This window comes from Nicotiana tabacum, chromosome 12, assembly GCF_000715075.1.
Source record: "Nicotiana tabacum cultivar K326 chromosome 12, ASM71507v2, whole genome shotgun sequence".
Lineage (NCBI taxonomy): Eukaryota > Viridiplantae > Streptophyta > Magnoliopsida > Solanales > Solanaceae > Nicotiana > Nicotiana tabacum.
Window position 1 is genome coordinate 60,137,275 of NC_134091.1, and position 72,089 is coordinate 60,209,363.

General features: G+C 39.8%; 1 protein-coding gene and 1 pseudogene across 1 annotated transcript; one reads left to right on the plus strand and one right to left on the minus strand.

The window, feature by feature from the left end:
* The first annotated feature begins 8,032 nt into the window (after nucleotides 1-8,032).
* Nucleotides 8,033-35,376, plus strand: LOC142167186 (F-box/kelch-repeat protein At3g06240-like; annotated as a pseudogene).
* A 28,277-nt stretch (nucleotides 35,377-63,653) lies between these two features.
* Nucleotides 63,654-64,601, minus strand: LOC107785151 (nitrate reductase [NADH] 2-like). Its single transcript, XM_016606384.2, has one exon. It carries the CDS (start codon nucleotides 64,599-64,601, stop codon nucleotides 63,654-63,656), a length of 948 nt encoding a protein of 315 aa, XP_016461870.2.
* Between the last annotated feature and the right edge of the window lie 7,488 nt (nucleotides 64,602-72,089).

Consider the following 72,089-nt stretch of genomic DNA (forward strand, 5'->3'; position numbering starts at 1 on the left):
TTTATAGTCGAGTGAGTGATTCGAACTCAAAGTAATGTAGCTCGTAGGCTTAGAGGTCGAGTGAGTGATTTCTCGAACTCGAAATAAGATTAGCCCTTAGGATTAGTAGTCAAGTGAGTGATTGCTCGAACTTGAAATAAGATTAGCCCTTAGGCATAGTAGTCGAGTGAGTGATTACTCGAACTCAAAATGCTGTAGCCCGTAGGCTTAATAGTCGAGTGAATGATTCGTACTCGAAGTAAGGTAGCCCGTAGGCTTTATAGTTGAGTGATTTCTCAAACTCGAAGTAGGGTAGCCCGTAGGCTTTATAGTCGAGTGAGTGCTTTGCTCGAACTCAAAATAAGAGTAGCCCATAGGCTTAGTAGTCGAGTGAGTGATTCTAACTCGAAGTAATGTAGCCTATAGCCTTAATGGTTGAGTGAGTGCTTGCTCGAACTCGAAGTGATGTGGCCCGTAGGCTTATTAGTCGAGTGAGTGATTCGAACTCGAAGTAATGTAGCCCGTAGGCTTAATGGTCGAGTGAGTGATTGCTCGAACTCGAAATAAGAGTAGCCTGTAGTCTTAGTACTCGAGTAAGTGCTTGCTCGAACTCGAAGTGATATAGCCCGTAGGCTTATTAGTCGAGTGATTGATTCGAACTCGAAGTAATGTAACCCATAGGCTTAGTAGATAGTTCTCGATTTATGGGGTAATGGTCAGCCCTTAAGCCTGTTTGCATAATAGATCATGAAATAGAGGATGGGCTGTGAGACATGAGATATGGGCAAAGAAGCTACTTTTAATGTCATTATACATGTGTTTATATTTTGTACCAGGGATCGAGCAACCTACACGAGCATGGTTCGTTTTGACCATTTGGCTCTTACAATTTTTCCTATCAAAACCCTGTTGTTGTGAAGCAACTTTCTTGCATCGAACTTGATATATTTGAGGGTAAGGTAATGCCCCCTCAGTATTCGAGGTTGATTATAAATAGGCCTTAGATATTGTTGAGTTATTCTACGTTAGCACGATCAATGGTTGCCTCATTAAAAACCTTGTCGAAAAACCCATTTGGGATAAAACCGGTCTAAGGGTTAGTTTCGAAATATAAACGAATATGGGGAGGGGGGGTCGTACCTTAGCAGTAGTATCATTTTAGGTGCGACACATTCCAATTGCTTGGTAGTTGTTTGTCGTTTATAATACCGAGCTTGTAGGATCCTTTACCGACGTTTTCAAGTACCTGATACGGTCCTTCCCAGTTTGGACCCAGTTTTCCTTCATTTGGATTTCGGGTGCTGAGGGTGACTTTCCTTAGCACTAAGTCCCCAATTTTAAAATGGTGAATATTGGTTATTATAGTATCTTTCGATCCGCTGCTTTTGGGCGGCCAATTGGACGAGAGCGGCTTCTCTTTTTTATCCAATAATTCGAGGCTAGTATTCATAGGCTCGTGATTTGACTCTTCTATTGTATATCAAAACCTGGCACTGGGTTCCCCGAATTCGACTGGAATCAAGGCTTCAGAACCATATACTAAGGAGAACGGGGTTGCCCCCGTACTGGATTTTGATGTTGTTCGATATGCCCAAAAAACTTCGGGTAGAATTTCTCTATATTTTCCCTTAGCGTCATTCAACCTTTTCTTTAGGTTTTGAATGATAGTTTTGTTCATCAATTCTTCATGTCCGTTCCCACTAGGGTGGTATGGTGTTGATAATATCCTTTTTATTTTGTGGTCTTCGAGGAATTTTGTTACTTTGCTGCCGATAAATTGTTTCCTGTTGTCATACACTATTTCGGCGGGTATCCCAAATCGACATACGATATGATCCCAGATGAAGTCTATAACCTCTTTCTCTCTTACTTTCTAGAACGCCTGTGCTTCAACCCATTAAGAGAAATAGTCAGTCATAAATAAAATAAACTTAGCTTTACCTGGGGCCGATGGAAGATGGCCAACAATATCCATTCCCCATTTCATGAATGGCCATGGGGATAGGACTGAGTGAAGTTGCTCTTCGGGCTGATGGATCATCAGTGCAAACCTTTGACATTTATCACATTTTTGAACAAACTCCTTTGCATCTTTGTCCATATCGATCCAATAATATCTTGCTCTGATTATTTTTCGGACTAATGAATTGGCACCGAAATGATTTCTACAAGTACCCTCGTGAATCTCACGTAGAATGTAGTCGGTGTCTCCTGGTCCTAAGCATACTGTCAATGGTCTATCAAATGTCCTTCGGTACAATGCCCTATCTGTAGTCAATGTGAATCGAGCAGCTTTGGTTCGTAGGGCCCTCGAATTTTTAGGGTTTGATGGGAGCTTTCCGTTCTTCAAGTATTCAATATACTTATTCCTCCAATCCCAGGTTAAGCTTGTAGAGTTTATCTCGGCATGACCTTCCTCGATCACGGATCTCGAGAGTTGAACGACAGTCCCCGAGCCGATCTCAACTTCCACGACCAATGACCCCAAATTTGAAAGTGTATCGGCCTCACTGTTTTGTTCTCGAGGTACATGCTGTAAAGTCCATTCTTCGAAACGGTGCAAAGTTACCTGTAGTTTGTCCAAATACCTTTGCATCCTATCCTCTCGAACTTCGAAGGTTTTGTTTACTTGATTTACCACCAGTAAAGAGTCACACTTGGCTTCAATGACTTCTGCTCCCAGGCTTTTAGCTAGCTTGAGACGAGCAATCATGGCCTCATACTCGGCCTCGTTGTTAGTCAACCTAGTAGTTTTGATAGATTGCCTTATAGTTCTACCCGTGGGCAGCTTCAAAATGATGCCTAGCCCGGACCCCTTCACGTTCGAAGGCCCGTCTGTGAAAAGGGTCCATACCCTTGATGATGAACCTGATTTCAACAAGAGTTTCTTTTCAACTTCGTGTACGAGGGTTGGCGTGAAATCGTCCACAAAGTCCGCTAAAATTTGAGACTTGATGGCCATGCAGGGTTGATATTCGATATCGTACCCACTGAGTTCGACGGCCCATTTGGCCAATCGGCCTGATAGTTCAGGCTTGTGCAAAATATTACGAAGTGGGTAAGTGGTTAGTACGTATATGGGGTGACATTGAAAGTATGGTCTTAACTTTCTAGAGGCGCTTATCAGTGCAAGTGCCAATTTCTCTAAGTGTGTATATCTAGTTTCTGCTTCCCCTAAGGTTCGACTTACGTAATAAATGGGAAATTGTGAACCTTGCTCTTCTCGAACTAGGACACCACTTACCGCTATTTCCAATACCGCCAAGTACAAGTAAAGTTTCTCATCTGCCTTTAGAGTGTGAAGCAGCGGTGGGCTCGATAGGTATCGCTTCAATTCCTCTAATGCATGTTGGTATTCCGGGGTCCAGGCAAAATCGTTCTTCTTTTTGAGTAGATAGAAAAATTGGTGGCTTCGATCTGACGACTTCGAGATGAATCGGCATAAGGCAGCTATTCTTCCGGTTAGCCTCTGTACAACTTTTACATTGTCTATGATGGTGATGTCTTCGATGGCCTTGATTTTATCGGGGTTGATCTCGATCCCCCGATTTGATACATGAATCCAAGAAACTTGCCTGAACCGACCCCGAAAGCATATTTCTCGGGGTTGAGCTTCATGTTGTATTTTCTTAAAATCTCGAACGTTTCCTGCAAATAAGCCAAATGGTCCTCTGCGCGCAGGGACTTAACTAGCATGTCATCAATATAAACTTCCATTGATTTACCTATTTTTCCTCGAACATTTTATTTACTAGGCGTTGGTAAGTAGCTCCTGAATTTTTTGGCCCGAAGGGCATTACATTATAATAATATGTTCCATACGTGGTGAGAAATAAAGTTTTTTCTCGGTCCTCCGGGTTCATTTGGATTTGATTATACCCGGAATAGGCATCGAGAAAAGTAAGGATCTCATGGCCGGATGTGGCATCGATCATGCGATCGATGTTAGGCAGCAGAAAAGAATCTTTGGGGCACGCCTTGTTTAGATCCTTATAATCTACACACATTCTAAGTTTTTTACAACTATATTGGCTAACCATTCAGGATATTTCACTTCCCAAATGGACCCTATTTTGAGAAGTTTAGTTACCTCATTCTTTACGAATGCGTGTTTTACCTTGGACTGGGCTCTCCTATTTGCTTCACCGGTTTGAACCTAGGGTACAAAATTAGCCGATGCGTCGCTATATCCGCTGGGATTCCTGAGTTCGGGGGTTAATCCCGCAAAACAATCTATGTTATCAATAAGAAATTGAATAAGCTTTTTCCTGAGTTTGGGGGTTAATCCCGTTCCCACGTATACCTTTCGCTCGGGCAGGTACTCGATCAATATAACCTGCTCCAACTCTTCGACCGTTGATTTGGTGGTATCGGAATCTTCGGGAACGATAAAAGTTCGAGGGGTCATAAACTCCTCCTCCTCTTCTTCTACCTCCTACTTCCTTGATTCGGTCGAAGATGGTGGCTGTGATTGCTATTTGACTTCCTGTTTACCTTCGATGTTTGACCTTTCCGAGGTTGATAGTTTTGATATCAGTGTTACCTCATCGATCGCAAACATTTCCTTTGCGTATACTGTTTTTACACCGTCCGACATTGGGAATATCAATATCTGGTGGAGAGTAGAAGGGACTACCCTCATATTGTGGATCCAAGGCCTTCCGAGCAGGGCATTGTACCTCATGTCACCCTCAATTACGTGGAACTTGGTAGCTTGAATGGTTCCGGCCACGTTCACCGGTAGAATAATCTCCCCTTTAGTTGTTTCACTGGCCATATTGAAGCCGTTTAAAACCCGAGCTACGGGTATGATTTGATTCTGCAGGCCGAGCTATTCCACGACCCTCGATCGGATGATATTCACTGAACTACCTGGATCCACTAAAACACGCTTAACTTGAACTTTACTTAATAAGAAAGAAATTACCAGAGCATCATTGTGGGGCTGAGAAATTCTTTCTGCTTCTTCGTTGTTGAATGACAAAGTGCCTTTGGCCACATAGTCTCGGGTTTGTTTTTGCCTAGTGTTTGATACCTTAGTGTGTTTAAACATGGGTCCATATGGAACGCCGACCCCACCGACGATCATATGAATGACATGTTGGGGTTCCTCCTGTTCATTTTTCCTATTGGCGTCTCTTTCTCTGAAATGATTCTTGGCTCGATCGCTGAGGAACTCTCGAAGGTGGCCCTCGTTGAACAGACGGGCTACCTTCTCCCTTAATTGTCTGCAATCCTCGGTCTTGTGACCATGCGTGCCATGATACTTGCACATCAAATTTGGGTTTCTTTGGGAAGGATCGGTTTGTATTGGTCTGGGCCACCTAGTATCTTTAATCCTTCCGATTGCTGATACAATGCCCGATGCATCAATGCTAAAGTTATATTCCAATAACCGAGGTGCCTCTGTGGAATCGGCATACTTGTCAAAACCACTTTTGCTCATAAGTCCCCGAGAGCTCTATCCTTCATCACTTCTTCGATTGTTCCGGGCGGAATTGCATCCTGAACCATCGTTCCTTTGATCTGCGGTATATGGTTGATATCGGTCTCTGTTCAACCTTCGCTCCATGTCGATGTCCCTCTGGTTCTTAACTACAGACCTGTTTGGATGTACTGAACCGAAGGGGGCTCTTAGTTGATCATCCTCGACCCTGATCTTTGACTGATATCGATTGTGCACATCTGCTCAGGTCATGGCCGCATACTCGATCAAACTTTGTTTCAACTGACGTGATGCTATTAAACTCTGCTCGTTCAACCCTTGGGTGAAAGCTTGATCGGCCCAATCATCTGTGACCGGTGGCAATTCCATGCATTATATTTGAAATTGGGACACAAGCCCCCTCAGTATTTCATTATCCCTTTGTCTTACCTTAAAAAGGTCTGATTTCCTCGTTGTGACCTTTATGGCCCCTGCGTGTGCCTTTACGAAAGAATCGGCTAACATGGCAAATGAGTCGATGGAATTTGGTGGCAAGTTGTGATACCAAATCATTGCTCCCTTCGAAAGGGTCTCTCCGAAGTTTTTCAACAGCAGAGATTCGATTTTGTCATATTCTTAATCGTTGCCCTTTATGGAATAAGTGTAAGAGGTGACGTGTTCGTTAGGGTCGGTCGTCCCATTATATTTAGGAATCTCGAACATGTATAATTGTTTGGGGATCGGTTTTGAAGCTGCACTCGGGGGAAAAGGCTTTTGCACGAATTTTTTGGAATCCAACCCTTTCAACACTAGTGGTACCCCCGGGATCTGATCGACCCTTAAGTTATATGTTTCCACTTTTTTATCGTTTGCTTCTATCCATTTTGTGAGTTACTCTAGTATCTTAGCAATTTAGGGATTAGTCCCCGATTCTTGCTCATTTGACCTTACTATAGCTGGCTCTGTTCTGTGGGTGATTTCTCGGGGTGGACTGGGCTCCGGTCAGCTCGGTACATGGGTTTGACTTTGCAATTGAGCTATTGTTACCTGTTGAGCTTGCAACATTTCGAAAATCATACGTAAGCTGATTCCGTTTTTCTCATTATTATGGGTGTCTCGAGCTGCAGATCGAGTACCACCATGAATGCTATTTTCAGGTTCAGAACGTAGGTTTGCCTCAATGGCCACATGCGAATTAATGTCTAATAGTACTTCGACTCGAGCTCCAACGGCGTCAACAAGTGGCATTCTGGCCATGGTCATCAAGTTGTTGTTCTCACCTTGAGGGCCAACTTCGTTGTCGATAGGTAAGGTCGTTTAATTGAGAACTCGTCGTTGATAATCCGAAATCAAAGATACTTCCGGAAACAAGCAAAAAATGGTGTGTTTTTGTAGATTCGTATCAAATAATCACTATTATCCTTAGCCCCACGGTGGGCGCCAAATTGTTTACCCGAAAAATGGATAGAGTTGAATTTGTACGTAGTTCTAAGGGTATGTGGTATAACTTGACACAAATCGTAAGAGTAAATAAGAATATCGAATATAGACTGTAACGATGAAAAATAAGCAAAGTTGAAAAGAGAATGATTTATGGATTAAGCAAGATGAATCAATCTTATGAAGCTAAAAAGGATAATTCTTCAATATGGGAGTGTATGATATCTGAGTTACAATGTATGCCGAACCTCCCTCTTTACAGAAATATAGCCATCCCTCTTATAGTGGAGGGATCCTACTATAGATATAATTAAAAATACATAGTGGGAAACCCATGATAAATCAACTTTTCCTTAATTCCCGCTGAGATTCTTTCCCTTAGTGCGATTGTAACAGCTCTTGTCTACGAGCTCAATCTTGATCAGACTTGGTATTGGTCGGTATTGGTCGGTTCCCAGTTTTAGAGCTCGATGCGGGTTTGAGCTCGATGTTGATGTGAGGCCTAGTATTAGGCCGGTATTGGTTGGCCTTTGGCCCTTAAGCTCGATTCCACTGCTTCTCATCATAGTTCGATTTGGACCCGAGCTCGATAATGACTTCGAGCTCGGTATTTGACCTGTCCCTGAAACTCGAAGCTTGTTTGTGCCTTCTTCGGATCCCATCTCGATATTATGAAGACTTTCTTCGGTCCATTATGTTCCCATCTCGATTAGCTGTACGAAGGCCGATATCAATTTCGACCATATACTACACTAGAGGCTAGCCGTGGGAAATAAAATGATCTTAGAAACATATTAACTCATTTCCATTAGCATCAGCAACCAATCAATGAACCTTTCCATATAGATTCACACTATATGCCCTGCAACCAAACTAGGATTTGCTATTTTATCCGATGCAGTTAGCTCTATTCTCTGACCTGAGGGCGGGAACCGTCTTATCTTAGGGTAGGGGTGAACATGACAAAAGGATAAAGAAAAATATTATTGTCTATCGCTGATTTCCTTTTGGTAAATTCTAACCACTTTGTACTCAAATGTGACTAAATTCGGGTACCCGGCCTCTTATCCCTTGGGCCTCTGGAAGGATGACATACTCTTTGGTTCATGGATTAAGGATGTAAATAGTACCAAGATCATCGGGATTGATTACAACAAACGAAACCATGAACAAAACTAACTAGGCAAAATGGATCAACAGGAAAGTAAAGTGGGAGATCAAGGTCCCCATTCTGATTATAGCAAATTTCATTGTCTAGACAGAATTTCCACCAAGATTGCGAATGGAAGATCCAACAGAGTTGTTGCTTGTTCACTCATTTTGGAAGATCCAACAGAGTTGTTGCTAGTACACTCAAGATCTGCAGCCAGCATCATCATCAACCGATCCTACTCTATTAGGATGAGATCTCGGACCAACACACTAAAGTTCTTGAAATTCGTAGATGACCCCGATAAGGGTACTCATGAAATTTGCCATGATCCAAATTCTGACCTTGATCTACAAACTTACTTTCCCATTGGCTCATTTTCCCTAGTTAGATCACTGTATAGGGTAAAAACCGGTTAGTCTTTCGTACAAACTGGTCAAAATGGTAATGCATTGGATCGAAGAAGCGTCTTCATAATATCAGGTTGAGGTCCAAAGTCAGGTCACCAAGCTTCGAGCCCTAGGGACCGATCAATGTCGATCTCGATATCATTATCAAGCTCGAGTCCAAATCGAACTATGATGAAGTTATCGAGCTTATAAGGCAGAGACCGACCAATATTGACCCCGAATCAATACAAGGATCTGAGTCAAGATCGATGGCTCGAGTTGATACCAAGCTCGAGTCAATATCGAGCTCATAGACAAGAGCCGTTGCAATCCCACTAGAGGAGAGAATCTTGGCAGGAATTATGGAAAAGCTGATTTATCATAGGTCTCCCACTATGAATTTTTAATTATATCAAAAGTAGGATTCCTCCACGATAAAGGGGATGGTTGTTATTTCTGTAAGGCCAAGTTTTTGCATACATTGTAACTGAGATATCATACATTCCTATATTGAAGAGTTATCCTTTTTTGCTTCCTAAATAGATTCATCTTACTTAATATATAATTCATCTTCTTCCCAACTTTGCTTATTTTTCATTCTCTACAATCAACACTTGATGTTTTTATTCATTCTTACGATTTGTGTCAAGCTATACCACATATCCTTAGAACTACGTACAAATTTAACTCACTCCGTTTTTCGGGTAAACAGTTTGACGCCCACCGTGGGGCTAAGGATAACAGTGGCTATTTGACACGAATATCTAAAATACTGGCCATTTCACACTTATTTTGAAGCATCTCTTTTTTCATATTAGCAACAGCAAACTCCCAATCAATGGCATTGCCTATCGACAACGAAGTTGGCTTTCAAGATGAGAACAATAACTTGGCGCCCGGTGGCGAAAGGCCGCTCGTCAATGCTGTTGGAGCTCGAGTCGAAGTAGCATTGGACGTTAACTCACATGTGGCCATCGAGGCAGGCCAACATTCTGAACCCGAAAATAGCATTCATGGTGGTACTCGATCTGCAGCTCGAGATACCCATAACGTTGAAGAAAATAGAGTCAACTTGCATATGATTTTCGAAATGTCGCAAGCTTAACAGGTAGAAATAGCTCAGTTGCAGAGTCAAACCCAGATACCGAGCAGGCCGGAGTCCAATCCGCCCCAGAAAGTCACTCACAAAACGGAACCAGCTGTAGTGAGGCCAAATGAGCAAGAATCGGGGACTAATCCCGAAATTGTTAAGATGTTCGGGGAACTGACAAAACGAATAGAATCAGGAGAAAATAGGATCGAAGAAAACAACAAAAAAGTGGAAACATACAACTCCATAGTTGATCAAATCCTGGGGGCACCCCTGATATTGAAAGGCTTAGATTCCAAAAAGTTCGTACAGAAGCCTTGGGGTCCCCCCGATCGCGACCCCTAAACCAATCCCAAAGAAGTTTTGCATGCCCGAAATTCCTAAGTATAATGGGACGACCGACCCCAACGAACATGTCACCTCATACACATGTGCCATTAAAGGAAACGATCTAGAAGATGATGAGATCGAATCTGTATTATTGAAAATATTCGGTGAAACCTTGTCAAAGGGGGCAATGATATGGTATCATAATTTACCATCTAACTTTATTGATTCTTTTGCTATGCTTGTAAATTGTTTTGTAAAAGCACATGCCGGGGCCATAAAAGTCGAGACCCAGAAGTAGGACCTATTCAAGGTAAGACAAAGGGATAACGAGATGCTAAGAGAATTTGTATCACGTTTCCAAATGGAACAAATGGATCTACCATAAGTCACAGACGATTGGGCTATTCAAGCTTTCACTCAAGGTCTGAACGAACGAAGCTCGATGGCTTCATGGTGGTTGAAGCATAACCTAATCGAATACCTAGCTATTACTTGGGCCTATGTGCACAATCAGTATCAATCTAAAATAAGAGTCGAAGACGACTAGTTGGATTCCGGGTCCGATTTTAAAAGGGATACCGATCGAAAACCAAGGTCAAGCAAGGATCGATACCGACCGTACAATGGAGATCGTCGGGTCTCACGTAACCCCGTACGAAGCAAAAAGAGAAATGATCGAAGCCAAGGGTCTCGGGGACTGATGAATAGAAATGGGTTCGATAGGCATACCGAACCTAAGGAAGCACCACGGTTATCGGAGTATAACTTCAGCATCGATGCATCCGCCATCGTGTCGGCTATCGGATGCATCAAGGACACTAAATGGCCTCAACCCATGCAGACCGATCTTGCCCAGAGGAACCCCAATCAAATATGTGAATATCATGGCACCCATGGACACATAACGGAAGATTGCAGGCAACTAAGAGAGGAAGTAGCCCGGTTATTCAATAAAGGGCACCTTCAAAAAATTTTAAGCGACAGAGCCAAAAACCATTTCAAAAATAGGGATTTCGGTAAACAAAATGAACAGGAAGAACCACAGCACGTCATCCACATGATCATCGGTGGCATCGATACCCCTCAAGGGTCGGTACTTAAACACACTAAGACATCGGTTATCAGAGAAAAGCGATCTCGAACTTGGGATTACACACCCATAGGAACCTTGTCCTTTAATGATGAAGATGCAGAAGGAGTCATGCAACCTCACAATGATGCACTGGTAATATCCGCTGCCAACATTATTAGATCGAAGGTTGTAGAACAGCTCGGTCTACAGGACCAAGTTGTACCTGCAACACTGGTTCTATACGGATTCAATATGGCATGTGAAACTACCAAAGGCGAGATAATTCTACCGATAAACGTGGCCGGGACTATCCAAGAAATGAAGTTCCATGTAATAGAAGGCAATATGAGATACAATGCCCTTTTTGGAAGGCTGTGGATCCACAATATGAGACCTGTACCTTTGACCTTCCACCAGGTTCTTAAATTCTCAACATCGGAGGGAATCAAAATAGTATACAGGGAACAACCGGCCACAAGGGAAATGTTTGCAGTCGAAGAAGCAATTCCTATATCCTCGCCTTCATCAACAAAGGGATCGGCCTCGAAGGAGGAACGTGATGCCAATTAGCAATCACAGACGTCAGCTTCGAACCAACTAGAAGATCAGAAGATTAACGAAGATGATGAGCAAGGGATCCCAAGATCCTTCGTGGTCCCTGATGTTTCCGACGCTACCTAATCAATGGTCGAAGAACTGGAGCAAGTCGTACTAATCAAATATCTGCCCGAACGAAAGGTATACCTGGGAACGGGATTAACCCCCGAACTCAGGAAAAAGCTTATTCGATTTCTTATTGATAATATAGATTGTTTTGCTTGCTCCCATTTAGACATAACAGAGATCCCACCGGATATAACGACGTATCAGCTAAGCCTGGACCCTAGGTTCAAACCGGTGAAGCAAAAGAGAAGACCCCAGTCCGAGGTAAAACACACATTCATAAAGAACGAGGTAACTAAACTTCTCAAAATAGGGTCCATTCGGGAAGTGAAATATCCCGAATGGTTAGCCAATGTGGTTGTTGTCCCTAAAAAAGAGAACAAACTTAGAATGTGTGTATATTACAAGGATTTAAACAAGGCATGCCCCTAATATCGATCGCATGATCGATGCCAATGCTGGCCATGAGATCCTTACTTTTCTTGATGCCTATTCTGGGTACAATCAAATCCAAATGAACCCGGAGGACCTAGAAAAGACTTCGTTTATCACCAAGTATGGAACCTATTATTATAATGTAATGCCCTTCGGGCTAAAAAAATACATGAGCTACTTACCAATGCCTAGTAAATAAAATGTTTGAGAAACAAATAGGTAAATCGATGGAAGTTTATATTGATGACATGCTAGTTAAGTCCCTGCGCGCAAAGGACCATTTGGCTCATTTGCAGGAAACATTCGAGATTTTAAAGAAATACAACATGAAGCTCAACCTCGAGAAATGTGCTTTCGAGGTCGGATCGGGCAAGTTTTTTTGGCTTCATGGTATCGAATCGGAGGATCAAGATCAACCCCGATAAAATTAAGGCCATCGAAGACATCACCATCGTGGATAGTGTAAAAGCCGTGCAGAGGCTAACGGGACGGATTGCTGCCTTAGGCCAATTCATTTCAAGGTTGTCGGATCGAAGTCACGGATTTTTCTCTCTGCTCAGAAAGAAGAACGATTTCACCTGGACCACGGAATGCCAACAGGCATTAGAGGAATTGAAACAATACCTATCGAGCCCACCACTGCTTCACACTCCAAAGGCAGACGAGAAACTTTGCTTGTACTTGGCGGTATCGAAAATCGCGATAAGTGGCGTCCTATTCTAGAAGAGCAAGGTACGCAATTCCCCGTTTATTATGTAAGTCGAACCTTAGGGGAAGCAGAAACTAGATATTCACACTTATAGAAATTGGCACTGGCGCTGATAAGCGCCTCTAGAAAGTTAAGACCATACTTTCAATGTCACCCCATATGCGTATTAACCACTTACCCACTTCTAATATTTTACACAAGCCCGAACAATCAGGCCGATTGGCCAAATGGGCCGTCGAACTCAGTGAGTACGATATCGAATATCAACCCCGAACGACCATCAAGTCTCAAATTTTAGCAGACTTCGTGGCCGATTTCACGCCAACCCTCGTACCCAAAGTCGAAAAAGAACTCTTGTTGAAATCGGGTACGTCATCGGGGATATGGACCTTTTTCACAGACGGGGCTTCGAACCTAAAAGGGTTTGGGCTAGGCATCGTTTAAAAGCCACCTATGAGTAGCACTATTAGACAATCTATCAAAACTACTAGGTTGACTAACAGCGAGGCCGAGTATGAGGCCATGATTGCAGGTCTCGAGTTAGCTAAAAGCTTGGGAGCAGTGGTCATTGAAGACAAGTGTGACTCTTTGCTGGTGGTAAATCAATTAAATAAAACCTTCAAAGTTCGATAGGATAGAATGCAAAGGTATTTGGACAAGCTACATGTAACTTTGCACCGTTTCAAAGAATGGACTTTACAGCATGTACCTCGAGAACAAAACAGCGAGGCCGATGCACTTGCAAATTTGGGATCATCGGTCGAGGAAGATGAGATCAGCTCGGGGACTGTCGTTCAAGTCTCGAGGTCCGTGATCGAGGAAGGTCATGCCGAGATAAATTCTACAAGCTTAACCTGGGATTGGAGGAATAAGTATATTGAATACTTGAAGAACGAAAAAGTCCCGTCGGACCCTAAAAATTTGAGGCCCATACGAACCTAAGCTGCTCGATTCACATTGACTACAGATGGAACATTATACCGAAGGACATTCGATGGACCATTGGCAGTATGTTTAGGTATAGGAGACACCGACTATATCCTACGTGAGGTTCACGAGGATACTTGTGGAAATTATTCCGGTGCCGATTCATTAGTCCGAAAAATAATCAGAGCAGGATATTATTGGATCGATATGGACAAAGATGCAAAGCAGTTTGTTCAAAAATGTGACAAATGTCAAAGGTTTGCACCGATGATCTATCAGCCGGGAGAGCAACTTCACTCAGTCCTATCCCTATGGCCATTCATGAAATAGGGAATGGATATCGTCGGCCCTCTGCCATCGACCCCGGGTAAAGCTAAATTCATTTTATTTATGACTGACTATTTCTCTAAATGGGTTGAAGCACAGGCGTTTGAGAAAGAGGTTATAGACTTCATCTGGGATCATATCGTATGTCGATTTGGGATACCCGCCAAAATAGTGTGTGACAATGGGAAACAATTTATCGGCAGCAAAGTGATGAAATTCCTCGAAGACCACAAAATAAAAAGGATATTATAGACACCGTATCACCCTAGTGGGAATGGACAGGCCGAATCAATGAACAAGACTATCATTCAAAACCTAAAGAAAAGGTTGAACGACGCTAAGGGAAAATGGAGAGAAATCCTGCCCGAAGTTCTTTGGGCATATCGAACAACATCAAAATCCAGTACGGGGGAAACCCCATTCTCTTTAGTATATGGCTATGAAGCCTTGATTCCAGCTGAAGTCGGGGAACCCAGTGCTAGGTATCGATATACAACAGAAGAATCAAACCACGAGGCTATGAATACCAGCCTCGAATTATTGGATGAAAAATGAGAAGCCGCTCTCGTTCAATTGGCCTCCCAAAAGCAGCGGATCGAAAGATACTATAATTGAAGAACCAATCTTCGCCACTTTAAAATCGGGGACTTAGTGCTAAGGAAAGTCACCCTCAGCACCCGAAATCCAAACGAAGGAAAACTGGGTCATAACTAGGAAGGATAGTATCAAGTACTCGAAAATGTCGGCAAAGTATCCTACAAACTCGGTATTATAAACGGCAAACAACTACAAAGCAATTGGAACGTGTCACACCTAAAACGATACTACTGCTAAGGTACGACCCTCCCATGTTCGTTTATATTTCGAAACTAACCCTTGCAGGAGTTCAATCAAAGAACAAGGATGGATCATTAAACACGAAGCCTTAGGTCTGAAAGCACGCATTGCACTCTTTTTCCCTTAGACAGGTTTTATCCCAAATGGGTTTTTTGGAAAGGTTTTTAATGAGGTAACCATTGATCGTGCTAACTTAGAATGATTTAACAGTATCCTAGGCCTCTTTACAATCAAACTCGAATACTGGTGGGGCATTACCCTCAAATATATCAAGTTCGATGCAAGAAAGTTACTTCATAACAATAGGGTTTCGATAGGAAAAATTGTAAGAGCCAAATGGTCAAAACGAACCATGCTCATATAGATTGTTCGGTCCCTGGTATAAAAAATAAACACATGTATAACAACATGAAAAGAAAATTCTTTACCCATATCTTGTGTCGTCCTCTATTTAATGATCTATTACGCAAACATGCTCAAGGGCCGATGATTACTCCACAAATCGGGAACTGCCACTCGACCATTAAGCCTATGGGCTACATTACTTCGAGTTCGAATCACTCACTCGACTACTAAGCCTACGGGCTACCTTATTTTGAGTTCGAGCAAACACTCACTCGACCATTAAGCCTACGGGCTACATTACTTCGGGTTCGAATCATTCACTCGACCAATAAGCCTACGGGCTACCTTATTTCGAGTTCGAGCAAACACTCACTCGACCATTAAGCCTACGGGCTACATTACTTCAAGTTTGAATCAGTCACTCGACCATTAAGCCTACAGGCTACATTACTTCGAGTTCGAATCACTCACTCGACTACTAAGCCTACGGGCTACCTTATTTCAAGTTCGAGCAAACACTCACTGGACCATTAAGCCTACGGGCTACATTACTTCGAGTTCAAATCACTCACTCGACCAATAAGCCTAAGGGATACCTTATTTCGAGTTCTAGAAAATATTCACTCGACCATTAATCCTACAGGCTATATTACTTCGAGTTCGAAGCACTCACTCGAATACTAAGCCTACGGGCTACTATTACTTTGAGTTCGAATCACTCACTCGACTACTAAGCCTATGGGCTACTCTTATTTCGAGTTTGAGCAAGCACTCACTCGACCATTAAGCCTATGGGCTACATTACTTCGAGTTCGAATCACTCACTCGACTAATAAGCCTACGGGCTACATCATCTCGAGTTTGAGCAATCACTCACTCGACCATTAAGCCTATGGGCTACATTACTTCGAGTTCGAATCAATCACTCGACCATTAAGCCTATGGTCTACATTACCTCGACTTCGAATCACTCACTCGACTAACAAGCCTACGGGCTACATCATCTCGAGTTTGAGCAAACACTCACTCGACCATTAAGCCTACGGGCTACATTACCTCGAGTTCGAATCACTCACTCGACTACTAATCCTATAATATACTCTTATTTCGAGTTCGAACAAACTCTCACTCGACCATTAAGTTTACGGGCCACATTACTTCAGGTTCAAACAATCACTCAACTCGATTACTAAGCCTATGGGCTACCTTATTTCGAGTTTTGAGCAAGCACTCACTCGGTTATGAAGGCTACAAGATCCAAATTTGATCAAATTGCCTAAAACCTTATGAAAACCTTCATAAGGCATGAATAAAACAAAATCTTCTCAAGGCAGAGAATAAAACGGAGGCGAGTCAGGAAAAGAAAAGATCTTTATATATACAAGAATATTTACAATGTCCAAACAAGACACTACACAAAAAAAACCCAAAATAAAAATAAGGGCTAAGTTTCTTGGTTATCTACGAGGGCAGTCTCTTCTCCATCGGGCTCCTCCCCGCTCTCGGACCCACTCTTGCTCCAATCATTGTCATCATCATCATCACCACCATTATCATCATCGGAAGCCAAGACTTCAGCATCGACTTCAAGCTCTTTTGCACTTTTTATCTCTTCGATGAGATCGAAGCCTCGAGCATAGATCTCTTCGAGGGTCTCCCTCCGAGATCGGCATTTAGCAAGTTTGGCAACCCAATGTGCTCGAGTATTGACGGTTTTGACTGCCTCTCTTGCTTATACCTGAGCAGCTTCAGCATCCATCCGATAGACGGCCAGTAATGCATCCGCATAGGACTTTGCCTTTTCGGCATCAGATTTGTCCTTGGCAAGTTTGGAGGCCAACCGAGCCTCGAGTTCCTCAATTTTTATCGCTTGAACCAAGCTCTTCTCCTTTATTCCTTAAAGTTCGCTTGCAGTCGATGAAAATTGGGCCCGAACAGTCTCCTTTTCTGCAGCAAGACGGTCCATGCCATCTTTCCATCCCATGGTCTCTGCCCTTATTATACTCACGAAGTTGCCCGATCGTATCGAGTTTCTGCTACAGCTGTGAGATCGAAATATTAGCCTCCGATCCTGAATCAAGCCCATGAGTTCTTAATATTATCATTACCTGCTCGGTCAGGTCGGTCTGGACTTGATGAGCCTTGGCCAACTCAGCTCGAAGGCTTTTGATTTCTTCTTCTCTTTGACCGGAAAGGAGTCTGAGGGCATTCCTCTCCTCCGTAACTCGTCAGAGGTCGGCCTCGAATCGATGTAACTCAGCTCGAGATCGAGAACATGATTCTCGATAAACCGCAAAGGCCTGCGAAGAAAGAAGAAAAGAAGTTAGAAAAGAATAGCAAACATAAAAATAATATCAACAAAGAGAGATAAAGCTTACCCGATTCAGAGCCTGCTGCACTTCGCAGAAAAGGCCCGACACATCACTAGGGCCAGCATCGTCCTCGACCCCAGTAAACAAATCACTGAAGGGGTCCTCCCCTTCATGAGACCGGCTCATCTCGAGGGCCCCCAAAGCTTGGGCTTCCTGAATCTCCCCTTCGGAAAGGGCAGGGAGAGTGGGTGAGTCTCCGATTACTATTGCCCCAAGCGACTCGCTTGGGGCGTTCTCCTCAGTTCAGAGAGCTTCAGGACCGGCCCCTTCTGATATACCCACCGTTTGTTGATTTCGGTGGGAAGCATCCTCAATCTCCAATGATTTGGGGACTCTGTCCGAACCTTCCCCCGACATCTCCTCAGTCTGAGGCGGAGCTTTATAAATCACCATCGATTCAGCTGCCTTTAGGGCATCGATGGATTTCTTCATTCGGGCCATCAGCACGGACTCGTCGTTTTCTTCTTCTTCTACTTCTTCTTCATCTCTTAGATGCAGAACTGATTCTACGGTCAAAGGAATGGTATTCTTCCTCGACTTTCGAGCCATCCTCATCTTCGATTTTGGATCTTCGGAGGCGGAGGCCTTTTTTCTCTTATTATCGTTCATCGACTTTAAATCAGAGGCCGAAGCCTCTTACTCGACGTATGAGGGCCTCAAAACCGCATATTTGCCCACACCTACATACAGGAAAATTGATTTAAATATATGGAAAGCATCTCGTTCGAACTACCAAAGATACGAGAAAGAGGCTCACCATGATTTTTGGCCTCCTATCGGACCTTTGACAAATCACGCCACAAGCGCTCGGCATATGTGGAGGTCGAATCTAGATCCCATACCCAGTTCTTGAGATCGGGGACTGCACCAGGCATCCAAGGAACCACTGCATCACAAAAAGGGGGATATCAGTGAGAAAGGGAATGAAGGGGAAAAATAGTAGAAGATAACAGCAGAATTACACTTACGCTTCACGTTTCACTCCTCGGGAAAAGGCATCTTTTCAGTCGGAATCAGGTCTGAAGTCTTTACTCGAACGAACCTGCCCATCCAGCCTCGATCCTTGTCCTCATCTATACTCGAGAACAGGACCTTGGTAGCCCGACACTGAAGTTTTATTAATCCACCTCGAAAGAGGCGAGGGCAGTATAATCGGATAAGATGGTCGAGGGTAAAAGGCATCCCCTCGATTTTGTGCACGAAGTAACGGATCAAAATAACGATCCACCAAAAAGAAAGATGGATCTGGCTTATGGTTATTTGGTATTGACAGCAGAAATCAATAATAACAGGGTCGAGGGGACCTAACGTGAAAGGGTAAGTATACATACTTAAAAACCCTTTCACATAAGTGGTGATATCTTCTTCAGAAGACGGGATTACTATTTCTTTATTCTCCCAATTGTAATCTTTCTTTAGCTGTTCGAGGTGCCTCTCGGTTATCGAACACATATACCTCGACACTGGCTCACATTGGCTGGGAACCGATGAGCCTTTGTCGACCTTAAAATCAGACGTAAGAACACACGCACCAAGAAGCATTCCTCAGGCTGTGGCTCCACCGATGTTTTGTCGGCGGCATGCTGTGAAGAAGAAGCTTTTTCTTTCTGAGGAATGGTTTTTGATGTTTTCACCATATTTAGATTAAAATATCGAGAATAGAAGGAGGTAATAAAGATTTGGTGTTTTTGAAGAAAGATTTTGCAGAGAAGAATCACAAATTTGCGAGTAAATTCAGAAAGTGTGAGAAAGAAGTTAGGAAATTTAGAGTTTGAAGATGTAAAAGTGATTAAAAGTGGAACAAAGGGTTATTTATAGGTATAGCAATGGCGGTTCAGTTTCGATAATGGCCGACCACCGTTTGACACGCATTAAATGCTTTAAAAAACTAAACCGATGGGACAACTATCATGTGCATCATTATCGATCCTAATGTAAACGTCAGCTTATATCTGATCGAGCCGTTGAGAAATCATGTCGTTTCTCGCTGCATCCATCCCGAGAAACAAGGGGACTACCTGTATACGGTAAAAACCGATTAGTCTTTCGTACGAACTGGTCGAAATGGTAATACATTGGATAGGAGAAGTGTCTTCATAATGTCAGGTTGAGGTCTGAAGTCAGGTCACCAAGCTTCGAGCCCTAGGGACCGATCAATGTCGAGCTCGATATCATTATCGAACTCGAGTCCAAATCGAACTATGATGAAGTTATCGAGCTTATGAGGCAGAGACCGACCAACACTTACCCCGAATCAATACAAGGATCCGAGTCAAGATCGAGGGCTCGAGTCGATACCAAGCTCTAGTCAATACAGAGCTCATAGACAAGAGTCGTTGCAACCCCACTAGAGGAGAGAATCCTGGCAGGAATTATGAAAAAGTTGATTTATCACGGGTCTCCCACTATGAATTTTTAATTATATCTAAAGTAGGATTCCTCCACTATAAAGGGGATGGTTGTTATTTCTGTAAGGCCAAGTTTTTGCATACATTGTAACTGAGATATCATACACTACTATATTGAAGAGTTATCATTTTTTAGCTTCATAAATAGATTCATCTTGCTTAATCTATAAATCATCTTCTTCCCAACTTTGCTTATTTTTTATTCTCTACAGTTAACACTTGATATTTCTATTCATTCTTATGATTTGTGTCAAGTTATACCACATACCCTTAGAACTACGTACAAATTTAACTCAATCCGTTTTTCTGGTAAACAATCACTTCATGGTTTCGTTTGTTTTAATTACTAATTTTCCGATGGTGCTGATGTTTATTTACATCCTTAATCCAAGTGTTGGGGAAACGTGTCAGGCTAATAGAAAGGAAACATATTTGAAAGAGAAAAGCAATAAATTGCACAAGACAAGACAAGACAAGAGAAGATTTACGTGGTTCGGCAATTTTTGCCTACTTCACGGCCACACAAAGAATAGCTCTTTATTAATTGAAGAGAGAAATAAGAAGTTGAGGAATGATATGCAAATGAAAATGCATACCTCTTTTATAGGCATTTGAATGCCCTGCCGACGTAAGCGCTTACATCATAGGAATGCCGATGAAAGCGCTTATATCATAAGTTCATCTCTTTTTTACTTTTCTTTCTTTTGTTTTGTCGACTTTTCTTTCTTTCACATACAACAACAGGTTTACTACTATCAATCTCCCCCTCAAACCTATGTTACATCAAGAAAGAAATTAAAAAAAAAAGATTTGCTATTCTCTAGTGGCGGCTTCACACTATCAGTCTTGAAGGCTAACTGAGGCAGTGCACAACCTTAGTTTGTCAACACCGACAACTTTGGTCAACATGTCTGACGTGTTCTTTGATCCTGATATCTTCTGCAGGGAAAGAGTTTCTTCACTTATCAACTCTAGGATATGATGATACCTCAACTGGATATGCTTCGATCTTGTATGAAATACAGGATTCTTGGCAAGATGAATTGCACTCAAGCTATCGCTGAAAAGCTCACAATTGTCCTGCTCTTTACCTAGCTCTTTAAGAAAATTCTTGAGCCAAATCATCTCTTTTCTAGCTTCTGAGATTGCCATGTACTCTGCTTCAGTGGTAGATAGAGCAACACTTTTCTGAAGTCTGGACATCCAGCTAATAGCAGTACCACCCAAGGTGAACACGTAACCTGTGGTACTTTTTCGACTATCCAGATCGCCGCCTCAATTTGCATCAGCAAAACCTTGTAAGATAATATTGATCCTTTTAAAATAAAGTGCCATACCTAAGGTGTCTTTGAGATATCGCAATATCCATTTTACACCTTCACAATGCTCTTTTCCTGGATCTGACATGTATCTAAGGGTGGCAAGTGGGCCGGTCCAGGACCGGGACCGGCCCAGGACCGCGGGCCAAACGGGCTAAACGGGCTAGGACCGTTTGGCCCGGTTTTAGTGGGCCTAGGCCGTTCTCGTGGGCCGGTCCTATGATTTGGGCCCGTCAGGCCCGGGGACCGTTTAGCCCGCCAGAGACCGGGACCGGGCCCGGCCCGATCCCTTAACGGGCCAAACGGTCCCAACGGCTATTTTTTTTAAAATTGCTTTTTTTTTAATAGCCGTTGGGCTGTCAAAAATAGCCATTTAACCCCCCCAACTTTGTTTTAATACCAAACTTTTTATAATTACACTTTTTTCCTATTTTCAACTATAAATACCCCATCATTCTTTTATTTTTCTTACAAAATCATCAATCTATCACAATCTCTCTCTAATTTTCTTCTATAATTGCTACTATTATTTACTTTATTATTACTAATATATATTATACATTTAATATATATACTATACTATACTATACTATATATACATCTTATATATAGTATATAAGATGTATATATAGCTTATCGAATATAGCTTATTACTTATATATATATATATATATATATATATATATACTATATATATATATATATATAAGTAATAAGCTATATTCGATAAGCTATATATACATCTTATATACTATATATAAGATGTATATATAGTATAGTATAGTATAGTATAGTATAGTATACATCTTATATATATTATATAAGATGTATATATAGCTTATCGAATATAGCTTATTACTTATATATATATATACTATATATACATCTTATATCGATATATATATATATATATATATATATATATATGTATATATATTGTATAGTATATATATTAAATGTATATATATATATATATATATATATATATATATATATATATATATATATATATATATATATATATATATATATATATATATATATATATATCTTATATCGATATACTATATATACATCTTATATACTATATATATTCGATATTAAATATTGAATATTAAAATTTAGGTCACAATTCTATAATAAAATTTACAAAGCATTGTCTTAGATATTATTTTTAACATCTTTTTGTCTCTAATATCTATTTAATTTTTTTTAAAAAAATATATTGGGCCCACTTAGCCCGTTTAGCCCGCGGGCCGGGACCATTTAGCCCGGGACCAAATGGTCCCGGTCCCGACAAAAAGCCCGTTTAGGCCCGGGACCGTTTGAACCGGCCCACTTGGCCCGTTTAGGCCCGGGACCGGCCCACGTGCCAGCCCTACATGTATCTATTGACAACTCCAACTACATGGGTTATGTCAGGTCTAGTGCAAACCATAGCATACATCAAACTTCCTACTGCTTAAGCATATGAAACTTTGGACATGTACTTCTTTTCTTCATCTTTCTTAGGTTATTGGTCCTTCGACAGATTAAGATGGCTTCCGAGTGGAGTGCTTATGGTCTTTGCATCATGAAGACTGAACCTGCTTAGTACCTTCTGTATGTACTTTTCTTGAGACAATTTTAAGGTTCCTTCAGACCTGTTTCTGCTAATCCTCATCCCAAGCATTTGCTTAGTTGGTCCTAAGTCTTTCATTTCAAACTCCCCCGCCAGTTGTCGCTTAACCCTGTTGATCTCATTTATGCTAGATCCTGAAATTAGCATATCATCAACGTACAACAGTAAAATGATATAGGATTTATCAAGATTTTTGATATAACAGTAATGGTCCATCTCACATCGTGTGAAACCATTATTATGCATGAATCCATCAAATTTCTTGTACCATTGTCGGGGTTCTTGTTTCAAACCATACAAACTCTTCTTCAATTTACACGCAAGGTTTTCTTTACCAAAAACTTGAAAACCTTCAGGTTGCTTCATGTAGATGTCTTCTTCAAGGTCACCATGCAAGAAAGTAATTTTAACATCTAGCTGCTCCAAATGCAAATTTTCTGTAGCTATGATACTTAGCACCAACCTGATAGTAGTTAATTTGACTATAGGAGAGAAGATCTCGGTGTAGTCAATCCCTTCTTTCTGCTGAAAGCCTTTTACTACTACTCGTGTTTTGTATCTCTTCTCACCATCATGCTCTTCCTTGACCCTGTACACCCACTTGTTTTGCAATGCCTTCTTTCCTTTTGGTAACTCTGTAAGTATCCATATTTTATTCTTTTGAAGAGAATTCATCTCTTCTTTCATGGCTAGCTTCCACTTATCAGAGCTTATCACCTGCATTGCTTCAACAAAATGCTCTGGTTCTCCAGCATCAGTCATAAAATGCTATACCAATACCGTACATAATTAAATTCGGTATGGTTCGGTTTTTCTCCTTTCGGTTTCGGTTTATTCGGTTCGGTAACTTCGAATTATTCGGTTTGAATATTAACTAGTGCATAGAGTCATATACTGTAATATTCTTAATTAAAGTACTCAAAAGTACAAAACTAAGAACGTTTGTTGACAAAACTTTGTCCAACACCAGCAAATATCAACCCAGAGAGAGAAAACTGTACATAAAGGAATAAATTTGATTAATAGAAATGTCTTGTTACTTGCTTAGAGTTAATGATGAATTTGGAGAATAAAGGAAAGTAAAATTTAGTTTTTTTAATATTTATATTATAATTAATAATATGTTTATTGTGTAATATAATATATATTTCGGTAAGGTAACGATATTTCGGTATTTCATTTTAAAATTACCATACCTAATACCAATTTTTTTAAAACTTAAACAAAATACCATACCAAATACCAAAATATTGAATACCAAATACCAAAATTTTCGGTTTCGGTACGGTAATTCGGTATTTACCAAATTATGCACATCCCTAGCTAGCTTTCACTTATCAGAGCTTATCACCTGCATTGCTTCAACAAAATACTCTGGTTCTCCAGCATCAGTCAGAAGTAAATAATGGAGAGAGAGAGTTAACCTATCTGGAGCATTCGTGACTCTTTTAGATCTCCTTAATGTAGGTTCAGGATTAACTAATCCCGAATTTGATTCAAGTCCTGACTCCAGATCTGGTTCTCCATCTGATTCTATCTATGGTTCTGGTTCTGATTCTGATCCAGATTCGGCTTCTGGTTCGGCATCTTCAGATTCAGATCCAGTTGTAGTCTCTCTAGCCACTTCATTTTCTGAGATTTCTTCTAACTCAGCTGTTTCAGATGTCTGTCTACTGGTGCTGGTTGGTTCTACTTCAAGTTTGTCTTTGTACATCACATTTTCATTAAATGTGACATTCCTGTGTCTTAGGATCTTTCTATTCTGATCATCCCAAAATCGATAACCAAAATTATCATCACCATAGCCAATAAAGAAACATTTCTTGGCCTTAGGATCAAGTTTATCTCTATCATTCGAGCTTACATGCACATAAGCAACAAAACTAAAAAATTTCAGATGTGAGAGAGTTACCTCCTTTCCTGTCCATACATCCACAGGAATTTCAAAATCCAGCATTACAGAGGGTCTCTCCTATTTATGAGGTAAGCTGCCATGTTAACAGCCTCGGCCCAAAAATACTTTGGCAATCCAGAATGTATTCTCATACTTCTGGCTCGTTCATTCAGGGTTTTGTTCATCCTCTCAGCAACGCCATTTAGTTCTGGTGTTCCAGGAACTGTCTTGATCATTCTGATCCCATTCTCAGAGCAGAATGTTTTAAATTTTTGACTATCATACTCTCCTCAATTGTCATACTTCAGACATTTTAACTTTAGACTTGTCTGATTTTCAACTTCAGCTTTCCATCTTTTAAAGGTAATAAACACATCAGATTTATTTTTTAGAAAATAAACCCATACCTTTCTTGTGGAATCATCAATGAAGGTGACATAATAGCGTGAGCCTCCCAGAGAAGTTACAGGAGCTGGTCCCCACACATCTGTATACACTAGTTCCAGCTTCTCTTTCTTTGGCGTCCTTCCCGCCTTTGAGAAACTAACTCTCTTTTGTTTCCCGTAAATGCAATCTTCGCACAAACCTAATTCAACATGCTTTAGGTTTGGCAACTTTTCTTTGGATTCCAACAACTTCATTCCCTTCTCACTCATATGCCCGAGCCTCCGGTGCCACAATGTTGTATCACAACCATGATCAATTGTTGCTATAGTGTCTCTTTGTATTGCATTTGCATACAATGTTCCCCTCTTGAAGCCTCGTGCCACAACCAAATTTTCTTTGGTTATCTTCCACGATCTGTTACCGAATGTTGTTGTATATCCTTCACTGTCAATCTCGCTCATAGGTATCAGATTTTTCTTGAGGCCAGGAACATGTCGGACATTTTGCAATTTCCATAGCGTGCCTTGTAAAGGCTTTATATGAACTTCACTTTTCCCGACAATGTCCAGAGGTTCGCTGTCTGCTAGATAAACTTTCCAAAATTTTCCAGCAATATAATTATACAATAATTCTTTGCATAATGTAGAGTGAAAGGATGCACCTGAGTCCAGAATCCAAGATTCGACTAGACTGTCTGCACAACAAATTAGTGCATCACCGACTTGTTCAGCAATTGCATTTGCTGAATTATCATCCTTATATTGATCATTCTTCTTCTTCTTCTTTGGCTCTCTACACTGACTACTATAGTGACCCTTTTTATCGCAATTCCAACATGTAATGTCTTTGCGATTTTTGAATTGCCCTCTTCTCCTTGACTTTGATCTGCCACGACCATGACTTTGTCCTTTTTGGATGCTTCTTCCCTTGCTTTCGGTATTCAAAGCAGATCCTGGGGAAACTTTGATTCTCTCCGGCGAATATCTTTGCTTAGAACCAAGTCTCTAATATCATTCAATTTGAGTTTGGTACTTCCCGATAAACTGCTAACTGCAGTTACTGTTGTAGACCAACTCTCCGGTAGAGATGATAATAGAATCAATGCCTTGACTTCATCATCGAATGTTATATTGACAAAACTCAACTGAGTTAATATTATATTAAACTCATTGATATGTTCCGTAACAGATTCACCTTTTGTCATCTTTAAGTTGAATAATCGACGCATCAAATAGACTTTATTTGAAGCAGATGACTTCTCGTACATATTTGATAATGCCTTCATCAGGCCTGCGGTTGTCTTCTCGTTAATGATGTTAAACGCCACATTTCGTGTTAGCGTCAAACGAATCACACCAAGAGCTTGGCGATCTAATAGATCCCAATCCGCTTTGGCCATATTCTCTGGTTTTACCTCGGTCAGAGGTAAGTGTAATTTTTTTTGGTAAAATAATCCTCTATTTGCATTTTTCAAAATTCAAAATCTTTGCCATTGAACTTGTCAATCTTAACCTTCCCTTCTTCCGATGCCATTTTTCACAAATGTTTTTTTATGTGAATAGTGCTTGTGAATAGTAACGATGATCAATAATGTTGCACTATTCTTGTGAATAGTACATGCACCGATACCGTACTTTTTTATCAGAATTACAATGTCTGTGCTCTGATACTAGTTGTTGGAAAACGTGTCAGGCTAATAGAAAGGAAAAAATATTTGAAAGAGAAAAGCAATAAATTGTAGAAGACAGGAGAAGAGAAGATTTACGTGGTTTGGTAATTTTTGCCTGCTCCACGGCCACACAAAGAATAGCTCTTTATTAATTGAAGAGAGAAAGAAGAAGTTGAGGGATGATATGCAAATGAAAATGCATACCCCTTTTATTGGCATTTGAATGCCCTACCGACATAAACGCTTACATTATAGGAATGCCGATGTAAGCACTTACCTCATAAATTCATCTCTTTTATACTTTTCTTTCTTTTGTTTTGTCTACTTTTCACTACTAGAAATTCGCTAAAAACCGACCAAAGTTGGTCGTTATGGCCAATTACCGACCAAAATGCGACCATTAGGGTGTGGATGGTATTTTGATGGTCGAAATGGCTTACCGACCAAAGTTGGTCGGAAATTACCGACCAATGTTGGTCAGTAGCTTAAAACGACCATCTGACAAGTTTAAGTACTTACCGACCAACTTTGATCGGAAACATATTTTATTAATTTAATTTTACCGACCAAAGTTGGTCGGTTTAACTAAATTATGTTTTTTATTAATTATTAAAATTTTAAAAAAATGACTAACTTTGGTCGATAATTGAAAATATATATATTTTTAAAATAATTAAAATTAAACATTACCGACCAATTATGGTCGGTAACCTTAACTGTGCAGGCAAAAAACCGACCAAAGTTGGTCGGTAATGTTTAATTCTAGGAATTCAATGTTCATTAACCGACCAACTTTGGTCGGTATTTTGGAATAATTTTTTTTATTATTAAAACCGACCAACTTTGGTCGATTTTTCTGGGTTTAATTTTGGTATAAAATGCCTGTTTTGGCCACTACCCCACCTGCCAGCATACCAATACACCTAATAACAACAACAACAACACAACAACAACAACAACAATAACAACAACAACAACAACAACAACAACAACAACAACAACAACAACAACAACAACAACAACAACAACAACAACAACAACAACAACAAAACAACCAGAACATTCAATAAATACTTTAAAACTAACAAATTAAAATTCAATTAAACATAAAAATCCAAAATCAAGTTAAAACTAATTACAACTAGTTCAAAACTGGTTCTATCTGTCTAGTTCAAAGTATATAAAAGTCAAGGGGGTGTTTTCTACAACATCATCATCACCGTCTGATGAAATTTCATTTACAAGACGGTATAGAGAACGGTCTTGTGGAGGACGGGAAGAACGATCACGGGGAGGACGGGAGGAACGATCACTAGAAGGACGGGAGGAAAGATCACGTGGAGGTTGACCCTCTGGAGATGACTCAAGAGATCGGGGCAACGGAAAAGCTCCACTAGATAGGAGAGTTCTGATCTGAGCTTGCATGCCAAGGAATTGAGCATCTCTAAGCCTTTCTCTTTCCTTGGCCGCTTCTAGCTCGGATGTGAACTTTGTCACTTTCTCCCGCATAGCGGAGAGGCTCTCCCTATTAAGTTGCTCGCCTTGCGAGGAAGTCCCTATTCCTCGCATTCCACACTTATAGCGATGGAAGCTTTTAGTAGGAAGCCCGTATACCTTCCCCCATTTTGGACCGCCAACAGACTCCAACCATATTCTTTCAGCATCCTCGTCCGAAGGTTGGGTGGGCTCACCCGATTCACCAGCTGGATGACTACGAATAAATTCCTCCACGTTACTTTGGTAGCGACCCTATATTATTTTAAATTAAATCAGTATTTCAAAATTTTTATAAAGGTAAATTATAATACTTAAAAAAAAATTGAAAGCTTACATATGCAGTCGAGGCCCGGTCCTCGACCCACCTCTCTTGATTCCCCTCTTTCTTCTTCTTCACAATATGCGTCTCCTTGAATAGCTCATCATGACTCATTAGACGCCCATACTTATTTTCCTGAAAACAAATTAATTTAGTTAATAAACAGAATAGATATACTTAGAAAAGTAAAATAATTTAAGCAATTACGTACCAATCTTCTTTTTATTGTCCCTAGACTGATCGCACCTCCAGTGTGCAAGGAGCCTTCCTTCTCGGATGCTCGAGCTTTCTTTCCTTTTTTGCTCCTCTCTAAGAACTCCGTGGTAAGCCATTGCCTTTGCAAATCATTCCACAAATTCTCAAGTAACCATCCAGGCCTCTTGTTCTTCTTTCTAGCATCCGAGAAAGCATCCGCCAATCTCTTGCGAGCTTAATGATGAAAATTTGCAGCCACTTCCGTGCTATAGCGGTCTTCCCATACACACTTGCTCTGTATTTCAAAAGTAAAATATTATATGGAAACATCATAAATATAAGTTATTAAACTGTTTAAAAGAACATTTATACCTTAACTTGATTGAAAATTTGCTCATTCAGCGAGAATGGGCAATCAGTCCAAGTCGCATAAGGGCCATCATAAAGCTTTCTGATGGCATTGGTGATTATCTTTGTAGTCTTATTACCCGGCCTGAACCTGCAATTTAACACTAAAAACACATTAATATCTTAGTAAAAATGTTACAAATCAATAGACGCAAAAATAATGAATAACACTTACCTATCATCCTCAGGGACTATGATGATCCTGCCATATCAATCATAATGCACTAACTCGTCATCACCATCCGAAGCATGTGTATCATAGGTATGTGAAGACGGTGTAGGCGGGTCAGAGCTACTGCCTCGCAGGCGAAGGCTTACAATAGATAGAGTAGATGATGAAGATGGTTGCAATCCCTGTGACTGTGACATAGCTGGATGCGACCCAAGTGGATGTGATACTGATGGCTGTGACCCGAGTGGCTGTGACATGGATGGATATGATCCATGTGGCTTTGATATGTAGGGATGTTATCCATGTGGATGTGATGTAGATGGCTTCGATGCAGATGGCTGTGAGGCAGCTGGACTGTATGTCGGACGTATAGTCCTATGGCCCTGTGATGGAAGACCTGGTGTCTGAATGAAGGTGTACGGCTCGTGATGCTGTGGCAGCTCAGTATAGCCGTATGGTAGAGGATAAGACATAGGCATCTCTGAAAAGGGTGGACAAGAGGGACTATTATTTTCTACCCTCCTCTTTCCCTACCTACCCTTTTCTCGACCCCGAGAACTAGTAGGGTCATTGTTACCTTGACCCTTGCCTGCCATCTGTATAATATAATATACATTTAGATTGAAAGATATAAGAAACTAGCTATAAAACGAGAGTGCTTTAAAAAACCAACTTTTTAATCCTCATCGACATATTATTCCTCGTCCGAGAATTCTTCGTCCTCATTTGTTTGAGCTTCATCTTCTTCGTCCTCATTTTCTATAATTGTTACTTCATTTATATAAACTTCTTCCAATATGCGTTCACGATGTTCCAAATCATTTTCTAACTGATCGTCCGCTATTTGGTGAACAATGGAGATATCGTTTTGATATGCAACATCTAACACATTCTCGACTTCCACCCTACCTACAGGCTTAGTTTTTATTACAACCCATCAATCGGACCTATTCTGCCGCAATGGATAAGGAGCATAATACACTTGCCTAATATTATGTACAATTATGAAAGGATCATAGCGATCATACTCCCTCGTATAATTAACCTCAATTATGTTGTATTGGTGGTGTACTTTTGTACCTCTTGTTGGATTTGGGTTAAACCACTTGCATCTAAAGAGTATCAATTTTTTATATTGCCAACCTGTATATTCTAGTTGTAATATTTCTTTGACCATACCATAATAATCAATATCTCCAACTTGGTTGCCATCACCACCTTGAACCCACACCCCGATGTTGTTGCTATTTTTATTTTTAGAGCAATCCTCTGTATGAAACTTATAACTATTCACTACGTACTTAGACATTGTTGTGACCTGAAGCCCAGGTCCCCAAGATATATCTTTCAAAAATTGATTTACACCATTATTTGGATTATTTACCTACATAGTATTAAAAAAATTCATAAGTTAGCACAACTTAGGAATCAATTTTTATACATTCACAACGTGTGTGTATATATATATATATACTTACAAACTGTTTGAACCACGTATCAAATCTCGTATATACAGCATCATGGCCAAATTGACCCACGAAGTGACTGTGACACATCAAATATTTTTAGTAGTTGCATCAATATGTAGTCACAGTAAATTTTACATTTTGATAACTAATAAATCAATACTTACTTGAGAAATGGTACAACTTCGGGACAATTTAGCAACACATGAAGTGTAGCTGACTTGTACTCCATATCACTCAAACTTCTCTTTCTAACATCCTTAGAACATCGGCCTGGTTAATTGAATATGGACATTGGTGGATATAATGGATCATTCACACATTCGACCGTGTGCCTATTCCTAGAACATGGCACGTTACTCTCAGAATAATAAGAACAAAAATGTGCAGTTTCCTTTGCAAGATAGGCTTCGCATATAGATACTTCAATCCTATTCCTCTGCTTAACAAATTGTTTGCATTTGCCAAGTGTCCTACATAATGTCATGTTAGCCAAGAACATTCAAATAAAATAGAATATTACATCAAACTTATAATATTACCTCTCAAAGGGATACATCCATCTGCATTGAACATGCCCTCCAAGTCGTGCCTTGTGTATAAGGTGTATTGGAAGGTGTTCCATCACATCAAAGAAACTACATGGAAATATTTTTTCCATCTTACTAGAAATTACACGAATGTTCTGATCCATCCGAAGTAGGTTTTCTTCCTTTAATGTGGTAGAACACAAGTCTTTGAAAAATAAACTAATCTCTGTGATGGGTTTCCAGATTCTTTCAGGCAAACCACAAAATGCAATAGGCACTAAGGTCTCCATGAAAACATGGCAGTCATGACTTTTCAAATGGCTCAACTTTCCTACCTCCATATCTACTTTTTTTCCAAGATTCGATGCATAACCCTCAGGCATCTTCAATTTCGTAATCCAATTATAAATTTGTCGTCTTTCCTCCAAAGTGAATGTGTAACTTTCATTGGGATTGAAAACCTTACCATTGTTTGTTGTCTGCAAGTATAATTCAGGCCGCCTGCAATATTCTTGTAAGTCCATTCTAGCCTTCGGGTTATCTTTTGTCTTACCTTTAACATCCATCATTATGTTGAACAAATTGTCAAAATAATTCTTCTCAATATGCATGACATCAAGGTTGTGTCGGAGAAGATTATCCTTCCAATAAGGCAGCTCCCAAAATATACTCTGTTTTGTCCAATTATGATTAACATCATATACGGGGAATCTATAAGGTGGAGCATCAGTAACTTTATTAAAGTTCTGGACCCTCTCCCAAATTTCCTCACCTAAAAGTATCGGAGGTGGGGAATCATATTCCACTTTATTCTTTTTGAATGCATTTTTCATCCTTCTAAAGTCATGATCATCAGGCAAGAATTGACGGTGACAATCAAACCATGATTGCTTTCGGCCATGTTTCAAAGTGAACTCTTTACTATTTTCCATGCAGTAAGGACAAGCTAGCTTCCCAGCAGTCATCCACCCAGACAACATTCCATACGCAGGAAAATCATTAATAGTCCACATTAAATTAGAACACAAATTGAAATTCTGCTTGGTTGATATGTCATATGTTTCAACACCATCATACCACAATTGTTTTAGCTCATCAATCAAAGGTTTCAAATATACATCAATCAAACTTTTCGGATTACGTAGACTGGGGATAATACAATTTAAGTATATATATGGACTAGTCATTCATAACTCAGGTGGTAGATTATAAGGTGTAAGAAAGACAGGCCAACATGAATATGGTGTTGCAGATATAGAAAAAGGCGTGAAGCCATCCGCACACAGACCTAACCGAATGTTCCTTGGTTCACTAGCAAAATCTGGATATGTCCTATCAAAGTGCTTCCAAGCTTCTCCATCTGAAGGATGACACATAACACCAGGTGGTCTTCTATTTTCAAAGTGCCATCTCATATGAGGAGCAGAACTCATCGACGCATATAACCTCTTTAACCTAGGTATAAGAGGTAAATAATGCATCGCCTTGACAGCGACCATATTCCCGCTGGAAAGCCTCTTGAAACGAGGCTTTTCGCAAAATTTACAACTGTCTAAAGTTGCATCATCTTTATAATATAACATGCAACCATCTTCACAACAATCAATTCTCATTGACGAAAGTCCTAACTTAGAAACCAATTTCTTTGCCTTATAGAAATCACCAGGTAAGTTGATATTAGGGTTAACTAGTTCACTCATAAGGTCAATGAAAGAGTCCATGGCTGCTTGAGAAATATTCTAATCAGATTTGATACTTAGTAATCTAACTGCAACAGACAGCTCAGAGTGCGGACTTCCTTCACGTAGTGGACAACTAGCTTCCTCTAACTGTTCATAAAAACGTTTTGCGTGATCATTAGAAGTTTGTTCAACATTTTTATTGGGCTCACCCCCGAAGTGCATCCCAAAAACATCTGCAACCATATCCTGAATTCTAGAATCAAGATTTGTATTCTCCACCGACCTACTACTTTCACCAACAACCATGTTATGAAATATCCCACGGCTACCATCGATCTCTCCATGATTAGTCCACACAAAGTAATTCTCTATAAACCCCTTCTTATAAAGATGAAGCTTAACTTCCTCCGATTTTTTAAACTTCATACAATTGCACCTGACACAAGGGCACCTAATTACTTCTTCACTTTGGTATGATGGAAGTGACATTGCATGTCTAGTAAAGTCATCAACCCTTCTACAAAATCCTCCTGCAATCCCCACCGATTGGGATAATTCCTATTGTACATCAAAGTACGATGTTCCATCTATACAAATAAAACAAGAACAAATTAATTTATTCTATAATTATAAATTAATTATATCTTTTTTAGTTAATTCAAGATAGTTATTTTTTCCTAATTACACTAATTTATATCCTAAAAATTCAATTCATATCCTAAAAGTTCCAATTCATATCCTAAAAGTTCAATTCATATCCTAAAAGTTCAATTCAAAAGAACAAATCCTTCTATTTTTCATTCATTCATCACTAATAATGCATGACATAGATTAATCGATATAGGTCGAGACGTTTTGTTTTTACTATTAGTCGATATAGGCCAAACGTTTTATTTTTAATATTCATCGATGCATCTAAGTAAGTTATAAGTCGATGAATCAATTTACGAATAGATACATTTGATGATAAATTATATATACTAATTAGGATCTTCACTAGTCTATCCCTAAAAGAACCCGACCTTGTTATATATATATATATATATATATATATATATATATATATATATATATATATATATATATATATATATATATATATATATATATATATATATATATATATATATATATATATATATATATATATATATATATATATATATATATATATATATATAGTTGTACTACTTTAACTACATATATAGCATGTTATATATAGTATATGTTAGTGTATTCATTATTTGTATTACAAAAGTGTTAACGAATTACATTTATATTATTTAGATAGTAAATATAAAAGTAATTCAAAAGTTTGACCAATGTTGACGTAATAACCGACCAACTTTGGTCGGTTATTTTGCATAAAATAACAATTACCGATCAAAGTTGGTCGGTAAATGCTTCCCCTGCATTAACCGACCAACGTTGGTCGATAATTTTAAATATAAATTCTTAAATATTATAAAATATTTTAAATAATAAAATAATTATTAAAATTTAAAAAATTGGGTCCAGATTACCGACCAACGTTGGTCGGTATTTAGTTTTAAAAAAATGTAAAAAAAAAAATTCCAGTTTCCGTCCAAGCTGGACGGTTTTTGGTCGGTTTTTAGCGGATTTCTAGTAGTGTTTCTTTCTTTCACATATAACAGCATGTTTGCTACTATCACCAAGAACCAGAGAATATACAATGCTTCCAGAGGCTGAAAGGGTGCCCGAATTTAGTTAACTATGGCTTTGATTTTGATCCCGTTAGATTTAAGTACAAAGTAGTTAGAATTTACCAAGAGGAAATTTGTGATGAAACTAATGATTCTCGTTATTACAAGTCTACACAGTTTGCAAAGGGTATTGGACAAGTGCAGGACATGGTATGTTATGTTTTGGGTGCAGGGCATACGGTGTGAACCTCTACGGAAAGATTCATTGGTTGGTTTATGATTTGATGCTAATAGAAATGAGTTAATATGTTCTTTAGATTTGGAAAATGAGTTTTTGTATGTGATAATAATGCGGATGACTATTTTGAGGTATGGGTGATGAAAGAATATGGAGTAACTAGTTCATGGGTTAAAGAGATTGTCATAAACATAATTCCTGAATGCAATGAAATGATTTATCTGCTAAAAGTTTTGGATGATGGAGAAGTATTGTTCTTGTGGCGTGAAGATTTCTTGTTCTTGCACCATCCTGTGAGGAAAACATTGAAAATGTTTGATGTATTTCAAGGTAACTTCTTGGCATCATCTGGCCATGTATCAAGCTCCTTAATTCTCGCTCAACACTTTTGAAGCGGCGATTGTGAATGTATTTTAGATTTGTCAAAGTAACATCAATATATGTAGACTAGAGCATATTGTTAACATTCTGTTTTGGTCTGCAATTCTCTGTTTTTTATTAAAGTTTTTTGGTTAATAAGTTTACGTTGTACACCATCATTAGAGGCGGATTCATGATTTAATGTTTATGGATTCCTGCAACAACCTCGAGTAAATTTTCAATAGTAACTGGGTTCACATTCAAATATTCATAGATATTTAGTGAATTTTTCGAACATATTTACACGATTTGAACAAAAGCTACTGGGTTCACGTGAACCCGCAAGTCGCAAGATGGATCCGCCCCTACCACCATATATTCCAAATATAGCGATAGTTATGGTAAGAGCTTGTATCCCTCTTTGATCTGCAACCAATTACATGAGATATAAAATGTTAAGCATTTGTGTCTAACGCTACCTTTACAATCAATTATGTGAAACCATGCGAGTGTATTGACAAACAATCTTCCTGGTGAAATTCCAATGATAAAGTCAAACTTATAGTGGCATCCTTGAAATTAGTTTTCTAACTCTTTGATTAATAAATAAAACTAGATCTAGACTTGACTTTCTCACACCAAGAGAAATGGATCGCAACGCCAACCAAGGAGGAATGCGTGTTGATGTTTCATGACATAGGCCACTAACCTGATCTAACTACCTTATGGGTAACTTACAAGCTGTGTCATAAGTTGAACCGTGCATACGAATTCTTGAATATATAATATATAGCATAGGACTATATGATAAGGAAGACATTGTTATTAAAAAAAGAAACGTACAAATAAACTTATCTCTCCCAATTAATCCATATTTCATATCTTAATGCAACTCTCCTATTTTGATATTTCGGAGACTCTCCGCTTCCCCATCCATCCACCTTATTCGTTTCCAGGTTGGGTCGGGTGCTCAAACACTATCGCAATCTCTCCCTTGTGAGTCTTGCCCACATTCGTCTTCACTCGGAACCAGCAATTATTCATCATTCCCTGATTATTAACATCCAACAAATTGCATGGCACGCAGTTTCAATTTTTTGATTAAAAAACCGTCTTATTCTCACTAGGGAATAAAATTAGACCATGGATTCAATAAGGAAGAATAATTATACTACTCTTAAACTATGGATTAAGTTATATACATACACTTACAAAGTACACTAGCTATTTGTATATTTAACTAGCTAGATATGGTAAGTAATTGTTTGCTTTATTTCCTAAATTACCAATTCAAACTTTTTTACTTATTGTTAAATCGTTCTATCCTGGGAGGATATATTCCAGCACCTCGGGTACTTGAGGGGAATAATTTTCTTAAGGACACACTGTGTATTCAGTGTCCTTAAGGAAATTATTTCCCTCAAGTACCCGAGGTGCTGGAATATATCCTCCCAGGATAGAACGATTTAACTCATCAGTGTATAGGTACCAAAGCCCCAGGTGCCTCCTTCGTGGAGAGATTTCAAGAACTATCTTAAGCACAGGCGCAAAGAAATGAAGTTGGAAGATCTTGTGATTCGTCTCAAGATTGAGGAAGACAACAAAACAGCCGAGAAGAAGTCTCGTGGAAATTCAACGATCATGGGAGCTAATATCGTTGAGGAGACTGCTCCAAAAAGTAAGAAGAGAAAGAGATCTTCTGGACAGACTAAGGAGCAGAACAAAAAGAAATTCAAGGGCAGCTGCTACAATTGTAAAAAAACCGGTCACAAAGCCCCTGATTGCCGTCTCCCGAAAAAGTATAAGAAGAAGGGACAGACCAACATAGTGGAGAAGAATTATGACATTGATGATCTGTGTGCAATGCTTTCGGAATGCAACCAAGTTGGAAATCCGAAGGAGTGGTGGATTGACTCTGGAGCCACTCGACATGTTTGTGCTGTCAAGGAAGCATTTGCGACTTACTCTACTACTGGTCCCGAAGAAGAGCTTTCCATGGGAAATACTGCAACAGCCAAGATTGAAGGTTATGGGAAAATATTCCTGAAGATGACTTCCAGCAAGGTGTTAACGCTCAACAACGTTCTTCATGTTCCTACTATTAGGAAGAATTTAGTTTCTACTTCTTTGCTTGTTAAGAACGGATTCAAATATGTATTTGTTTCTGATAAAGTTGTTGTAAGCAAGAATGAAATGTATGTTGGAAAGGGATACCTCACAGAGGGCCTTTTCAAACCAAATGTAATGGTTGTTGACAGTATGAATAAAATTGCAGCTTCTTCTTATTTATTGGAGTCAAATGATTTATGGCATATTCGTTTAGGACATGTCAATTACAAAACCTTGCGGAAGTTAATTAATTTAGAAGTGTTGCCTAAATTCGAGTGTAATAAATTAAAATGTCAAATATGTGTTGAGTCTAAGTTTGTAAAACATCCTTATAAGTCTATTGAAAGGAATTCAAATCCTTTAGATTTAATTCATACTGACATTTGTGATATGAAGTCGACACCATCTCGAGGTGGGAAAAAGTATTTGATTACTTTTATTGACGACTGCACTCAATATTGTTATGTTTATTTGCTTAATAGTAAGGATGAAGCAATTGAAGCATTTAAGCAATACAAGAATGAAGTGGAGAATCAATTGAATAAAAAGATCAAAATGATTAGAAATGATAGGGGTGGAGAATATGAATTTCCATTTGCAGAAATATGTTCGGAATATGGAATTATCCATCAAACTACTGCACCTTACACACCTCAATCCAATGGAATTGCGGAAAGGAAAAATCGGACATTAAAGGAAATGATGAATTCTTTATTAATAAGTTCCGGATTACCGCAGAGTTTGTGGGGCGAAGCTATCCTTACAGCTAACCGAATACTCAACAGAGTACCCCACAGCAAAACGCAATCTATTCCATATGAAAAATAGAAAGGAAGAAAACCCAACTTGAAATATTTCAAAGTATGGGGGTGTCTAGCAAAGGTACAAGTTCTTTTACCTAAAAGGGTTAAAATCGGACCAAAAACTGTTGATTGCGTTTTCATTGGATATGCTACAAATAGTAAAGCATGTCGGTTTTTGGTTCATAAATCTGATAATCCCGAAATTCATATTAATACGGTAATGGAATCAGATAATGCTGAATTCTTTGAAAGCATCTATCCGTATAAAACTGAATGTGAGTCATTAAGTGAAAGACCTAAACGACCTCGAGAAGAACCAAAGGAAAATACTCCAAGTATAGAAGATCCAAGGCGTAGCAAACGTCAAAGAACATCTACTTCCTTTGGACCAGATTTTGTGACATTCTTGCTTGAAAATGAGCCTCAAACTTTTAAAGCAGCTATGTCATCTTCTGATTCAGCGTTTTGGAAAGAGGCAGTCAATAGTGAGATTCAATCAATTTTGGATAACCATACATGGGAATTGGTAGATCTTCCTCCAGGAAATAAGCCTTTAGGTTCGAAATGGATCTTTAAACGGAAAGTGAAAGCTGATGGCACTATTGACAAATATAAGGCAAGACTTGTTGTCAAAGGTTATAGACAAAAGGAAGGCCTTGATTACTTTGACACTTACTCGCCAGTAACGAGGATAACATCTATTAGGGTGTTAGTGGCAATAGCGGCCGTGTATGGTCTTGAAATCTATCAAATGGATGTTAAAACAGCTTTCTTAAATGGAGAATTAGAGGAAGAGATTTACATGGAACAACCTGAGGGTTTTGTGGTAACTGATAAAGAAAAGAAAGTGTGCAAACTTGTTGAGTCACTTTATGGACTTAAACAAGCACCCAAACAATAGCATGCCAAATTTGACCAAACAATGTTGGCAAGTGGGTTTAAAATCAACGAGTGCGACAAATGTGTTTACATTAAAAACACTCCAGGTCATGAAGTCATTGTTTGTTTATATGTTGATGACATGTTGATAATGAGCAAAAACATGGCAGATATAAATTCTACTAAGCGCATGTTGGCTAGCAAATTCGATATGAAAGACTTAGGAGTTGCTGATGTAATCTTAGGAATCAGAATTCACAAGACTCCACAAGGTCTAGCATTATCACAGTCTCACTACATTGAAAAGGTACTTGACAAGTTCAAGTATTTGGATTTCAAAATTGCCAAGACTCCAATTGACGTGAGTTATGCACTTCAAAAGAATGAAGGTAAAAGTGACTCACAATTGGATTATGCAAGAGTATTGGGAAGTTTGATGTATATTATGAATTGTACACGACCATATATAGCATGTGCTATTAGTAAACTAAGTCGGTTTACAAGTAATTCCAATCACATACATTGGATGGCAATGAAACGAGTTTTGGGGTATCTCAAACATACCCAAAATTACGCGTTGCATTATAACAAATATCCCTCCGTGATCGAGAGATATAGTGATGCAAATTGGATCACTGGATCATCTGAAGTTAAATCCACGAGTGGATATGTTTTCACGATTGGGGATGGAGCAGTGTCTTGGAAATTATCCAAACAAACGTGCATCGCCCGTTCTACAATGGAATCTGAATTCATAGCTTTAGATAAGGCCGGTGAAGAAGCTGAATGGCTCTGGAATTTCTTGGAAGATATTCCATTTTGGCCCAAACCTTTGGCACCTATTTGTATACATTGTGATAGTCAAGCGGCAATAGGCAGGGCAGGGAGCGTTATGTATAACGAAAAATCTCGTCATATACGACGGAGACACAATACCATTAGACAACTACTCTATAGTGGTGTTATCACAATTGACTACATAAAGTCAAGAGATAACGTGTCGGATCCACTTACAAAAGGCCTATCTAGAGAGGCAGTTGAAAGATCATCAAAGGGAATGGGGTTAAGGTCTAGGACAAGTCATCATGACGGTAACTCTACCTAGCAGACTGGAGATCCCACGAGCTAGGTTCAAAGAGATCAAACAAAGTTATGAATGACGGTTCAACATTGTCAAATAACTCAACCCATTCTCGTGATGAAGACAATGTTTAGAAATCAAGGTAAAGCATTAAGACTTTTTGATGAGTCAACAAAGCTTAAAGGTTTTTTAATGATTTGCTAAGTCTGGCAGGATATGACCAGATAGTGTGTCTATAGTATTACACGTTTAGAAATCACCTATGTGAGTGTGAAGTATAAGCCGCTTCAAGGGGAATGAAAGTAAAGGCCCATTCTCTAAGCACTCATGAAACCAGGCGGTGTTCATGGCTGAAACGAACACAACCGTGAGAACCATAGATGGTTAAGGATTGATTGTGTGACTTATGTTGTCTAGGTATACAATAAAGCTCGACGGTTCAAAGATATCAAATCTACCGATTGACCGAGTATATCCGATATAAGTTCACTACGGAAAGTTCAAAGGGAAACCTACTTATCCAGATGCAATTAATTCTTGCATGTAAAACACACACGCGTCCGTGCATTCCTTTATTTTATAGCCATTCCCCATTCATGTGGGGGATTGTTGGGATTTTAAGCTTGTGTAGCTTAAAGAGGGTGAATGAGAAATGGAGGGAAAATAAAATATTTGAGTTTCCCTTGGGAAAGGGACATGGTCCCATATCGGAGGAAGAAAAGGCTTTTGATGGGTATATATATAATTACTCTTCTTCTAGCTCTTAAAGAGTTAAGAAAAAGGCAAGCCTCGCGTCGTCGTCGTCGTCGCTCGCTCGGCCCGGCTTCGGCTTCGGCTACGGCTATGGCTTCGGCTTCGGATTCGGATTCGGATTCGGTCAAAGATCGATTGATTGATTAATCTTTTTGGACAAAATTCCTTTCAATTATTTAATTAAATAATTAACGAAAAATTCAATCTGGAATAACCCATGACCCGCGACCTGGTTCGGTCAGGCCCGTTCTCTTTCCCGGATTATTTTAAATATATTTTTTCCGCAATATTTCAAACACCCCTTTTCAACAGCCATGGCTGTTTCTGAAAGGTTGCAAACCTTTTCAGAAACATTGCCATCAACTCTATAAATAGAGTTTGAATCCCAGAATCTTTCCTTACAAAATTTTCTGAGCTTCTTCTTCCTCTTCTTCTGCACAATATTTTTCAGTGTGTTTTACGACCATTGAATGGTTCGCAGTTCATCAGAGTTTTGGTACCTATACACTGGTGAGTTAAATCGTTCTATCCTGGGAGGATATATTCCAACACCTCGGGTACTTGAGGGAAATAATTTTCTTAAGGACACACTGTGTATTCAGTGGGCTCGATTTATTCCTATACTGTTTTCTTGTTTTCCAGAATCTATTTCGTTAAACAAGTATTACTAACTTTCTATTTTATTTTTTCAGAAAGTTTAATTGTTTATTATAGCAATACAGAATAATAACAGTTCTAAAGATATGTGGTATAGCTTGATACAAATCGTAGGGATAAATAGAAATATCAAATATGGATTGAAAAGAATGCAAAATAAACAAGGTTGTAAAGAAGATGATTTTTAGGACTAAGCAAGATGAATCAATTTATAAAGTTTAAAAGAGTAACTCTTGAATATAGGAGAATATGGTGCTTGAATTACAATGTAAGCCAAAGAACTGCCCTCTTCAAAAATTTAGCCATCCTCTTTATAGTGAAAGATCCTACTTTAGATATAATTAAAAATACATAGTGGAGAACCCATGATAAATCAGCTTTTCCCTAATTTCCGCCGAGATTCGCTCCCTTAGTGTGTTTGCAACGGCTCTTGTCTGTGAGCTCGAGCTCGATCGGCCTCGGTGCTGGTCGGTATTGCTTCTAGAACTCGATATGGACTCGGGATCAGGTGATGATTCGGACTCGGTCCTGGTTGGCCTCGGCCCCTTAAGCTCGAAATCATCTCATCATAGTTTGATTCGGACCCGAGCTCGATAATGACTTCGAACTCGGTGTTTGACCTATAACCAAAATCTGAAGCTTGTTCGTACCATCTTCGGAACTCATCTCGATATTACGAAGCCTTTCTTCGATCCATTATGTTTCGACCTCGATCAATCGTACGAAGGCCGAAATCTATTTCGACCGTATACAGATAGTTTCCTCATTTCTCGGGAAGGATGTGGTGAGAAAAGATATGATTTCTCAATGGCTCAATTGGATTATAAGCTGACGTTCACATTGGGCTCGATCATGACACAAGTGATAGATGTCCCGTCGATTTAATTTTTCAAAGCATTTAATGCATGTTAGATGGTGGTCGGCCACCACTGATACTGAACCGACATTGCTCTAATCTATAAATATCCCTTCCTTTTACCATTTATCACTTTTACATCTTCAATCTTCCAAATTTCCCAAGTTCTTTTTCATATCCTATGAGTTTATTCACAAATCTGTGATTCCTCTTTGCAAAAGCCCTTCTTGAAAATTACCAAATCTTTGTCACTTTCTTCTATTCTCGACCTTTTAATTCGAAAATGGTGAAAACATCACAAACCATTCCTCAGAAAGAGAAAGCTTCATCTTCACAGTCTGCCGCCGACTAAACACCAGTAGAGCCACGGCCGGAGGAGTGCGTTCCTGGGGCGTGTGCTCTTACCCCTGATTTTAAGGTCGATAAAGGCTCATCAGTTCCTGGCCGATGTGAGCCAGTATCGAGGTACATGTGTTCGACAACCGAGAGGCACCTCAAACTGCTAAAGAAAGATTGCAATTGGGAGAACAAAGAAATAATAATCCCTTCTTCCGATGAAGATATCACCACTTACGTGAAAGGGTTTTTAAGTGTGTATACTTACCCTTTCACGTTAGGTCCCCTCGACTCTGTTATTATTGACTTCTGCCGTCAATACCAAATAACCCTAGGCCAGGTCCATCCCTCTTTTTGGCGGATCATTATTTTGATTCGATACTTTGTGAAAAAAATCGAGGGGATGCCATTTACCCTCGACCATCTCATCCGATTGTACCGTCCTCTTCTTTTTCGAGGAGGGTTAATAAAATTTCAGCGTCGGGCTACCAATGCTCTGTTCTAGAGCATTGACGAGGACAGGAATCGAGGTTGGATGGGCAGGTTCATTCGAGTAAGAACTTCGGGCCTGATTTCGACTGAAAATATGCCTTTTCCCGAGAAGTGGAATATGAAACATAAGTGTAATTCTGTTATTACTTCCTTCTATTTTTCCCTTTCATTTCTTTTCTCACCGATATTCCTCTTTTTGTGATACAGCGGTTCCCTGGATGCCCGAAGAAGTTCTCGATCTCAAGAACTGGGTACGAACTCTGGCTTCGACCTTCACATACGCCGAGCGCTCATGGCGTGATTTGTTAAAGGGTCGATGGGAGGCCAAAAATCATGGTAAGCCCATTTCTCGTACTTTTTGTAGTTTGAACGAGATGCTTTCCATATACTTTAATAAAATTTTCCATATGTAGGTGTGGGCAAAGATGCGGTTTTGTGGCCCTCGTCCGTCGAGGAAGAGGCTTCGGCCTCTGTCCCAAAGCCGGTGAAAGATAATAACAGGAAAAGAGCCTCTGTTCCCGAAGATCCAAAACCAAAGAAGAGGACGGCTCGTAAGCCAAACAAGAATACCATTCATTTGACCGTAGAATCAGTTCTGCATTTAAGGGATAAAGACGAAGAAGAAGAAGAAAATGATGGGTCCGCACTGGCAGTCCAAACAAAGAAGACCAAGACCACCAACATTCCACAGGCATCTAGGTCGATGGTGGTTCATAAGGCTCCGCCTCGAACTGAGGATATATCGGAGAAAGATTCGGGCGAAGTCCCCGAGTTGTTGGAGATTGAAGATGCTTACCATCGAAGCCAACAGATGGGGGATATGTCTGAAGGGGCTCTCCTCGAATCTCTTCGAATCGAAGAGAATGCTCCAAGTGATTCACTTGGGGCAGTAACAATCGAAGACTCGCCCACCTTCCCTGCTATTTTCGCAGGGGCGATTCGGGAAGCCCAAGCTTTGGGGGCCCTCAAACTAGATAGGCCTCATGATGAGGAGGATCCTTTTCATGACTTGTTTACCGGTGTCGAGGACGTTGCCGGTGCTAGTGATACATTGGATCTTTTTCACGGGGTGCAGCAGGCTTTGAATCAGGTAAGCCTTAAATTATTTTGTTGGTATTACTTTTATGTTTGCTTTTCTTTTCTAACTTCGTTTCTTCTTTCTTTGCAGGCCACGGCAGTTCATTGAGAAACATGTTCTCGGTCCCGAACCGAGCTGCGTCGATACAAGGCCGACATTCAACGGGTTACGGAGGAGAGGAACTCCCTAAAACTCCTCTTAGGGCAAAGGGGAGAGGAAATAAAAACCTCCGAGCTGAGTTGGCCAAGGCTCACCAAGATTAGACCGATCTGTCCGAGCAGGTAATAATACTTTTAAAAGCCTATGGGCTCGATATCAGAACGATGGCTAATTTTTTGGTCTCACGGCTGCAGCTAAAAATTGAGATGATCGGAAAACTCCGTGAAGAAGTCGATGTTGTAAAAACGGAGTCTTTGAAGGAGAAAGAATGTATGGACCGCTTTGCTGCAGAGAAAGAAGCTGTTCGATCCTAATTATCATCGACCGAAAACCAACTTCAAAAAATGAAGGAGAAAGGCTCGGTTCAAGCAAGAAGAATAGAGGATCTCGAGGCTCGGTTAGCCTTTAAACTTGCAAAGGCCGAATCTGACACCGAAAAGGCAAAGGCCGATGCAGATGCACTCGTGGCCATCTATCGGGCCGATGCTGAAGCTGCCCAGGTTCAAGCAAGAGAGGCAGCCGAGTTCGCCGATACTCGAGCACATTGGGTCACTGAACTCGCTGAAGAGATAAAAAGGGCTAAAGAACTCGAGGCCGATGCTGAAGCCTTGGCTTCTGATGATGACGATGATGATGGGAGTAAGAGCGGGTCCGAGAATGGGGGGAGCCCGATGGAGAAGAAGCCGCTCCCGGAGATAGCCAAGAAACATAGCCCTTAGTTTCTATGTTGCAATCAATCATGTAAACAATTTTATATATATATATAAATATCATTTTGTTTTACCGACTTGCTTCTGTTTTGTTTCTTGCCTTGTGAAGATTTTATTCATGCCTTATGAGTGTTTTCATAAGGATTTAGGCAATTTGACCGAATTTGGACTTCGTAGCCTTTATAACCGAGTGAGCACTTACTCAAACTTGAAATAAGGTAGCCATAGGCATATTAGTCAAGTTGAGTGATTGTTTGAACTTGAAGTGTGATGTAGCCCTTAGGCTTAATGGTCGAGTGAGTGCTTTCTCAAACTCGGAATAAGAGTAGCTCATAGGCTTATTAGTCGAGTGAATATTTCGAACTCGAAGTAATGTAGCCCGTAGGCGTAATGGTCGAGTGAGTGCTTGCTCGAACTCAGAATAAGAGTATCCCGTAGGTTTATTAGTCGAGTGAATGTTTCAAACTCGAAGTAATGTAGCCCGTAGGCGTAATGGTCGAGCGAGTGCTTGCTCGAACTCAGAATAAGAGTAGCCCATAGGCTTATTAGTCGAGTGCATGTTTCAAACTCGAAATAATGTAGCCGGTAGGCTTATTAGTCGAGTGAATGTTTCGAACTAGAAGTGTGATGTAGCCCATAGGCGTAATGGTCGAGTGAGTGCTTGCTCGAACTCGAAATAAGAGTAGCCCGTAGGCTTATTAGTCGAGTGAATGTTTCGAACTCGAAGTAATGTAGCCCGTAGGCGTAATGGTCGAGTGAGTGCTTGCTCGAACTCAGAATAAGAGTAGCCCGTAGGCTTATTAGTCGAGTGAATGTTTCGAACTCGAAGTAATGTAGCCCGTAGGCGTAATGGTCGAGTGAGTTCTTGCTCAAACTCGGAATAAGAGTAGCCCCTAGGCTTATTAGTCGAGTGAATGTTTCGAACTCGAAGTAATGTAGCCCGTAGGCATAATGGTCGAGTGAGTGCTTGCTCAAACTCGTAGGCGTAATAGTCGAGTGATTATTTGAACTTGAAGTGTGATGTAGCCTGTAGGCGCAATGGTCGAGTGAGTGCTTGCTCAAACTCGGAATACGAGTAGCCTGTAGGATTATTAGTCGAGTGAATGTTTTGAACTCGAATTAATGTAGCCCGTAGGCATAATGGTCGAGTGAGTGCTTGCTCGAACTCGGAATAAGAGTAGCCCGTAGGCTTATTAGTCGAGTGAATGTTTCGAACTCGAAGTAATGTAGCCCGTAGGCATAATGGTCGAGTGAGTGCTTGCTCAAACTCAGAATAAGAGTAGCCCGTAGGCTTATTAGTCGAGTGAATGTTTCGAACTCGAAGTAATGTAGCCCGTAGGCATAATGGTCGAGTGAGTGCTTGCTCGAACTCGTAATAAGAGCAACCCGTAGGCGTAATAGTCGAGTGATTGTTTGAACTTGAAGTGTGATGTAGCCTGTAGGCATAATGGTCGAGTGAGTGCTTGCTCGAACTCGAAATACGAGTAGCCCGTAGGCTTATTAGTCGAGTGAATATTTTGAACTCGAAGTAATGTAGCCCGTAGGCGTAATGGTCGAGTGAGTGCTTGCTCGAACTCGGAGATTTATCTCAATCCTATTTGCATAATAAATCTCGAAATAGAGGAATATTTCTTGGATATAAGATATCGGTAAAGAAGAGAACTTTCTTTGCAAGTCATTATACATGTGTTCATGTTTTGTGTCAGGGCTCGGGCCAACTACATGAGCATGGTCCGTTTTGATAATTTGGCTCTTATAACTTTTCCTATTGGAACCCTGTTGTTACGAAATAACTTTCTTGCATCAGAACTTGATATATTTGAGGGCTAATGCCCCCCAGTATTCGAGGTTGATTGTAAAGAGGCCTCAGATATTGTCGAATTGTTTCTAAGTTTAGCACGATCAATGGTTGCCTTATTAAAAACCTTGCCGAAAAACCCATTTGGGATAAAACCGGTCTAAGGAAAAAAGATTGCAACGCGTGCTTTCAAACCTAGGGCTTCGTATTGAAGGACCCATCCTAGCTCCTGATCGGACTCTTGCAGGGGTTAGTTTCAAAACGTAAACAAATATGGGAGGGTCGTACCTTAGCAGTAGTATCGTTTTAGGTGCGGCACATTCCAATTTCTTGATAGTTATTTGCCGTTTATAATACCGAGCTTGTAAGATCCTTTTTCGATGTTTTCGAGAACCTAATACGGTCCTTCCCAGTTCGGTCCTAGTTTTCCTTCGTTTGGATTTCGGGTACTGAGGGTGACTTTCCTTAGCACTAAGTCCCCAAGTTTAAAATGGCGAAGCTTGGTTCTTCGATTATAGTATCTATCGATTCGCTGCTTTTGGGCGGCCAATTGGACGAGGGCGGCTTCTCGTTTTTCATCCGATAATTTGAGGCTAGTGTTCATAGCCTCATTATTTGACTCTTCTATTGTATATCGAAACCTGGCACTGGGTTCCCCGACTTCGACAGGAATCAAGGATTCGAAGCCATATACTAAGGAGAACGGGGTTGCCCCCGTACTAGATTTTGATGTTGTTCAATATGCCCAAAGGACTTCGGGTAGGATTTCTCTCCATTTTCCTTTAGCGTCGTTCAGCCTCTTTTTTAGGTTTTGAATGATAGTTTTGTTAGTTGATTCGGCATGTCCATTTCCATAGGGGTGATACGGTGTTGATAATATCCTTTTTATTTTGTGGTCTTCGAAGAATTTTGTCACTTTGCTGCCGACAAACTGTTTCCCATTTTCACACACTATTTCGGTGGGTATCCCAAATCAACATATGATATGATCCCAGATAAAGTGTATAACCTCTTTCTCTCTTACTTTCATGAACACCTGTGCTTCAACCCATTTAGAGAAATAGTCAGTCATAAATAAAATGAACTTAGTTTTATCTGCGGCCGATGGCAGAGGGTCGATGATATCTATTCCCCATTTCATGAATGGCCATGGGGATAGGACTGAGTGAAGTTTCTCTCCGGGCTGATGGATCATTGGTCCACACCTTTGACATTTGTCACATTTTCGAACAAACTCCTTTGCATCTTTGCCCATATCGATCCAATAATACATGCCCTGATTATTTTTCGGACTAATGAATCGGCACTAGAGTGATTTCCACAAGTGCCCTCGTGTACCTTACGTAGGATGTAATCGGTGTCTCCTGGACCTAAGCATACTACCAATGGTCCATCGAATGTCCTTCGTTATAGCGTTCCATCTGCAGTTAATGTGAATCGAGCAGCTTTGGTTCGTAGGGCCCTCGAATTTTTAGGGTCCGATGGGAGCTTTCCATTGTTTAAGTATTCAATATACTTATTCCTCCAATCCCAGGTTAGGCTCGTAGAATTTATCTCGGCATGACCTTCTTCGATCACGGATCTCGAGAGTTGAACAACAGTCCCCGAGCTTATTTCGCCTTCCTCGATCGATGATCCCAAATTTACAAGTGCATCAGCCTCACTGTTCTTCTCTCGTGGAACATGCTGTAAAGTCCATTCTTTGAAATGGTACAAAGTGACCTGCAGTTTTTCCAAATACCTTTGCATTCTATCTTCTCGAACTTCGAAGTTTTGTTTACTTGATTTACCACTAGCAGAGAGTCACACTTGGCTTCAATGACTTCTGCTCCCAAGCTTTTAGCTAGCTCGAGACCTTCAATCATGGCCTCATACTCGTCCTCGTTGTTAATCAACCTAGTAGTTTTGATAGATTGCCTAATAGTGTTACCCGTGGGTGTCTTTAAAATGATGCCTAGCCCGAACCCCTTCACGTTCGAAGCCCCATCCGTAAAAAGGGTCCATACCCCCGATGACGTACCCGACTTCAATAAGAGTTCTTTTTTGACTTCGAGTATGAGGGTCGGCGTGAAATCGGCCACGAAGTCTGCTAAAATTTGAGACTTGATGGCCGTATGGAGTTGATACTCGATATCGTACCCGTTGAGTTCGACGGCCCATTTGGCCAATCGGCGTGATAGTTCGGGCTTGTGCAAAATATTACGAAGCGGGTAAGTGGTTAATACGCATATGGGGTGACATTGAAAGTATGGTCTTAACTTTCTAGAGGCGTTTATCAGTGCAAGTGCCAATTTTTCTAGGTACGGATATCTAGTTTCTGCTTCTCCTAAGGTTCAACTTATATAATAAACGGGAAATTGCGTACCTTGCTCTTCTCGAACTAGGACACCGCTTACCGTGATTTCCGATACTGCCAAGTACAAGCAAAGTTTTTCGTATGTTTTGGGAGTATGAAGCAGTGGCAGGCTCGATAGATATTGTTTTAATTCCTCTAATGCCTGTTGGCATTCCGGGGTCCAAGCGAAATCATTCTTCTTTTTGAGTAGAGAGAAAAATTGGTGACTTCAATCTGACGACCTTGAAATGAGTCGGCCTAAGGCTGCAATCCGTCCCGTTAGCCTTTGTATGGCTTTTACGCTGTCCACAATAGCGATGTATTCGATGGCCTTGATTTATTCGGGGTTAATCTTGATCCCTTGATTTGACACCATGAAGCCAAGGAACTTGCCCGAACCGACTCCGAAAGCACACTTCTCGGGGTTGAGCTTCATGTTGTATTTCCTTAAAATCTTGAATGTTTCCTGCAAATGGGTCAAATGGTCCTCCGCGCGCAGGGACTTAACTAGCATGTCATCAATATAAACTTCCATTGATTTACCTATTTGTTCCTCGAACATTTTATTTACTAGGCGTTGGTAAGTAGCTTCTGCATTTTTTAGCCCGAAGGGCATCACATTATAACAATATGTTCCATACTTGGTGACAAATAAAGTCTTTTCCTGGTCTTACGGGTTCATTTGGATTTGATTATACCCGGAATATGCATCGAGAAAAGTAAGGATCTCGTGGCATCGATCATGCGATCGATGTTGGCAGCGAAAAAGAATCTTTGGGGCATGCTTTGTTCAAATCCTTATAATCTACACACATTCTAAGTTTGTTCCCTTTTTAGGCACTACAACTACATTGGCTAACCATTCAGGGTATTTCACCTCCCGAATGGACCCTATTTTGAGAAGTTTGGTTACCTCGTCCTTTATGAATGCGTGCTTTACCTCGGACTGGGGTCTTCTCTTTTGCTTCACCGGTCTGAACCTAGGGTCCAAGCTTAGCCGATGTGTCGTTATATCTGGTGGAATTTCTGTTATATCTAAATGGGACAAAGCAAAACAATCAATGTTATCAATAAGAAATTGAATAAGTCTGTTCCTGAGTTTGGGGGTTAATCCCGTTCCCAAGTATACCTTTCGTTCGGGAAAACGCTCGATTAATATGACTTGCTCCAATTCGTCGATCGTTGATTGGGTAGCGTCGGAATCATTGGGAAGCACGAAGGATCGATGAATCCTATGATCATCATCTTCATCGATCTTCTGATTTTCTGGTTGGGTTAAAGCTGGTGTCTGTGATTGCTATTTGTCATCTTGTTCCCCTTTTGAGCTCGATCCCTTTATTGACGAAGGCGAGGATATCGGATTCGCTTCCTCGAAGGCAAACATTTCTCCTGCAGCTGGTTGCTCTCCGTATACTATTATGAGCCCCCTCGATGTTGGGAATTTAAGAACCTGGTGTAGGGTCGAAGGTACAGCTCTCATGTTGTGGATCCATGGCCTTCAAAAAAAGGCATTGTACCTCATGTCGCCTTCGATTACATGGAACTTCGTTTCCTGGATGGTCCCGGCCACGTTTATCGGCAGAATTATCTTTGGTGGTTTCACATGCCATATTGAATCCGTTTAGGACCAGGGTCGCGGGTACGATCTGGTCCTGTAGACTGAGTTGTTGTACGACCTTCAATCTAATGATGTTAGCCGAGCTACCTGGATCAATTAACACACGCTTAACTTTAGTTTTATTCATAAGTACGGATATTACCAGTGCATTGTTATGAGGTTGTATGACTCCTTCTGCATCTTCATCACTGAAGGACAAAGTTCCTATGGGTGCATAATCCTTAGTTCGAGATCGATTTTCTCTCACAATCGATGTCTTAGTGCGTTTAAGCACCGGCCCTTGAGGGGTATCGATGCCGCCGATGATCATGTGAATGACGTGTTGTGGTTCTTCTTGTTCATTTTGCTTGCCGAAATCCCTATTTTTGAAATGGTTCTTCGCCCTGTTGCTTAAAAATTCTCGAAGGTGCCCTTTATTGAATAACCGGGATACCTCCTCTCTTAGTTGCCTGCAATCTTCCGTTCTGTGGCCATGGGTGCCATAATATTCGCACATTTGATTGGGATTTCTCAGGGCAGGATCGGTCTGCATGGGTCGAGGCCATTTAGTGTCTTTGATGTGTCCGATAGCCAACACGATGGCGGATGCATCAATGTTGAAGTTATACTCCGATAACCGAGGCGCTTCCTTAGATCCGATAGGCCTGTCGAACCCACTTCTGTTCATCAGTCCCTGAGACCCTTGACCTCGATCACTTCTTTTGTTAATTTGTTCGGGGTTACATCTCGATTCATTGATTATGTGGTTTCCATTATACGGTCGGTATCGATTCTTGATCGGACCTTGTTCTCGATTAATATTCCTTCGAGAAGCGGGTTCAGACCCCAACTGATCATTTTCGACCCTAATTTTTTATTGGTACCGATTGTGCACGTCGGCCCACGTGATGGCTGGGTATTCGATCAGGTTATGCTTTAACCGCCGTGAAGCCGTCGAACTTCATTCGTTCAAACCTTGAGTGAAAGTATGAACAGCCCAATCGTCTGTGACTGGTGGCAGATCCATTCGTTCCATTTGAAAACGAGATAGGAACTCCCTCAGCATCTCATTATCCTTTTGTCTTACCTTGAAAAGGTCCGATTTCCTTGTTGTGACTTTTATGGCACTGGCGTGTGCTTTTACAAAAGAATCTGCTAACATGGCAAACGAATCGATGGAATTCGATGGTAGGTTGTGATACCAAATCATTGCTCCCTTCGGGAGTGTCTCTCCGAATTGGTTTAACAACACAGATTCGATTTCATCGTCTTCTAAATCATTGCCATTAATGGCACACGTGTAAGAAGTGACGTGTTTGTTGGGGTCGGTCGTTCCATTATATTTGGGAATTTCTAGCATACGAAATTGTTTGGGGATTGGTTTTGGGGCTGCACTTGAGGGAAAGAGTTTTTGCACGAATTTTTTGGAATCCAACTCTTTTATCATTGGTGGAGCTCCCTGGATCTGATCGGCCCTGGATTTATATGTTTTTACTTTTTTATTGTTAGCTTCGACTCACTTTGTGAGCTCCTCTAGTATTTTAGCAATTTCGGGAGTAGTCCCTGATTCTTGCTCATTTAATCTCACTATTGCTGGCTCCATTCTATGGGCGATTTCTCGAGGTGGATTGAGCTCCGGCCTGCTCGGTAGCTGGGTTTGGCTCTGCAACTTAGCTATTGCTGCATGTTGAGCTTGCAACATTTCGAAAATCATACGCAAGCTGACGCCGTTTTCCTCGACGTTATGGGTATCTCGAGCTGCAGACCGAGTGCCACCATGAATGCTATTTTCAGGTTCAGAATATAGGTTTGCCTCAATGGCCACATGCGAATTGATATCCATCCGCACTTTGATTCGAGCTCCAACGGCGTTGACAAGTGGTCTTTCGGTACTGGGTGTCAAGTTGTTGTTCTCATCTTGAAGACCGGCTTCGTTGTCGATATGTGAGGCCATTTGATTGGTAGTTAGTCGTTGCTAATCTGAAATCCAAGATACTTTCGGAAACAAGCGCAAAACGGTGTATTTTTGCAGATTCATATCAAATAACCATTGTTATCATTAGCCCCACGGTGGGCGCCAAACTGTTTACTAGCAATACAGAATAATAACAGTTCTAAAGATATGTGGTATAGCTTGATACAAATCGTAGGGATAAATAGAAATATCAAATATGGATTGAAAAGAATGCAAAATAAACAAGGTTGTAAAGAAGATGATTTTTAGGACTAAGCAAGATAAATCAATTTATGAAGCTTAAAAGAGTAACTCTTGAATATAGGAGAATATGGTGCTTGAATTACAATGTAAGCCAAAAAACTGCTCTCTACAGAAACGTAACCATCCTCCTTATAATGGAGGATCCTACTTTAGATATAATTAAAAAATACATAGTGGAGAACCCATGATAAATCAGATTTTCTCTAATTTCCGTCGAGATTCTCTCCCTTAGTGTGTTTGCAACGGCTCTTGTCTGTGAGCTCGATCGACCTCGGTGCTGGTCGGTATTGCTTCTAGAACTCGATATGGACTCAGGATCAGGTTGAAAGGGATATTGCATTTTTTAAAAGAAAAACACAACACTATTTTTGAAACCTTGATTTGAAGAAATAATCAAGGAAAAAGTATGTGGTGTACATTAAGATAAAGCAAGGAAAAATATATAATTATATTCTAACAAATAATACTTGTATATGATTATATAACAATTAACGATTGAAAAATATCATTTTTGGAAGTTGGTTTTTCAATTATTCTTCACTTTCACGCGCCTAAAGGAGAGAGTATATATCCACGCTCTTTAACACATTGACATCCAGAGGTTATCAATTATCAAGTAGCCAACTTCAGAGGGTAGCTAAGACTACAAATTGTTTAGGATTTCTTTTTTAACATACGCTCCATATTTTTTGCTAAGTAGCATAATTCTTTTAGAATCCATTAATAATAAGTAACTTCATTACAATCTTAACATCCTACTTCTATAAAAATATATATAAATGATTATGTGCCTGCACTACTAGAAATTCGCTAAAAACCGACCAAAAAAACCGACCAACGTTGGTCGGTTATGGCAAATTACCGACCAAAACGCGACCTTTACGGTGTGGACGGTATTTTGATGGTCGGAACGGCTTACCGACCAAAGTTGGTCGGAAATTACCGACCAGCTTTGGTCGGTATATTAAAACGACCATCTGACAAGTTTAATTACTTACCGACTAACTTTGGTCGGAAACATATTTTATTAATTTAATTTTACCGACCAAAGTTGGTCGGTTTAACTAAATTATATTTTTTTTATTAATTATTAAAATTAAAAAAAACCGACCAACTTTGGTCGGTAATTAAAAATATATATTTTTTAAAAATAATTAAAATTAAACATTACCGACCAACTATGGTCGGTAATCTCAACAATGCAAGCAAAATACCGACCAAAGTTGGACGGTAATGTTGAATTCTGGGAATTCAATGTTCATTAACCGACCAACTTTGGTCGGTATTTTGGAATAATTTATTTTTTTATTAAAAACCGACCAACTTTGGTCGGTTTTTCTGGGTTTAATTTTGGCATAAAATGCCTGTTTTGGCACCTACACCACCTGCCAGCATACCAACAACAACAACAACAACAACAACAACAACAACAACAACAACAACAACAACAACAACAACAACAACAACAACAACAACAACAACAACAACAACAACAACAACAACAACAACAACAACAACAACAACAACAACAACAACAACCAAAACATTCAATAAATACTTTAAAACTAACAAATTAAAGTTCAATTGAACATAAAAATCCAAAACCAAGTTAAAACTAATTACAACTAGTTCAAAACTGATTCTATTTGTCTAGTTCAAAGTATATAAAAGTCAAGGGGTGTTTTCTACAACATCATCATCACCGTCTGATGAACTTTCATTTACAAGACGATATAGAGAACGGTCTTGTGGAGGACGGGAAGCACGATCACGGGGAGGACGGGAGGAACGATCACGTGGAGGTCGACCCTCTGGAGATGACTCACGATATCGGGGCAACGAAAAAGCTCCACTAGATAGGAGAGTTCTGATCTGAGCTTGCATGCCAAGGAATTGAGCATCTCTAAGCCTTTCTCTTTCCTTGGCCGCTTCTAGCTCTGATGTGAGCTTTGTCACTGTCTCCCGCATAGCGGAGAGGCTCTCCCTATTAAGTTGCTCGCCTTGCGAGGAAGTCCCTATTCCTCGCATTCCACACTTATAGCGATGGAAGTTTTTAGTAGGAAGCCCGTATACCTTCCCCCATTTTGGACCGCCAACAGACTCCAACCATATTCTTTCAGCATCCTCGTCCAAAGGTTGGGTTGGCTCACCCGATTCACCAGCTGGATGACTACGGATGAATTCCTCCACGTTACTTTGGTAGCGACCCTATATTATTTTAAATTAAATCAGTATTTCAAAATTTTTATAAAAGTAAATTATAATACTTAAATAAAATTGAAAGCTTACATATGCAGTCGAGGCCCGGTCCTCGACCCACCTATCTTGATCCCCCTCTTTCTTCTTCTTCACAATATGTGTCTCCTTGAATAGCTCATCATGACTCATTGGACGCCCATACTTCTTTTCCTGAAAATAAATTAATTTAGTTAATAAACAGAATAGATATACTTAGAAAAGTAAAATAATTTAAGCAATTACGTACCAATCTTCTTTTTATTGTCCCTAGGCTGATCGCACCTCCAGTGTGCAAGGAGCCTCCCTTCTCGGATGCGCGAGCTTTCTTTCTTTTTTCGCTCCTCTCTAAGAACTCTGCGGTAAGCCATTGCCTTTGCAAATCATTCCAAAAATTCTCAAGTAACCAGCCAGGCCTCTTGTTCTTCTTTCTAGCATCCGAAAAAGCATCCGTCAATCTCTTGCGAGCTTTATGATGAAAATTTGTAGCCACTTCCGTGCTATAGCGGTCTTCCCATACACACTTGCTCTGTATTTCAAAAGTTAAATATTAGATGGAAACATCATAAATATAAATTATTAAACTGTTTAAAAGAACATTTATACCTTAAATTGATTGAAAATTTGCTCCTTCAGTGAGAATGGGCAATCAGTCCAAGTCGCATAAGGGCCATCATAAAGCTTTCTGATGGCATTGGTGATTATCCTCGTAGTCTTATTACCCGGCCTGAACCTGCAATTTAACAATAAAAACACATTAATATCTTAGTAAAAATGTTACAAATCAATAGACGCAAAAATAATGAATAACACTTACCCATCACCCTCAGGGACTATGATGATCCTGCCATATCGATCATAATGCACTACCTCATCATCACCATCCGAAGCATGTGTATCAGAGACATGTGAAGACGGTGTAGGCGGGTCAGAGCTAATGCCTCGCAGGCGAAGGCCTGCAATAGATGGAGTCGATGATGAAGATGGTTGTGATCCCTGTGACTGCAACATAGCTGGATGCGACCCAAGTGGATGTGATACCGATGGCTGTGACCCGAGTGGCTGTGACCCGAGTGGCTGTGACATGGGTGGATGTGATCCATGTGGCTGTGATATATAGGGATGTGATCCATGTGGATGTGATGCAGATGGCTGTGAGGCAGCTAGACTGTATGTCGGACGTATAGTCCTATGGCCCTGTGATGGAAGACTGGGTGTCTGAATGAAGGTGTACGGCTCGTGATGCTGTGGCAGCACAGTATAGCCGTGTGGTGGAGGATAAGACATAGACATCTCTGAAAAGGGTGGACAAGAGGGAGTATTATTTTCTACCCTCCTCTTTCCCTTCCTACCCTTTTCTTGACCCCGAGAACTAGTAGGGTCATTGTTACCTTGACCCTTGCCTGCCATCTGCATAATATAATACACATTTAGATTGAAACATATAAGAAACTAGCTATAAAACGAGAGTGCTTTAAAAAACCAACTTTTTAATCCTCATAGACGTATTGTTCCTCGTCCGAGAATTCTTCGTCCTCACTTGTTTGAGCTTCATCAATTGATTCTTCGTCCTCATTTTCTATAATTGTTACTTCATTTATATCAACTTCTTCCAATATGCGTTCAGGATGTTCCAAATCATTTTCTAACTGATCGTCCACTATTTGGTGAACATTGGAGATATCGTTTTGATATGCAACATCTAACACATTCTCGACTTCCACCCTACCTACAGGCTTAGTTTTTATTACAACCCACCAATCGGACTTATTCCGCCGCATTGGATAAGGAGCATAATACACTTGCCTAACGTTATGTGCAATTATGAAAGGATCATAGCGATCATACTCCCTCGTATGATTAACCTCAATTATGTTGTATTGGTTGTGTACTCTTGTACCTCTTGTTGGATTTGGGTCAAACCACTTGCATCTAAAGAGTATCAATTTCTTATATGGCCAACCTGTATATTCTAGTTGTAATATTTCTTTGACCACACCATAATAATCAATATCTCCAACTTGGTTGCCATCACCACCTTGAACCCACACCCCGCTGTTGTTGCTATTTTTATTTTTAGAGCAATCCTCTGTATGAAACTTATAACCATTCACTACGTACTTAGACATTGTTGTGACCTGAAGCCCAGGTCCCCAAGATATATCTTTCAAAAATTGATTTACACCATTATTTGGATTATTTACCTACATAGAGTTAAAAAAATTCATAAGTTAGCACAACTTATGAATCAATTTTTATACATTCACTACATATATATATATATATATATACACACACTTACAAATTGTTTGAACCACGTATCAAATCTCGTATATACAGCATCATAGCCAAATTGACACACGAAGTGACTGTGACATATCAAATATTTTAAGTAGTTACATCAATATGTAGTCACAGTAAATTTTACATTTTGATAACTAATAAATCAATACTTACTTGAGAAATGGTACAACTTCGGGACAATTTAGCAACACATGAAGTGTAGCTGACTTGTACTCCATATCACTCAAACTTCTTTTTCTAACATTCTTAGAACATCGGCCTGGTTGATTGAATATGGACATTGGTGGATATAATGGATCATTCACACATTCGACCGTGTGCCTATTGGGCCTATTCCTAGAACATGGCACGTTACTCTCAAAATAATAAGAACAAAAATGTGCAATTTCCTTTGCAAGATAGGCTTCGCATATAGATCCTTCAATCTTATTCCTCTGCTTAACAAATTGTTTGTATTTGCCAATTGTCCTACATAATCTCTTGTTATCCAAGAACATTCAAATAAAATAGAATATTACATCAAACTTATAATATTACCTCTCAAAAGGATACATCCATCTGCATTGAACAAGCCCTCCAAGTCATGCCTCGTGTACAAGGTGTATTGGAAGGTGTTCCGTCACATCAAAGAAACCACATGGGAATATTTTTTCCATCTTACTAGAAATTACACGGATGTTCTGGTCCATCCGAAGTAGATTTTCTTCCCTTAATGTGGTAGAACACAAGTCTTTGAAAAACAAACTAATCTCTGTGATGGGTTTCCAGATTCTTTCAGGCAAACCACAAAATGCAATAGGCACTAAGGTCTCCATGAAAACATGGCAGTCATGACTTTTCAAATGGCTCAACTTCCCTACCTCCATATCTACTTTTTTTCCAAGATTCGACGCATAACCCTCAGGCATCTTCAATTTCAAATGGCTCAACTGCCCTACCTCCATATCTACTCTGTTTCGTCCAATTATGATTAACACCATATCCGGGGAATCTATAAGGTGGAGCCTCAGTAACTTTACTAAAGTTCTGGACCCTCTCCCAAATTTCCTCACCTGAAAGTATCGGAGGTGGAGAATCATATTCCACTTTATTCTTTTTGTATGCATTTTTCATCCTTCTAAACTCATGATCATCAGGCAAGAATTGACGGTGACAATCAAACCATGATTGCTTTCGGCCATGTTTCAAAGTGAACTCTTTACTATTTTCCATGCAGTAAGGACAAGCTAGCTTCCCAGCAGTCATCCACCCAGACAACATTCCATACGCAGGAAAATCATTAATAGTCCACATTAAATTAGCACGCAAATTAAAATTTTGCTTGGTTGATATGTCATATGTTTCAACACCATCATACCACAATTGTTTTAGCTCATCAATCAAAGGTTGCAAATATACATCAATCAAACTTTTCGGATTACGTGGACCGGGGATAATACAATTTAAGAATATATATGGACTAGTCATACACAACTCAGGTGGTAGATTATAAGGTGTAAGAAAGACAGGCCAACATGAATATGGTGTCGCAGATATAGAAAAAGGCGTGAAGCCATCCGCACACAGACCTAACCGAATGTTCCTTGGTTCACTAGCAAAATCTGGATATGTCCTATCAAAGTGCTTCCAAGCTTCTCCATCTGAAGGATGACACATAACACCAGGTGGTCTTCTATTTTCAAAGTGCCATCTCATATGAGGAGCAGAACTCATCGACGCATATAACCTCTTTAACCTAGGTATAAGAGGCAAATAATGCATCGCCTTGACAGCGACCATATTCCCGCTGTAAAGCCTCTTGAAATGAGGCTTTTCGCAAAATTTACAACTGTCTAAAGTTGCATCATCTTTATAATATAACATGCAACCATCTTCACAACAATCAATTCTCATTGACGAAAGTCCTAACTTAGAAACCAATCTCTTCGCCTTATAGAAATCACCAGGTAAGTTGATATTAGGGTCAACTAGTTCACTCATAAGGTCAATGAAAGAGTCCATGGCTGCTTGAGAAATATTCCAATTAGATTTGATACTTAGTAATCTAATTGCAACAGACAGCTCAGAGTGCGGACTTCCTTCACGTAGTGGACGACTAGCTTCCTCTAACTGTTCATAAAAATGTTTTGCGTCATCATTAGGAGTTTGTTCAACATTTTCATTGGGCTCACCCCCAAAAGCATCCACAACCATATCCTGAATTCTAGAATCAAGATTTGTATTCTCCACCGACCTACTACTTTCACCAACAACCATGTTATGAAATATCCCACGGCTACCATCGATCTCTCCATGATTAGTCCACACAAAGTAATTCTCTATAAACCCCTTCCTATAAAGATGAAGCTTAACTTCCTCCGATTTTTTAAACTTCATACAATCGCACCTGACACAAGGGCACCTAATTACTCCTTCACTTTGGTATGGTGGAAGTGACATTGCATGTCTAATAAAGTCATCAACCCCTTCTACAAAATTCTCCCGCAATCCCCGCCGATTAGGATAATTTCTATTGTACATCCAAGTACGATGTTCCATCTATACAAATAAAACAAGAACAAATTAATTTATTCTATAATTATAAATTAATTATATCTTTTTTAGTTAATTTAAGATAATTATTTTTTCCTAATTACACCAATTTATATCCTAAAAGTTCAATTCATATCCAAAAGGTCCAATTCATATCTTAAAAGTTCAATTCATATCCTAAAAGTTCAATTCACAAGAACAAATCCTAAAGACTAAAATTTCAATTCATATCCTACGAGTTTAAACATAAACTAACTAAACTAAAGAAATTCAACCCATACCCTAAAAGTTCGATTCACAAGAACAAATTAATTTATTCTACAATTATAAATTAATTATATCTTTTTTAGTTAATTCAAGATAATTATTATTTCCTAATTACACCAATTTATATCCTAAAAGTTCAATTCATATCCAAAAGGTCCAATTCATATCTTAAAAGTTCATTCATATCCTAAAAGTTAAATTCACAAGAACAAATCCTAAAAACTAAAATTTCAATTCATATCCTACGAGTTTAAACATAAACTAACTAAACTAAAGAAATTCAACCCATACCCTAAAAGTTCGATTCACAAGAACAAATTAATTTATTCTACAATTATAAATTAATTATATCTTTTTTAGTTAATTCAAGATAATTATTATTTCCTAATTACACCAATTTATATCCTAAAAGTTCAATTCATATCCAAAAGGTCCAATTCATATCTTAAAAGTTCAATTCATATCCTAAAAGTTCAATTCACAAGAACAAATCCTAAAAACTAAAATTTTAATTCATATCCTACGAGTTTAAACATAAACTAACTAAACTAAAGAAATTCAACCCATACCCTAAAAGTTCGATTCACAAGAATAAATTAATTTATTCTACAATTATAAATTAATTATATCTTTTTTAGTTAATTCAAGATAATTATTTTTTCCTAATTACACCAATTTATATCCTAAAAGTTCAATTCATATCCAAAAGGTCCAATTCATATCTTAAAAGTTCAATTCATATCCTAAAAGTTCAATTCACAAGAACAAATCCTAAAAACTAAAATTTCAATTCATATCCTACGAGTTTAAACATAAACTAACTAAACTAAAGAAATTCAACCCATACCCTAAACTAAACTAATTCATAACTAATTGACTAATTAACAAAACTAATTAGTTAATAAAACTAATTAACAAAACTAATTAAAACAAGACCTAAACCCTAATCCTCAATAAAATGCAATGTTCAAATAATTGAAACACTAATCAATTGAAACTAATTCATAACTAATTAACAAAACCTAGAAATAATAAATAAATGGGTTGTAATTCAAACCTAGAATTTTTAGGAGATGGAGAAGGAGAGGGGCGGCAGTGGTAGTGGCAGCGGCGAGGGCGACGACGAGGGCGCGGCGAGGGCTGGACGGCGAGGGCGAGGGCTGGGAGAAGGAGAGAGGGGAAGGTTTTGAGTGAAGAGGGGAAAATTTCAGAGAAATGGGGGTTTCCCCCGTTTTTCAATTCTCTGATTTTAGAATTACCGACCAAAGTTGGTCGGTAATTTTGGTCGGTACATTAAGTGTTGACCGTTTGACCAAAAAAATTCTTTTTTTTTTTAATGTTTTTTTCCTTAAAATATTATAAACTATAAAAAAAATATTATAAACTACAAGCATTTATTTTATTTAACTATGTAATTATTATAAATAATTATAAACTATAAGCATAATCTTTATAAATAATTATATTAACTATTTAATTTTAATAAATTATAATAGCATCTATCTAAGTAAATTTTTTAAGTTATAATTAAGTATGTGAGTAATTTCTCACACACACACATACACTATATTGTAATTGATGCTAATAACTTCTTTTTTTATTCGTTCATCACTAATAATGCATGACATAGATTAATCGATATATAGGTCGAGACGTTTTGATAAATCATCGATTAATATTCATCAATACATCTAAGTAAGTTATAAGTCGATGAATCAATTTACAAATAGATATATTTGATGATAAAGTATATATACTAATTAGTATCTTCCCAAGTCTATCCCTAAAAGAACCCGACCCTGTGGTCCTAGCGCTTCGTGTTCTTATATATATATATATATATATACACATACAAACACACTTCACTGTAATACTTTAACTATATATATAGCTTGTTATAGTATATGTTAGTGTGTATATATATAGCTTGTTAAAGTTTGACCATGTTTGACCTATTAATTTAACTCGTTTACTTAATACTAATATCTTCTTTCGTTTATTTAATTTGTGATCCATATATATATATAGTCTCGTTTACTTAATACTAATATATATATATATATATATGTCAAAGATGTTTAGTATTAATTCTTTTATTTTTCATTCATTCATCACTAATAATGCATGGCATAGCTAGATTAATCGATATAAGTCGAGACGTTTTGTTTTTACTATTAGTCGATATAGGTCAAACGTTTTATTTTTAATATTCATCGATGCATCTAAGTAAGTTATAAGTCGATGAATCAATTTACAAATAGCATGTTATATATAGTATATGTTAGTGTATTCATTATTTGTATTACAAAAGTGTTAACGAATTACATTTATATTATTTAGATAGTAAATATAAAAGTAATTCGAAAGTTTGATCAATGTTGACGTTGGTCGGTTATTTTGCAGAAAATAACAATTACCGACCAAAGTTGGTTGGTAAATGCTTCCCCTATATTAACCGACCAACGTTGGTCGGTAATTTTAAATATAAATTCTTAGATATTATAAAATATTTTAAATAATAAAATAATTATTAAAATTTAAAAAATTGGATCTAGATTACCGACCAACGTTGGTCGGTAATCCAAAATTTTCTTGTCTGAACAGCTGGGTCAATTCGTTGACCAATTTACCGATCAACGTTGGTCGGTATTTAGTTTTAAAAAATATAAAAAAAAATTTTCCCAGTTTCCGTCCAACCTGGACGGTTTTTGGTCGTTTTTTTTTACCGACCAACGTTGGTCGGAAATAGTTGGTCGGTTTTTAGCAGATTTTTAGTAGTGCTGGATAGAAAAAGAAAGCTCATTCCAAAACGAAAAAGAGTTAATAAAAAATATAACGATTGAATAATACCTTTTGCGATAATAATTTAATATTTTGTTAGATTTAATTTTATAACTCAAACACAAATTTTAATATTTATCTAACTTTATAATTTTATATTCATTGAGATAAGGTACACGCACCGCACGTATCCTAAAACTAGTATATATTAAATCCTCTCAGTAGACAACATAATGTATTGAAACATGTAGCTTGTCTTATTTTCACCTTTTCTTGTGTTAGCTATAGATATCTTTCGGATAAATTAAATTCATAATTATATTAAACGAACAAATTAGTCATCTTAATTCAGAATTACGTACCATCAGCATTAACATGAGAAGGAAGAACCCTATTATCCTTGTAATGATAATAGCTCTCTGACTCTTGGGTAGTGACTACAATTCTTTTCAACCATTTCACCATTCTTCCACCAATGAATCCTGGAATAATCATCCGAACTGGAAATCCGTGGTCTGGCGTCAACTTTTCTCCATTCTGCCTGTAAGCTACGATGATATCTCTCGACGGATCCATAGCGAATTCCTTCTTAATGCTGGTTCCATACTTGGAACCGCCACCTCCGGCCAATATATCCGCACCTTCGAAACAAACATTAAGCGCCCCTTTTCTCCTGCTATAAATACCGCACCGTTTCAACAAAGCGCGGAGGGGTAACCCGCGCCATACAGTTGTTGAAACGGCAGCGGCACCCCAGTTGAAACCAATAGTTTGTTTAACCATGTTCTGTTCTTTCCTTCGGTTGCCAGCACACACAAGCGTAACGGGCAATTCTCTAGAAGGGAACTCGTTAACCAACTGGTCCATTGTGAATTTCATAGGGCGCTTCACTAGACCCGTGACTTCCACGGCCCAGTTATCCCACCTGCCCTTGGGAACTGGTCCGTGGTTACGAACATAATGAAGTGGGACCGGAGTGATAAAACCGTGGTGCATGAGCCGGTTCAAGGGTGGTTCGAAGTTAAATGGATGCTTTCCAGTGAGACGAATCAAGGAAGCGTTCCGTTCAACCCAATTATCAGCGGTTCCTTCATCCCTAGTGTCGTGAACAGATGGCTCTAACTCTGAATTCCCATTTTTGATCATTTGAAGGTACTCGTTTTTTTGGTGGTCATCATCTTCATAACCGTCCTCGTCCTCGTCGGATGATGAGTATTTGTCAAGAAAAATGGTGGGGTTTGAAGTATTATTCTTAGGGAAAGAGAGGGTAGGATCCATTAAGATTTGGAGTTCACAACCCATTTGTGGTTCTTTTGGATAAGTGTGACGGAAATAAGTGTTTAAAAAAAAGAGTGACATTTTTATATAAAAAGCTCTTTTAAAGAGCGCTATATATATATATATATATATATATATATATATATATATAACGCCACTGTAAACCGCGCTATATACATAGCGCAGTATATAACTGCGCTATACCTGTTTTGTGGGCCCACCAATAAGTCTCTTGCGTTTTTAACTGACATAACAATAATTCAAATGGGTATAGCGCTCTTTAAAAGAGCGTTATACCTTAAAAAATTCAGCCCACCGAGCTAGGCATTGCCTTATTTAAAGGCGTTAGGATTTTACAAAAATCCATTCAAAAATATTCCTAACTCTCGTTCAAATTTTTCTTCTTGTTAAATTCTCAAGCATTTTTTCATAATGTCTGAAGAGCGAAAAGTAAGGGTTTCATTATATTGGGAGGGGGGAGGTGAGGTTGTGGTGGCGAATAACTCTGTGAGCTATAGTTTATCTCCACAGTGTCATGTTAAGTTGCCACTTACAATGGAGTACGATAGATTGGTATCGTTGTTATGTAATAAAATGAGCGTGATGAAATGTTCGGTGAACCTTAAAGTAACCGGAAGATATCTGTATTCTGTCACTCCGCAAGGAGTTGCTTGTTACGCTGAGTTTAACATCGACGATGATGAAACTTTGAGGGATTTTTTGAGGACTCCGGATGAATACCGGGAATTTCTTGTGATAAAAATATTGGAAATGTACGTCAAGGTCAAAGACGTTCGCAATAATGAGGTTGTGCATAGTAGGGATAACCCTCAGTCATCGGGTGGTTATTCTGGAGCAGTTTTTGCCGAACAGGTTCCGGATGAAAGAGTTTGCCCTGATTTAAACTTATCACCACGGGCGAATGAGGAGCAAGGAAATAATTTCTCTCCTGCTTTCCATAATCTACAAGACGCGTGGTAAACTTCAATTTTCCTTAGTGTTACGATATATATTTTTGTTGTATTGAATTTGTATTAACACTCATATATTCCACAGGGGGTACGATCAGATATGACTTTTACAAGTTATGAACCCACGCCCAGTTGGAATATGCGTAGTTCTGGTGTGTTGGATCATGGTGGTCCATCCGAGAGTCATCACCAACAGGATAATGTCCATCAAGGAATGTCAACACGTTACGACTTGTAAGTGAAGTGATACAACTATATGGAAAGTATTTATTAGTTTCAGTAGCTTATTATTTTGTTGTTTGTGCAGTGAAAACGAGCAAGTTGAACCACCTGTCCTCACTCAATTGCCCGAAAATGACATATTAAATCGGGATCTGGCATATGCACAGAATGAGGAAGAGAACAGTGATTATGACAACAATGCCGATGATTCCGGAGATGACATACCTTTCTCTCGTGAGGATGGTGACGAGGAGGAAGAGAATGAAAGACCTGATTTGACGAGGGAGTATGATCCACCCCCCGTTAGACCAAGAGTGTACGAATCCCAAGTGTCGTTTCATTCAAGGAAGATTCCCTACCTTAATAACTTGCTAAGTATGCCGGATGTGGATGCTCTCACAAGGGATTTTGATGAAATTCGGACAACAATGTGGGATGATTCTAGACCAACGGTGCTGACAAAGGGCATGCTTTTTCCTGATAAAGTGCGCCTAAGCAGGGCGGCGAAAATGTATAGCGTAAAAGAGTGTCGTGAGATGACGGTATGGGAGCCAAGTTCGGATGTATACAAGGTTGTTTGTCGCAGATGGTTTACGGGTTGTCATTGGATGCTGCGTGCGAGCAAGAAGAACACAGGTCTGTGGAAAGTGAGTAAATATATTCCCACCCACAGATGTGAAATGGACACATTCAATGGGAATCACTACAACTTGGATATTGACTTGATTTCTCTTGTCCTTATTCCATACCTTGAAGCGTCCATAAGGTATAAAATCAAAGAGTGCATTACATCAGTCCACCAGGAATATGGCCATACCATTACCAAAAGAAAGGCATTTCTCGGGCGCAAACGTGCGTTTGAAATTGTTTATGGTAACTGGAATAAGTCATTTGCAGCTCTACCCAAGTACATGACCGCACTGCAACACTTTAACCCCGGGATGGTTGTTGAATGGAAGCTTGAGCGGAGTCCGGAAAAACCATAATATATATTCAATTACGTGTTCTGGGGCATTTAAACGAGCAATTAATGGTTTTCCGCATTGCCGGCCGGTAATATCCATAGACGGCACTCATATTTATGGAAAGTATGATATCAAGCTGTTGATAGCCGTTGCAGTAGATGCTAATGGACAAATATTTCCTCTAGCTTTTGCTATTTGTGCCAATGAAAGCCAAGAGACGTGGACGCTATTTTTGAACCATTTGAAAGAGCACGTTGTCAAACAGCGTTCCGGCATTTGTCTAATATCTGATCGGTATGGTGGTATCTTAAGTTCTGTAGAGAACTTGCCTGGATGGCAAGAACCTTATGCCTACCACAATTACTGTGTGAGTCACTTTAAGGCCAATTTCCAGAAGGCACATCCTAACAAGGATTTGCATGATTTGATGTGGATGGCAGCAATAAACCACTAAGAGCATAAATTCCGGAGGCACATGGAATCTATCAGGCAGGAAGACGAGAGAGCCTATCATTGGTTGATGCGATATGAGCTTCATAAGTGGACTTTGCATGCAGATGGTGGAAGAAGATGGGGAGTTCTGACTACAAACGTGTCAGAGTGTTTCAACGGGTTATTGAAGTTGGCAAGAGGATTGCATGTCACTGCCATGGTGCGGATGTCGTTCAAGCAGATGGCGGAGAGGTTTGTTGAAAGGGAGCTGCAACGTCATAAATGAAAATGGGTGTTAAATTTATGCTACTGCCGATGAAGAGATTTGAGAAATGCAGGCGGCGAGCACATTGACATTCATTTTTGCAGTATGATCACGACAGAAATATTTTTGAAGTTCGCACCGCTATCCATCAAAACCGGAGGAATAATATACATACCATAAATAAATCTAGAAGGTTATGCTCTTGTGGGAAATGGTCCATCTACCACATGCCGTACTCACATGCCATCAGGTGCTTTCAACATACAGGTTTAGGGCCAACCAACTACATTGATAAACAATATAGTGTTGTTGCTTACTTAAATACCTATAGTGGGCAGTTACAGCCAGTGGGTGCTGAGCATTATTGGCCGCCGGAACCATTTAAAATGGTGTGTAACAAGGACTATTTGCGTCGAATACAGGTGCAGAAGAGAACGTGTATACGGAACCAAATGGATGTTAGCAGATACTGTTTATGCGTGCAAATATGGTATATGCTCGCAAACCGGACACGACCGTCGAAGATGTCCTTTGGCTAGTTTGGGTGGCGGTGGTAATCAAGCTCGTGGTGGGTGTTCTTCTAATGTGCCCAACTATCAAAAGTTTATGTTGTAATAAGTAGCTGTTTTGTTTATGTTGCAAGAAGTATCAAATAAAATTATGTTTCCATTTTTGTTAAATCTTATTGATATTTAACATTTTCCAGTTGAGTAAATTAATGAATTTCTCCCTCCCGTTCATGTAATCAAAAATAGTATTGGATTAAAAAACGGAAAAATATGTGAATATATTTGATAAATATAGTTGATAAATATAGTTCAAAAATAGTTGAGTTAAAGGTAGATTTCTGATAAATATGTGAATACACATAGCGCGATTAAATACTACATTATGTGAATATATATAGCACGGTTAAATACTACGTTATGTGTGTTGCCTTGCCTATAAATAACGGGCGCATTCTAGTTATTTTTTGCGCTTAACAATAACCAATATCAAAACTTTCCATAAAAGCAAGGTTTTTTTTAACACTTTAACAAATGTCTGAATGCCTTTATGTACCAAGGTGCGAGTGCGGCAAAAAATATTTGATGAATAACTATTGGGATGATGGTGAAGTTGGACGCCGCTACTGGATGTGTGTGAACAAGTTTTATAGGGGTCTCAACGAACCTTTTTACAATTTTGAGGTATGGATTGATGAATCTTATAAGCAGAAATGCTACAAACGATCTTTGCAGTATCTTCATGATTTGACCTTAAAATAGTGTGAATATGAAAAAGAATATAAACGAGAAATTGCGGAGTTGAAGGAGAAACTGAAAGAGGCAGAATTAGAATAAAATAAGATGGAAGAGAAATTTAAGTGGTTGGAGCAGAGAATAATGGGCGGCAGTGACTAAACAATGACATGTATGTGTTGAGTGTACTACTTTATATTTATATTTTCCGTGTCATGTATTTTCATTAGTTGTACTGAATTTAAATTATGTTAAATTGTTATGTTTTGTGTTTGTGTTGTAGTATTAAAATAAAGAAGGAACAGGAAAATCAAAACATAATGCGCATATTATGTAAACATAAAAAATTATTGTTATTATTTACATAAAATACAAAAATAAAAATCAATGTGTCCCACAGCCTGTGTGCTTCAATGCAGCCGCTGGCCTGAGGCACATCCCATCCCGCCCGGCTACGCTATCAGGATCATCCTCATCACGGCACCTCTTTATTGTTATATTTTGTGTTTGTGTTGTAGTATTAAAATAAAGAAGGAACAGGAAAATCAAAACATAATGCGCATATTATGTAAACATAAAAAATTATTGTTATTATTTACATAAAATACAAAAATAAAAATCAATGTGTCCCACAGCCTGTGTGCTTCAATGCAGCCGCTGGCCTGAGGCACATCCCATCCCGCCCGGCTACGCTATCAGGATCATCCTCATCACGGCACCTCTTTATAGTAGGATGCGCTGCAGCATGATCATCAGTGGTACTGGCAGGATCGGTAGAAGGGGCCGTCGTTCTAGTAGAAACCTACAAAAGAATAAGTCAGCTCAGTATAGGAAAGTATATTTTAAGTCACAACAATTTAAATTGTCTTACCATGGTCTCGTCGGGCTCCTGAATATAATCATCTGTCGCAGCCATGTCAGCATCGCACAAATGGGCCTCAGAGATGGGCGGGGATGAAGCCTTAATAAGAAAATTAATAAAGTTATGGAAAATAAATGAGAAAAGAAAAAATAAATTTAAATTTAATACTAATAAAAACATACATGCGCCTGTAATGATAAGCCATAACTCAACCGGTGCCCACTATCCAAATATCAGGTCGGCCGATCCTCAGCAGCGGTCGATGACCTTGGGAAGTATGCTTCCCAATCCTCTCCGGTAAGGTCCGTGCCCCTGATCAATAACAGACCTGACGGGGTCACCTGCGAAGTCCCTGGAGTGAGCTGCATCCCAAGGATGTATGACGGCATGCTGGTGGGATACTCGTCCGGCTCATGTAGGTCACCCGGCAGATCAGCATCAACATCATCAACAGGGGCCTCAACGCCCCCTTGCTGGGGACTACCTCCTCGCCGCCCATCACGACCCCGTACGGCAGCCCTGCCTCGTGGAGCACCCCCACCTCGAGGGGCACCCCTGCCTCGTGGGGTACCCCTCCCTCGTGCGACACCCCTACCTCGTTGGTACTGCCCTGGCGCCACATAAGCAGGGTCGTGTCCCAAAAGCTGATCCTCTCGAGCTCGCTCCAGTGTCCGGGCAGCCACCTCTGTAACCTGCCGGCCGTAATCATGCAAAGCGGTCGCTCCCTCGCCGGCATGCTGTTGCATCTGCAGTCCCATCTGGTAGACTACATGTAGGCCAGTAGCCTGCACAACGTATAAAATATAAACTACCGAACACTATGTTACAGTTATATAATTAATAATAACAGAAAACATACTAGGGCCTCGTGTCTCCTGGCGTATGGAACGTACCGACCGCCAGCTTGATGAATGGGATTCCCGACAAAAAGTTGGGTAACGCGGCGGTACCAGGGCATATAGAGCTGAATAGTCTCCGTCTGGATTTGTGAGGGGGGCGGAATTAGGTCAGCTCGGTCGTCCCAAGTATGGACATGCGCCTCTAGCCATGCTACATATGCGTCGTCTGACTTGGAACGATCATCCCGCTGATAATGTGTGGCCTCCCATGTAGGCCCTCCCGGTATATACTGCGGACGGCCAAACTGGCGAAGTACTTGCTCCGTGGAATGATGCTCCACAATATCGAGGCACATGAGCGAGACGGAAGTGCTCCAAATCAGTCGGTCGGCCGAGCAATAATCGGGCAGGCCACCTATCAAGTCGTCGTTGTATGGCGTCCATATGAACTATCAAATAGCAACAGAAAACATGAGTATGTGCAACACATGTGAAGCTATACCAAGTAAGTTTAGGTACACATTTACTTGTGCGCCCTCCAGCATATCTAACACATCCCTGCAAAGGGGGAGATTATGCCGAGCCTCGTAATCTCGTACATATCTACGCCGAAGAGCCCACCTCCTAGATAGAGGGAGAAACGGAGGTGGTACATCCGGAGGTAATAGTGGTAGAGGTGGCTGCAACTGCAAGAACCGCTCCCAGGCCCAAACCTAACATACAAAGTTGACGTAAAGTTTAAGAAAATTTTTGACTAGATAGAATTGGAAGGAATGAACAGAGTATTCGAATATGTTGTCACCTGTAGAAGCGGCAAAAATCCACATACGTCATGTTGGGTGCCCATGCTCGCCCGACACAGATGCATGTACAAGTAGGCGAGAACAGCAGCACCCGAGCTGTACTGGGGTAAATCATCTAGCAGCTGAAGATAATGAAGAAATCGCAAGCTGACTAGGTTCCCCGAAGTGTTCAGGAACAAGACCCCCCCAAACAGAACCCCAAACAGAAGGAGCAGCAGCAACCTCGTATACCTGTGAATATGCAGATCATCTGTCTCCCCGGTGATGTCGGGATGCAATATCTCCAAATGTTGTCGAATAGTTGTCAAACTCATGCGATTGGCCCCTGAGTGTGCAGTCTCATCCTGTGGCCTGAAACTAGTGAGTTGTTGCAGCATGTCCAAATACTGCCCATGCGTCATCTCTCTAATGGACTGAGGCAGTGCAACAGGCAGTCCATCAACAGGCATCCCATATAAAACCTCCATGTCGTGCAGCGTGATGGTGGCCTCGCCATTAGACAGGTGGAAAGTGTGCGTCTCCGGTCGCCACCGCTCTATCAGGGCCGTGATCAAAGACCAGTCGAGCTGCAGCTGCCCGATCTCCAAAATCCTGTAGAAGCCCGTATCCCGCAGGCACTGGACTACACGTGGATGGAGATCTTTGTCCTTCATAAAATCCCACATGCCGTCCACTCTCCTGGCGCGGTGAGTCTGGGCCAGTAACTCTCCCTCCCATACGTAGGCGGACCTATGATCGCCCTGTAACACTAATAGCTCATCGGAGACAAGTCTGGGATGCATAGGCGGCACGTCCATGTCGTCTATTGTAAATTAAACATCATTAATTGTATGCTTGATCTGTAAATTAAATAATTATTTTTTATAATTATACAATATTTAATTGGACAGAGTATATATCTATGGATTTCGG

Coding starts and splice junctions, on each gene's coding strand:
- LOC107785151 (XM_016606384.2), bottom strand. CDS start 64,601: ATGGGTTGTGAACTCCAAATCTTAATGGATCCTACCCTCTCTTTCCCT.